We start from the raw sequence: 72,089 nt of genomic DNA, 5'->3' as shown, positions 1-72,089 counted from the left end.
TTTGTGGATTACGGTCTTAGAATTCAAGGTTATTAGATATTTTTCAATCCACCAATTAGATTGAAGGAAATTTTTTTCATAGAGATAGTCAGCTTGTTTTTTAACAAGTATATAAAGTTTGGAAGCAAAATAATGTTTCAATCAAGAGTAATTGGCGTTAGGAGTTTGGTATCAAGGTTAGAGAAGGAGGTCGTCTGACACCTAAGTACATTTTTGAGGCTATCGTCTATTTGGTAGTTTCAATCTTTTTTAATTTTTTTGTGCTTATTATTAACTTAATTGTTAAGAAGTTTACAAAATTTGAGTTGAAATCAATGATTCAAACATAAGTTTTTAAATTTCAAAATCTGTTGTAAGATTGTTAGAAATTTATTTGAGATTTAAAAAATTGATTAGAATTTTGTTAGGATTAGGTTTTGGTTAGGATTTAGATTTTGGTTAGGATTTAGGTTTTGGTTAGGATTTAGGTTTTGGTTAGGATTAGGATTTAGTTAGGATTAGGATTTAGTTAGGATTAGGATTTGATTAGGATTAGGATTTGATTTGGTTTAGAATTTAGTTTTGATTTCTTTAGGATTCATTAAGATTTTTTTACGATTTCTTTAGAATTACTTTAAGATTTCTTTAGGATATTTTAGGTTTTTTTAGGATTTTTTAATATTTTTTTAAAAAATTATTTCAAAAATAAATAAAATAAGATAAGGTAAAATAATAATAATAATAATAATAATAATAATAATAAGACTTAATTAATATTTAATTATATTTATTAAGCTTTTATAGCAATTTATATATAATTTTATTAAAGTGGTTAGGACTTGCTATTGCAAATTCTTCTTATCTTCTACAACCAAAGTATCCAGCGTATTCTTAAGCAAGATTTCATATAATACAATAATGTTGCATGCTTTGTTACATTGATATGACTTGCAAGAGTATACAAATGCTTAAATATCACAATTCAAACTTATTTAAAATCATATCCTTGAGATTTGATCTAGATTCTTCTTTTGTCCTAGATATCTAAATATAGAGATGTCATGTCTCTCTTGAAGTATATGCATCAAGAGTATAGCATCATGAGGTATATAAATCTGCTTCTTGAAATAAAGCAAGCCATCACTAAGATTGTAATCTTGATACTATATATTGTCTACTTTTAATCAATTACTAACCATCTGAAAATAAACATCTTCATGCGTAGCTTCTTTCTATTTTGCCTCTTTAGTTAGATTTGAAATAATATTACAAATGGTAGCGACTTTTGCCTTGTCTCTTGATTTTCATGTCTCTACAATAAGTTGTTTGGTATAATATATTATCGCCTTTGCTTATACTCAAGCTGGATATCAAAAAGTTGTAATTATTCTTTTCAACAATGATGTTGTAATTTCATATTTTCTAGATGGAAATCATGAAGCAAGGATCAATGGTCAATCCAAAGAACCACTAGTTTTTTTGCCAAATAGTATTGCTATATCTTTGTGGCATGTACAATGGCTAATTTTTCTTGATCACATACAGAGTAATTGAGCTTATATGATTTGTATGCCATATATTAAAGGTTTCAACAAAAGTCATATTCAAGAATTGCTCCAATAGCAAAGTCAAAAGCATTAATATCAAGCGTATAAAAAATGTTGAGATCATATGGTTGTAATATTGGACAAATAATCAATGCATCTTTTGACCTATCAAAGGTATTTTATTACTCTAGTTTTCATTCAAATAGAGCATCTTTCTTTAACAAATTTCTCAATGACGCAACAATGTGTGCAAATTACTAAACAAAACGATGATAATATCTAGTAAGGCCTAAAAATGAGCAGAATTTAGGCATATCTTTTGAGATTTGTAAATCTATTATCGATTTCACTATATCTTTTTTTATATGTATGCCTTTGGAAGATACCACATATTTCAAAAAGATGACTTTTGACTTCGAAAGTTTACATTTTGATTGCTTATAATAAAAGCAACTATCTTGTAGTTGGCTCAATACTTCTCATAGATGTTGTTCATGCTCTTTAGGGATTTTATTATATACAAGGATATAATCAATGAAGAAAACTACATACTTGTCTAAAAGATCTCAAAACAATCTGTTTATGTGACCTATGAAAGAAGCTGAAGCATTGGTGATGTCAAAGCATAAAACCAACCATTCAAAATGTCCATAGCGGGTACGAAATGCTGTCTTTTCCACATCTTCTCTTGCAATAGAGATTTGTCAATAGTCGCTCCAAAGATCCAATTTACTAGAAATGGTTGTACCTTGATCTAAGTGAAGAAGATCATCCACACATAAAAGTAGATATATATTTTTAACAGTCTGCTTATTGAGGCCTTGATAGTCACTGCAAAAACAAAGTCCACCATCTTTCTTAGGTATGAAGAATATAAGTACATCCCATAGTGATGTGCTTTCTCAAATGAGGCCTTTTTTGAAGAACTCATCTAATATCTTTTGCAGCTTTTCAAGTTTTTTTGGTGCTAGGTAATAAATCAGTTGACTAATTAGTTTGATTCCAAGCAATAATTCTATTTGAAAAGAGGCACCTTAATCAAGAAGTACGCTACTATGTAGGTCAATTGGAAAGTTCTCATGATATTCATGTATGAGTTGTTTTGCCCATTCTATCCCTTTGACTGTCTTTCCTACAACTGATATAAGATTTGGAACCACCATATATACCAATTGCTTATGTTGTATTTTCTTCTTCATAAAAATCATCCTTACAAATGAGTCTTTAGTTGCAGTTTGTCTTTTCTCTTTACTTAATGTAGAGGTGCAAAAAATCACCTTGCATCCACCATCTTTAAAAGAAATTGTCCTTGCTATCCAAACAACTTATTTTTTTTCCATCTCCAGCCATGACATACCAAGGATAACATCATATCTTAGCTTTGTCACCTTAAATTTTTCTCTTAAGATATAAGTATTAGTCAATTTTAAGGTTTTTTCTTCACATATCTCACTCAATACATTTTCTTAGTTATCTACAAGATATGTATTTCCTTCCTTGATTTCCTCAATTTTAATTCCAAGTCAGTCAACAATTTAAGTTGAGATGCAATTTTCTATAGAGCCATAATTTACAAGCACTCGACATAGTTGTCTTCTTAGTAGTCTTGTTAGATGTACTAGTCAACTCTTTTTATAATTGTTTGAAGTCATGCCATTTGTCTCTGAGAAAAAATAGCTATTTCTAATATTAGCCTTTGGCGCCTTTACTATGGAGCCATGTTTTTCTAATCTATCTTATTATCGACTTGGTGAATTTTGAGATTGTAAATCCGCCTTGTCTTGTTGGTGCTTGAATTTTGATGTTTTGGACAACCTCCGATCTGATGGCCTAGCTCCCAACAATAGAATCACAATTCCTTTTGTACTAATATTTGTCAACTTTGTGGTATCAATGATCCTTGTAGGGCAACAATCTCTATTGGCATTGATTGTTGTGTCATAATATTAGATAACGGCTTAGAACTTTGTAATATAGGTTATGCTCCATGATTTTTGAAATCTATTGCATCAACCTTCTTTGCAATCTGAATTGCCTCTTTGAATGTTTGTGGATCCCTTAGCTCCACTTTTTGTTGGACTTTAGATTTCAAATCTTATAGGAATCAATCTATCATCTCTACTTTTAAAATATTGTCAATTTAGAGACATAGAAACTTAAATTGGGAGACATAATCTTGCACCGACCTAGCTTGTATAAGATGCGTCAAGTGATCATGTGCTATCTTCTTTGCATTGATGGACCAAAATTAATTCCTAAACTCAGTTTCAAATTCCTCCCAATCACAAAATCCACCTTAAGCTCCATAGCTTTGAACTCAATATTACTACCAAATGGCTGATGCATCTCTCAAATAGCTAGCTTCATATATAATTCCCTCAATGATATTTGTCCCAAATAATTAAAAGTATTGTCACATGTCAAAGAGCCATTGACATACATCTTCTTGTCTTGAAGTTCCAGAGTATGTACTAGGCTTACTCAATTTCAACCTAGCAGATGTTACCTCTCTTATCCTCAAAGCTTCTATTTGCCCTTACAAAGTAACTATCTAGCCTAAGAGGTGTTGTATTTGAGCCTCCATTTCGGATTGTTCTACTATATCTTCCATGCTCTAATTCCTCCGCTGGACTCTATTATTCTAATGTCTTATAACCTCTTGATTGACTTTTTAAGAGTAGCTTATGGTAGCATCAACACAATATTTAATGTGAATACAAAAATTGACCTCGGATGAAATGATGACTACTGACATACTACCAAAGAACAGTCTAATACTCTCTTTGATATCAACAAAATAAGACCAGACTATCTCAAAAATCCAAGATCTTTTTGATTCACAACAACATAAAGTCTTATTACAAAATAAGACAAAATAGACTAGAATAGAACTAAATGGAACTAAATAGAATAGGACATGAAAGACAAAACTAAGCAAACAAAAACAAAATAGAACAAAACTGAAGAAAAAGATGCAAAACCAAACTTTACTAAGAGAAAAGGTTTGAAGCCACATCTGATTAGATGTCCCAAAAGGTCCTAGCCAATCCTATTCATACCTTGTCCTACCACCCTAGACTTTCTAGAAGGTTCCTAGGTGGTGGACCTCATCAAGATAACCTCCCTAAGTTTTATTTAAAAGGTTCTATGGTGGATTCCACTTAAATAACCGCCATAAAATCTTTTTAAAATGTTCCACGATAGATCCTATGTGGTCCACTAACCTAACCCCAATTCTAAAAACTTTGATAGTTGTAACTATCTATATATATATATCTTATCTCTATCTTCTTATATATATATATATATATATATAAATATATATATTAAAACTAACTAGTCAATCTCTTCACAAAGTTGGTAGCCATATACGAATGATAGGATAAAATGACCAAACTAACCAATTGGATCACTTGTAAGACAAGAAAAGTCTCTCAAAAAAATCAACAAAATCACATATATAATGAATCAAACAACATAACATCATCACAATTCACATGTTCATGCAACTATTTATTATTTATTTATTGTAAGCAATAAAAAATAAAAAAATAAAAAAATTGAAATTTGAAAACTTTAAAATGTATTGATGTCATTAACATGAACTATACATAATGTGAAATTCATGGATGTGCACCATTTAAGAATAGTAGTACATGTGGAGAGACTACTGGTGAATGCAATAAGTTTACCCTGGTAAGTTGGAGCCCTCAATAATTGCCACGATTTTGTGTAGTGAGCAGAGAGCACTTCGTAGGTGTGCTGGAATCAGAGGCATGTCGTGGCTTTCCTTCCCCTTTTCCAGGCCCATCACCTGATGCTTGAGCGAGCGTACTGCAACACCACACTTCCGACATTGGTGCCAAGGCTTCTTCACGAACGACCAACTTCCACAAGTGGGGCCACGGCGAGCACAGCCCTGTTCTCGAACAGAATCCCAGCGCTGGGATGGATGAGGTGGAGGATATCACCCAGCTCTCAACGCATCCACATCCGGTTATCTCCCAGCGCTCGGACTTTGTAGACGTCTGTTCGGAACGGAATTCCACGAGGTGAGGGTGAGCTCGAGCCAGCGCAGGCGCGGGGTGACGAACGCAAGCAAAGCGGCAGCGAGGGTGGCGAGGGCGAAGGTGGCGATGCCTCCGGCGCGGGCGAAGAAGCAGAAGGTGCTAGGGATGCCGGTGCAGTGGGCGGTGGGAGCAGCAGCAGGAGTAGGAGCAGTTTTGGTGGCGGTGTTAGTGTATTTGATTTTGTGGAGGAGTAGGACGTCAGGGGCGGGCGGTTTCGAGGAGGGAGCGAGGTTCAAGGCGAGGCCGGAGGCATCGTCTCATAGCTTTTAGGAGGGTGGGTCTCAGTGGGGGTGGGCGGAGAGTGGGCGTGCTCGAGGGTGTCGGTGAAGCTGACGAGGGTGGGTCGGAGAAGGCCCGCGCTTCTTCTCTCGTTTGAAAGTCCCGCTGTTCGCTCCGCGGAGAGTTGCAGTAAACGTACGTAGTTTGGTTTCGATGGAATGCAGCGTCGCACATTGGATGCAGTGGATGTTGGTTTGGTTGTGTGAGTGGGCGGAGGTTTGGGATGCGTTTGAATGTGAATGCGTGTGTTGTGGGGTGCTTGGAAATGGAGGCGGGGATGTGGTGGAGTGGGGGGAGTTGAATGGTGTGGTGTCCGGTGGTGGATGAAATGCACATTGGACGAGCGTTGGAGAATGTGTGCCATGCGTGATGAACCGGAGGGTAACTGCCGTTGTGGATGGTGCAGTTAGCTGGGCGGTGAGTGGGGATGGCGCACCGATTTGCATGGGGGTGTGGGGGGCGAGAGTCACTTGTGAGATGGTTTGTTTTGCAATGTCAAATTTAACATTTGGAACACCATTAGGAGTAGTTCCAACTTCCTATAATATCACCAAACATTAAGAGTTTTTGTGATAGTAGGCACATCTCATGTCACACAAGTGAGATGGTTTGTTTTGCAAGAAGTCGAGGATTGAGTGCATGATTCTTTTTGTATGGAGGACGTAGCAGGTTGCAAGTGATGTGGAAGTGGTGATTGGTGTGCATTTCACTGGGACTGTCGGTACTAGGATGGATTTGTTGTAGTGAGCGTTTGAGAAGACATGATACTTGTGCAAGGCCCTGGTTATGCAATGAACTTTTCTTTTTCGCCTGTGGTTGTGGTTGAATGAAGAGCATTTATGTTTGGTGGTGCAAACCTGATGTGTATGATCAACAATGGAGAGGATATTTCAGCAATTTTGAGATTTATTCATGATTGTTTTCTTTGTGTAAAAAGAAAGGAGAGAGATGATTAGAAAGAGGCATGTCTATTGTAATAGTAGTTTTGAATAATACTCATGAAGTGTGTAATACTAAGGTTTATGACAATCTTAGATATGGAAGGACATTAAGATTTGAAGAGACATTAAGTTTTGATCATATGTTGAGGAACTCTAAGATCTGTGATTTTATAGTTTTTACATATTTTGATTTTTAGTTTTATTGAAGATGATTTAAAGGTTGTCTTAGCCATCAATAATGTTTAATGCTTGGATGAGAAGTTTTGCATGTTGTTTGATCATTGTTGAGGATTTTATTTTTTTCAAATTTAACATTTGGAGCACCATTAAGAGTAGTTTCAACTTCCTGTAATATCACAAAATATTAAGAGTTTCTATGAAGGTTGTGATAGTAGGTGTATCTCACTTGTGTGAGATGGTTTGTTTGACAAGAAGTAGAGGATTGAGTGCATGATTCCTTTGTATGGAGGATGTTGTAGGTTGCAAGTGATGTACAAGAGGTGAGTAGTGTGCATTTCACTAGGATTGGTAGTACTGGGATGGGTTTTTTTGTAGTGAGCATTTGAGATGATATAATAATTGTGCAAGGCCATAATTATGCTCTCAATTTATTTTATTTATACGTAAGAATTATCTGACGTAGATTAATATATATTTTTAAAATAAATATTATTAGAATATGATGTTTTTAATTACAATTTAATGTTTCTTTTATATACAGATTATAATTATACTATGAAGTAAATTATACCATGACCTTTGTCTATTTCAACATATATAGGCTTCATTGCATCACTTACAGTTGATGGATAAACAATAAGTGTAACATTGTCATGTTGTTTAGTTACTTGAAGTGTCAAGGACAAGAACATGATAAAAACAAATAAACAAGTGAGACTTCTTTCAAAGAAAGGTGACAAAATAAAAATAACTTGATATGTATATTAAGAAAGAAACTAGAATGGCTATCTCCTAAAGCCAAGAAAACTAGAGACCCTTGAAACTAGACTGGAAACAAGAAAAGAGTTGACAAGAGTGAAGAAGACTTCACTCTCGTATCTATATTTACTATCTAACTAGGGGCTACGTGGCGATGTTGTATAGGACCTCCAATATGTGTTGACTTTGTAGGACACATGCCTTGACTTACAAGGCAAGTTTTTCTACGTGTGGGCCACATAGTTAGCTTGGTCTTCAAGTTAACAACATGTGTGGCACATGGCCACTTTATTGACAACATTTTTAATCCAAAAAATCAATTAAAGACACCTATAAAGTCAAAGCAATGTCTATGAAGCTTCTAGAAAGCTTCCATAGTAAATATTATAGAATTAAGTTACTTTTATATACTTTTACTTATTTCTATCTATTTATACATGTAATTACTGACTTACATGCATATGTCCGTGACATGAAGTAATGTGCGGTGTCTGCCATGATTACTTCAAGTAATCTTTTTTATGTCATAGAATATTTATTTGAAAAAGTATGTTATTCTTTCACCATTTACCAAGTGATCTTCTTTTTATCATAAAATATTATTTTAATTTGAAGAATATTTGTCTTCATGCAATCTATTATATCTTTTAAGTTTTTTTATTTTTATTTTTATTTATTTTTTTCTTTTTTTTCTTTTTAAAAAAATATATATTTTTATTTTATTTTTATTTTATAATTTTTTTTTATTCAAAAATTAATACTCTTCATTGTCATCATCTTCAACATCTTCATTCACTTCATTGCTAGTTTTATAATTTGTCAAAGATATTTTTTTCATTTGTTTTTTTTTTTTATTGAATATGAAGATGTATCTACAAATGCACCATTACTTCTATGTAGATATATCTCTAAGTACTCACAAGCTTTTTTATGCTTCAAAAGATCAACAGTATAATTTTTGATGATCTTCTTAATATCCAAATACGTTAGTGTCTATGCCTTTTTACCTTGGCATTATTCAAAAAATATACATATTTGTATTTTTTACATCAAATTTGGATCTTATATAATTTAGTGCCTTTGCATAAGCAATACATCCAAAAGTCATGTACAAATCATAAGGTTGCTTTTGATTCCAAGTCTTATAGAGTCATTAATGTGAATACATTTATAGAGCATGTATTCTTTGTAATTACTACATTTATCATGGCTTCCATCTAAAACTTATGGCTAAGATATTGAACATGATGTATATTCCTTGCTATCTCCAAAATAGTTTGATTTTCTTTTCTAGCAATTCTATTTTGTTGTAAAAGGTAAAGAGTTGAGATTTGTCTTATAATATGTTGAATCTTTAAGAAACCATCAAAATATTTTGACAAGTATTTACTTCTATTATCTATGTACAATGCTTTGATCTTGTATTCACATTGCTTCTTTCGAAGTACCTTAAATTCCTTAGAATTTGAAAAGTACACATTTTTGGCTTTTAAAATGAATATCCACACTTTTATTAAAAAATTGTCAATGAAAGTAATAAAGTATCTTATTCCACATATTGATGGCATCTTCAAAGCTCCACAAATATTTGAATGAAAAGTCTCTAACAACTTATCTTCATGTATTACAACTCCACTTAAAAATAAAGCTATTTATTATTTGCTTTAAATACAATCTTTACAAGCAAGACACATGACATTGTTGCATGGTTGCCAAGATCTAAGTTATATACTATGGATTCAAGTTCTTTTATGCTTTTGGCATTTAAATGACCTAGGCATCAATGCCAAATGCCAAATTTGTGTTGATGTTGTGAAATCTCTCTAAATTATGGCATTTTGATTCTATTCACTTTCTTACAACTAATGAAGTAGAGGTTGCCATCTTTAAAGTCCATAGAAATATCACCTCTACTTAATGTTTGTATAATATATCCATTCATATTAAATTGTATCTTACAACCATATAAATCAAGTTTTCCCACCAAAAAGAGGTTCTTCTATACCATACATTTGTCTCTCAACAAATTTTTTGATACTAGAATGTCTTGACAAATATCAAATAAATACTTATTTAAAGTCATATGCTTGATAGGATCTGAATCAACAACCTACTTAAACATAGCAATCATGGAAGTACCTTTTTATACCATTAGTACAAAATTATTTCTTTTATATTTATCACATGTATTATTGATATATTTTCTATTTCATTTTTTCATCTTTTTGTAATTTTATGCAAAGTAACTTGATTTTTTATAAATGTAACAAATTCTCACATTGCTTCTAATATTCTTAGATTACCTATCTTTACCTTATTTAAAAAATATAGCCAAATCTTCACTTTGATGATTTTTTTTTTAATCCTTTTGGTGACTTTATGGACTAGTCTTGCTATTAAATTTTCCAACATAAAGTCTTTTATTTAAATAGACTCTAATGTCACAATGAAGTAATTGTAGGACTTAAGAAAGCTAATAAATAAGTGTTATAAATATACATATATTTTTCAATAATTATCTAAATAATATGAATAAATGGAAGTATGTAAAAATAGATAAAATAATAATATCTTGTGGAGAAGCTTTATAGGTATGGATTTTTTTTTATATGTATCTATAAGTGATTGATAGATTGAAATCTTAGATAGCAAATTGACCACATGTTGCATATGTTGATTACTTGTAATACAAGTTCAGCATGTAGCACACATATAGGAAGCTTGTCATGTAAATTTGACATGTGTTTTACAAGTTGGATACATATTGGAGGTCTTATAGAACATTGCCACAAATTTCATAGTTACATAGTATATATAGAAGCAAAAATGAAGCCATCTTCACTCTTGTCAATTTCTTTCTTATTTCTAGTCTAATTTTAAGAATCATTAGTTTTATTATTTTTTAGCAATAGCCATTTTAGTTTTTTTTATGAATATATATATATATATATATATATATATATATATATGTTTATTTTATTTTTTGTCATTTTTCTTTAAAAAATAATTCACTTTTTTATTAACATTCTTTAAGTTCTTATTTTTCATAAATTGACAAAAATATTCTTATTACATTAGAGCTTTGTTTTTTATTTTTTTATTTATTTTTTTTTTATAAAGAATAGATTTTTTTTATTTCTTTTGTTTTGTTTTGTTTTTTTTGTTTTTTTCTTTTCTTGATAAGTCGCAAGTATATTAGAAGTTGTAATTTATCCAATTCTAAACTAATATTATTCCTAGAATTTTCTTTCTCCTCAATTCCTCTTTTTTACTTATTTTGAATAATATTAGACATCTTTTTTTTATATATCATTGTAACAAAGCTTATTGAAATAAAAAATATTATAACAAAAATGTAATAGCAGGCAAGGAAGTTATTACTTACAATAAATCAAATCAATTTATTACCGCATAGAATGATAAGATTGAAAGGAAGTAAAGATATAGAGATGATTGGAGCTACTTCAATATCTATACTAAATCAAATTTTTCCTAAGGTAGAACATTGTTCAAATATTAAAGAATCAAGAATTATCTTGCTTATCAAGTTTGATGGTATAAAATCAAAATTTCAAGAATTTTTAATCAAACTCAACAAGTGATTGAACTTCAATCTCAAAGTTATCCAACTACAAGATCATAAGTCAGATTTATTAAAATATTGATTTCAGCTTTTGCGTTATTATGGTTTTTATTTTTTTTTGAACAACATGATTTAATATTAGATAATTTGGAAGCTTAATTTGGTAGAAATTTGATCCATGTATAGAGAATATGATGTAATTTATATTGCAATCAATAAGATTTATATTTTATAATAAGAAAATTAATTAATAATATTATATATTTTATAATTTTGATAACTTACAATTGATATCAATTGAGATGATAATAAACTCATTAGCCAATTTTTCTACAAATTATATGGTTTTTTTGACAAGAAGTAGAGGATTGAGTGTATGATTCTTTTATATGGAGGATATTATAGATTGCAAGTGATGTGGAAGAGGTTAGTGGTATGTATTTTACTATGATTGGTAGTATTGGAATGGATTTTGTGTAGTGAGTGTTTGAAGAATTTTTACAATAACTTACAATGGCCTCACAAGAAGCATGGTACCGCCTTCTTATTATACAAAATTGTCAAAAGCAATATGCAGATAACCATTGACAATCCAAGATTTTCTGAGAGGGTGATCTGGTATTATTATCCAATGCCAACTTGTCACTTACTACATCAATCCAAATCCATAAACTAACACCTCAATTGCTTGGATCTTCATACATTTTTGCAGTGATTACTAATGTTGCATATGGCCTCAAGCTTCTACTATATATTTAGGTCCATTCAGTCTTCTATGTTTTAGAATTGAAGGAATTTTCTATCAAATCAAAGCGCTTTTTGGATCGACACCAACCACCACTATGACCAGTGGTAGTTGATGACCAACAAGAATATGATATAGATAGTATTTTAGAACATTGCTATCTTTGTTGTGGTAGTGGATGTCCACAACTTCAATACAAAGTTCTTTGAAAAGGTTATTCCATTTACGATGCAACATGGGAACTTGCATAAAACCTCACCTATTATAGAGAAACAATTTGAAGATACTATGGGGAGCAAAACAAAGACGTTCTATATTAGTCGAGGAATATTAACTATAACAAGGTATAGATAAGATAATTATATAGATAATTAGAACCATGGAAGTTTTTAGAATTGGGATTAGATTATTGGAGCAAGTAGAATCTATTTTAGAACATTCTTAAAAGGATTTAAGATAGTTGTTTAGGAGAGATCTACCATAAAATATTTTAAAAAAAGAAAAAAAAGAAATCCTCAATACACTCTTATATCACTCAAAAAGATCAAAAAAATATTCTAAGTTAGTAATATATTGAATTAGAATGACTATTAGCAATGACAAGTAGACTAGGAAGTCTTGAAATAAGTCTAAAGATTAATAAGGCATTCATAAGAGTGAAGAAGGCTTCACTCTTGCCTCCATATATGCTATGTAATTAAGTGCTATGTATTAATGTTCTCTATGACCTCGAACATGTGTTGACTTTGTGAGATTTATAATTTTATTTGCAAGAGAAGTTTTTTGTTTGTATGCAACATAGAGAACTTATATTATAAGCTATCATTACATGTATTATGTGGTTAACTTGTTGGCTAAATTTCTAATTAATGAACTTCAGATCTATAATAAAGTCCAAAGAAACAAATGTCCATAGTTGTTCCAAAATAGGTTTATGGCTTAAGAAGTCCATAAAGTCAATGACTAGGAGTTTTGGATCTTAATCAAGTATCTTATGATTGTACAAAGGCTTTGATTGCCTTCCACTTTTGAGGCCACCAAAACTCTTTTGATATTAGATTGAAAATCTTATTGTATCCAAAATATCTAACTTTTGGAAAGTTATGGCAAGCTTGAAGAACTTGTAATTGTGATTACCTCTTAGAATGTATAATCGTCCTTCAAAGTAGAATAGATTATTTTTTAATTTAAACTTAGATGTATCATGATACTTAAAGAATTATTCTTAATATCATAAACAAGAGAATCAAAAGACATACTTGATTGCATTTACTTGATAATAATTGAATGAATAGTTAATATTGATTTGATTGCTTTAAGATGAAAATACTTGAGCTTCAAGACATTATTCTTTGTTGATCTAAAGCTTTATTTTCTTCTCTTTATATAAGATAATAATATCTAAAAAAATCATCTCATAATCCTAATTATTTTTGTGATCTATAGGTGAGCTTGAAATCAAATTTTGATAAATATGTTTTTTAACAAGCATAATAATGATTCAAAATATAGGCTCACATGAAGTACTTAAGATTATTGTGATATATATACATAATAATTAGAATAAAAGTACCTTTTAGATATTGATGCCATTCTTGATATAAATCCATAATTGCAAGAAGCTCTTTATTGTGAATCTTGTAGTTAATCTCAATTAAGAAAAAAAAATTAGAATAAAAAAAAATTAGGTGGAACTTATCATCTACTTCTATTTGTAATAAAATAATATCTATAGCAAAGTTTGATGTATCTATTTCTAAGAAGAATACCTTAAAATAATTGATGTAATATATAATTATTATAAATATAAATACTATTTTTAAGGCTTCAAATAATGTTTCTACTTCTTTGCTCCACTCAAGTTTTTCTTTACATATTAAACATATAAGAATAGCTACAACTTCAAAAAAATTCTTGATGAAGATTCAATAATAATTTAAAAATTCCAAAAAATATTACACTTCTTTGACTATTTTTGAGAACTTCAAATTCATGATAGTTTGGATTTTCTTAAAATCTATCATTAATCTTTTGTTTCAAATGATGTATCCTAAAAAATCAATCAAAGTAGTGTAGATTATATATTTTTCTATCTTTGTATGTAATCCTATATCTCTATATTTTTGTAATATATAATGAATACAAAGCTCATGTTCTTTTATATTCTTAGAGTAGATTAGAATGTCATCTAAATAACAGACAATATAATCATTAAGAAACTCACAAAAGACATCATTTATGAGATGTTGAAAAGCAACTAGTGCATTCATGAATTCAAAAGGCATTACATTATATTTACAATGTCTACACCTAATTTGAAAAGCAGTCTTTTATTCATTTCTTTCTCTAATAGGAACCAAGTTACATGCTCTTCGTATATCTATTTTTATATAGATCTTTGCTTGATTGAGTTGGTCAAAAAGTCCTAAAATAAAAGGTAGGGGATACCTATTCTTGATGGTAAACTTGTTAAGTCCTTTATAGTTTGTACACATTCACAGGAATCCATCTTTTTTCTTCACATATAAGATAGGAGCTCTTGCTCCATATTTCAAATAGCATATGAAGTTCTAAACCAAGTTCTTGTCAATATATTCTTTTTATATAGCTAATTGAATTTACAATAAGTTGTACATTGGTCCAAATGGTGGTTGAGTTCTTTCTTATAGATCAATTGTACAATTATAGAATTGATGCTTAGAAAGAATATTTACATTCTTCTTTTCAAAAATATTATAGAGATCTTGATATTGCCTAAGAATACTACTTGATGTCTTTCCACCATTAAAAATCGGTGTGGTATATATAGCAAAAGATGGCCCTTCTTTTTATGCATGGATGAAAGCTTATGCACCTACCACTAAGGAATTGAATATACTAGGTTTATGTATTTCTACTTCACTATCAAAATTTTGAATTAAATTACAAGAAAAATTAAAGTTACAAGAAATCCAATCTATCTAAGCATTATATTTTTTAATCACAATAATTCTAAAATAAGTGGATTGGAGAGAGAACTTATCACATTAAATATTACTACACTATTATGATCTTTAAGAATAATCTCATAATTAATGTCTCCAAAAGATAACAAATAACCATCTATGACTTCTATATGTACAGATTTAGTTTTCTTGACTAAAGATATTTATTATTTTTTGATAAAGTCTTCATCTATAAAACAAGCTGAGGCTCTTGAATCTAATAATATAAAGACTTAGTAATTTTTAGGTCCTAAACATATATCTAATATAAAATAAGGTGAGGGGGCTAAAGATAAAATATGATCTTTATTAGATATTACATATTATTTGATTCACTGTTGTATTATAACATGATGTTGTACTGTAAAAGCTTATAGTATGTAAAAATTAGTTAAAATATATTATGTGTTAATAAATCTAGATGTATATTAGAATGGTTAATAGATTAATTTAAAGAGAGTGGATATAAAAAAATTTATTTTAAATTTTATCTATTTTGATTATAACATTTAAAAAACTTGTAAGACCTAAATGTTTAGTATGAAGCCTTGAAAGGAGATTAGATCCTAAAAAAAAAAATCTTAACTAGTAGGAGGCTTATTGAAAAGGATGAAAGCAAGGCATGGTTGGATGAAGGCAAGGAATGGAGATCTTTATTCCTATTGGTCAAAGGCCATGTCCAATGGGCTTCAAGGAGGCTGCTTGAGGCCTTATTAGGGATTTGGGTTTTTTTTTGAAGTCATTCGAGCTTTGGAGCCTAAAATCATTAAGTTTAGGTTTTTATGTACAAATTAGGATACAAATTTTATGTGATTTGGAGTTTTTATAAAAGAGTTATTGGCACTCAAAGTTAAGGTGTCAATTTCATATCTACTATCATTCTTTAAGGCATAACATACGTTTATAGAAAGTAACAAAAGATCAAGAATTAGGGTTGAAGAGAATACTTTTCATAATTTTTTGATGAATTTGGAGTTTGGATGAAGAAGTTATAGAGGGTTGAAGTCAGCACATCCAAATCAAAGGCAGTAAGTAAGTGATTTTATTTATAGTAATGGTTGGAGCCATAACTTGAGTTTCTCGACGAATTTTTGGCTCAAACTTTTGGAGAATGAAAAATTTTGTATTATAAAGCTAAAAATACAAATTTCGTAGCATTTGAGCTTTTATTTTGTGAGATATAAAGAAAATTATACGTGGATATACAAAGAGAAGGATTTAAAGTGGCTGTTAGGGTTTTCAAAATATCTCAAGATTCGAAACGAATTTGCCATTGAAATTTGTTGTATAAGTTGATAAGAATATATCAGTACTTCATGTAAAATTTGAGTAAGTTTGGACGGTCGGATTAGGAGTTATGAAGTATTGAAGTTTGGAAAAATTTCCACATAAGGGTATACAAGGATTTAAAGGATTTTATCATATTTTAGAGGTTGTTAGTTACTTGAGGCTTATGTATTTGGTGTAATTGCTCAAAAAAGAAAATTTTACATATAAACTTAGAACTTCTCTTATTTTGAAGCTTGATTGAAGAATTAGTGACAACCAGGAGCCCAATGCTTTCTTGAGGCAAATTTTCTCTACCTCAACAATGATTATATGATAAAAGATAATAATATGTATCTTATTATAGAAGATCCAAGTTAAAAGATGAAGTTAAAAAATATAGATAAAAGATAGGAAGGTAATAAATTTTTTAATAGTAATATTATCTTTTTAGAAAAGTAGCTTCTACTTACTTTGTAAGGCCATAAATAAGACAAAATAAGATAGATTAGAAAAATGAAAGATATAAGCATATATAGGAGAGAGTTAGGAGTTGGTTTTACTAGAATTTACCTCAAATGGAACAAAAATTGATACCCAAAGAAGACCGGTTACCAACTAGGATCAAAATCAGATTGTAAGGCACAAAATTAAGCCTTGACTACAATTTTGGAGTTCTATGGTTGATCAGAGAGTGAAATTTGAGAGGAGACTTGATAAGGTTTCTATAAGCATTAATTTTGATGATTTTGGATAGACAATGACTTTGTAAGAGCTTTGCAAAGTTGGTGTTGTTTTTAGTGACTGTGATTTTTGGAAAATAAAATAAGATTGACATTTTGGATAATTTCAAGAGTTTGGTGGTAGATCTATGCCTAAAATATTTTAGATTTGTAGGTGTAGTTGTACTTCATGTGTGCTGTGAATTTGGATTTGATTGGATGGTTAGATTGAAAAGCATAAAGATTTTTGTGGATTATGGTCTCGAAATTCAGGGGTTTTGAGGTCTAATGAGGTTTTCTTAGATATCTGTCAATCTACTAGTTAGATTGAAGTAAAGTTTTTTCATAGAAGTAGTCAATTTAATTTTTAACAAGTATGTAAAGTTTGGAAGCAAAATAATAATTTAATCAAGAGTAATTGGCACTGAAAGATTGGCATCAAGGTCAGAGAAGGAAGCTAGATGACATCCGAGACCATTTTTGAGGTTATCGTCTATTTGGTAATTCCGATCCAATTTTTTTTGTACTTGTTGTCAACTTAATTATTAAGAGGTATGCAAAATTTGAATTAAAATCAACGGTTCATTTATTAGTTATTGAGGTTTAAATTTAATATAAGAATTACTTTAGATTAATTAAGATTCGATTTAAGGTTAGGATTAGGATTTTGGATTGATTTAGGATTTAATTAGGATTCGATTAGGATTTGGTTAAGATTTGGATTTGATTAGAATTGGTTAGGATTTGATTAGGATTTGATTAGAATTTTATTAAGATTAAGATTTGATTAAATTTTAGATTTTGAATAGGATTAAGATTTTATTAGAGTTAGGATTTGATTAGAATTTAGGATTTAGGATTTAAGATTTGATTTGGATTTTTTTAGGATTTTTTTAGAATTTCTTTGTATTTCTTTTATAATTTATTTTTAAAATAAATAATAAATCATAAATAATAAATAATAAAATAATATTAATAATAATAATAATTGAACTTAATTGATGATTGATTATGGTTGTTAAGCTTTTATAGTAATTTATATATGATTTTATTAGAGTGATTAGAACTTGTTATTGCAAATTCCTTTTAACTTCCACAATTAGGTGTTTAGCCCATTCTCAAGCAAGATTTTACATAATATGACATTGTATAGTCTCTACTATAATTATAGAACTTATTTTCTAATATATTATCTTCTTTAGCAATCGTATTCTTCATTTTGTGAAAGCATTGCTTCTTTGGATGATGTTGAGCACTATGCTTAGCTTTTTTATAGTATAAGTATAAATCCTCTTCACGACGTCAAGTCTTTTCTTGCTCAGTGAAGGATTAAAAATGTATTGTATCAATTTGCATTGGTTCCAACCTTTATAAATAAGTTTCTAAAAACTTTGGAATTACTGTCATTATTAGGCTTATTCTTTTCCAAGCAAGTCTTTGTTCTTTATGCCTTTCAAATAATCGATTATTGCATGCAATGGCTTGAGCAATAAATTATTTCAAAGATTTTTCTTTCAACATTATTAATAACAAATCTTTGATGTTATCCTTCAATCCATATTGAAATTGATTAATGACAGTTTTGTCATTTCAATCAATGTCGGAAGCAAGGTTTTGGAATTCAGCAGTATATATGGTGGTTGATTGTGATCCTTATTTTAAAGATAATAGCTTAATTTTTGCTACTTTTTCTTGATGAATTTTTCCAAATATGCTTGTAAACACTTTTAAGAATGAATTCAAAACATAAAAGAGTCATGAAACTTTTTCCATTAAAGGTGCAAATCAAAAGAGAGCACTTCTAAATAGAAGTGCACTTATGAATCCAACTTGAGAAAATTCATTAGGATATTGGAAAGAATGTAAACTTAGATATAACTTAACTTGTTGCAAAAAACTTCAAAATTTTGATTTTGTTACATCAAAATTTTCAAGCATATTAATCCTTGACTCTATTGTACTTATAAAAGTAGAACTTCTTAGATTTATTTGTGAGGTTGATTTATTTTCTTCCTTCAACTATACAACTTCTTGACGTAGACTTTGGACTTCTTTTATAGGCATAGGATTACTAATTCTATAGCTAGCACTCGTGATGCATGAAATTTTTATCCTAAGAGTATTGATAAGTTCTTAAAGATCAACAATAGTTTCAAATCTATTTTGACTTCTACCAAATATAGTATCTATGGTTTTTCTCTTCTTTTCAAATAACTTAACAAATCCAAAAGTCAAATTAGATGAAGATAATCTACAAATTCTAATAAAAAAAAATGTAAAATTTCTAGAAAAAAAAGTAATCAACTCTTTTTAAGGAAGATATCAATGTTAGAAAACTAAATAGTTTGTTTAAAGGTGGATAATCCATAACTTTTAAAACACAACAATAGAAGTAAGATAATCTACTCATTTCTAATAGAAGTAAGATAATCTACTCATTTCTAATAGAAGACAAGAATAATAAGTTAGCAGTCTTTTTAAACTATTAATAATATGAATCTTGAAGAAAGAAATCTTCAATATACTCTTGTGTCATTGAAAAGAACTAGAAAGACACTCAAAAATGATATAATAATGAATTAGAATGGCTATTGCTAAAGACAAGAAAATCAAAAAGTCTTGAAATAAGTCTATGGAGTAGAAAGACATTGACAAGAGTAAAGAAGACTTCACTCTTACTACCATATATATTCTTAACTAGGAGCTACGTGGCAGTGTCCTATAGGACTTCCAAAACATATTGACTTTATAAGACACATATCTTAACTTGCAAGGCAAATTTTCTATATGTGCACTACATAATTAACTTGTTCTATAAGCTATCAATATGTAGTTAACTTGTTGATTAAGTTTCTAACCTACCAATCATTTACAAATACATATAGAATCAAAATAGCATCTATGAAGCTTCTAGGAAGCTTTTTTGAAAAATATAATGAAATAAATCTCCTTTTACCTACTTTTATTTAATTATATAGATAAATATTAGAATTAATATATATGTCCATAAAAATAATATTAAATTTTTTAAGGTATTTTTTTATAAAAATAGATGCATCAAACTTTATCTTAAATGTAATATTTTCATAAATAAGAATAAATGATGAACTTCACCTTATTGCTTTTTATTCAAAAAAAGTATTTAGCAATAAAAAACAACTACAAGTTTCAAAACAAAGAACTTATCATTATAGATTCATTTTAAATATAGCTCTATTATCTTTAAAAAAAAATAATGATTATTTATATAAATCATAAGAACCTTAAGTATTTCATATCAATATATATTTTAAATCATCACAAAGTTCTTTAAATCATGTCTTTATCAAAATTCAAATTTAAGACTATGTATTGATGAAAAAAATAATAAGATTTTTTAGATATCATTTTTAGATGCTCTTACCATATTAAAATCTATAAAGATCTATGTTGTATTTCATGTGTCTCTTTTTGAACTATATAAAATAGTGGATATATGAAGAAGAAGATAAATGCCACCTCTTCCTATAAAAATAATCAATAGTTAAGAGTTTAAGGTTGAAGAAGTCTTAGACTTGAGGCAATGCCAAAATAGGTTAGAATATCTTATACATTGATGTAAATATAAAATAACTAAATGTACATAAAAAGCCATCTAAAAATATTATAAATGTAATAAAAAAAAGCCAAAGCTTTTTATTGACAACATCCATCAAAAATAAAATTAAAAGTCAAATATTTCTTTGCTATCAAATAAACAAGGTTTAATAAAGCTTATATTCCATCCTCTATCTTTGATTGTGGTTTTTTTGTATTTGCGGTGGTAAGGAGATAAATAATAAACAATCAATAAATTCAATTCAAGAGCTATTATTTGTTGAGTTATTAAATAAGACATTATAATTTTTATAGACTTTAAGATGACATAATATAAATGCAAATCCTCAAAAATAACATATTCTTCTTGAAATAGATGAGCATCAACCTGACGAAGGCAACCCTCAAACTGCCCACTATAAGTGATTCGATTTTGTTAACAAGTTTTACTGTTTAGCTGTCGAAACGCTCAATAGATCTTTCATACGTTTTAGACGTTCACTTTTTTTAGTGTTGAATGCTGTTCTGCCCACAAGTGTGCTTATCACAGACATAATGAGATTGTTGGGCACTCATGTTTTAATCTGAACACTGTTCCTGCCCATGCAGACGACTACTTGGATTCATATCGACACAGAAGTCACTGCTTACTGCAAGTCAATCCAGCTTTTAAGGCCCTCTTTAGTAGTTCTGATCGTATTATAGTTCATCACTGTGAGGACTGGTATCACGCAACAGTTGTTATGCACTTCGCCCAACTTTGTCAACGAATCTGTGGTCCACGCTAGAGTGTTTCTCAAGAGGGTTTCAGCATGCTTGCACAATTGTGTTACAACAAACCAAGAGGATATTTTCACACAAGTCATACAACCCACACATGTTGGCAACAATGTCCTCGGCATGAAGGTAGCAATTGCGGAGATGCGCCAGCAAATCTTGGCTCAAATGATGCACTTCTGGATATTTATGGCGCCTTTCGAACCAAACAACTACACAAGACTCTAAACGATTCTATCGGCATCGTTCCCATCTTCTGAACTACATGGTTCCGGATGCAAGTTTCCTCTGCTGTTCAGCTGGAAGCAATGGCACCGCCAAACCAACATCAACAAACGATCGAGTTGGAAGAAAGGATCTGAAAGAAAGAAAAGACACAGGGAGATCCAACGTGAAGTCCCCTTGAATCTTCCATGGACAAACTCACAATCACGACCTGCAGCTTCAAGGATCTCTCTTTCCTCTTGTGAGCTACATGCTCGGCGTGCCCAGTTGAGGATCCAAGATTCTTGGCAGATTGTAGCGATGACCATCTAACACAACCGTTCAATCCGCCGCGAGCTTGGCAGCCTAGTTTGCTGGAAAAGTTGACGGTAGCTGCACAGTCCGAAGAAAACTAAGCCATTACTCCGCCGCTTGATCAGATGGTGCATAGGACCCTCGATCTGTCTCGATCAGGTGTAGAATTCAGAGGACAATCGGGGTTTAGCGACTGCATGCAGTGGCACAGCTCGAGGCACAACAATCGACATCGTTCCCTCCGACATATCCAATTCACTTGTCAGACCCCACTCGAATTCGTGAAGGAGTTTCGCAATCGCACGTTGCATTGTCACATTAGCCATCGCCACGCCTGGACACATGCGTTTACCGGCTCCGAACGGAAGCATTTCAAACACTCGCGGATTAAGGGCATTGGGATCGTCCTGCATAAACCTGTCTGGGTTGAATTCTGTCGGGTCTTTCCAGACGGCAGGGTCGCGTGCGATCGCCCAGGCGTTGATGATGACCCAAGTGCCCCCGGGGATGTCGAACCCGAAAGCCTTGCATGGATTAAGAGCTGCATGAGGTGCAAGCATGGGGGCGACGGGGTGGAGACGCAGAGTCTCTTTGATGATGGCTCCTATGTAGGAGAGGTTCTGAATGTCGGATTCCTCCACGCGACGATTCTTTCCCACCACAACATCTAGCTCCGCGTGAGCTTTGGCTTGGACGTGGGGGTGGAGAAGAATCTCCGACATCGCCCACTCCAACGACATGGCAATGGCGTCTGTGGCTCCAGCAAAAGCATTCCATGTGACTGCTTTGATGCTGTCCATGGTAACGCGAGGACTGCCGTCTTGGGGCTTCTCCATGTCGTCCAGAAGCACATCGATCAGGTCCTTCTGCTTGTCCGTTGGATTGCTCAGCTTGCGCCGCTCCTGATGCTTGGCGATTATTTCTCCCGACACCGAATTCATGATCTGGAAGGTTTTTTTAAACCGTCGCTCTAGTCCCTGGAGGTCTAACCACTTGAGCGCAGGGATGTAATCTGCAAGGTTGACCGCGCCAATGCAAAATGCAACATTGTCCATAACTTCTCTCAGGCTCGCGACTTCACGGAGCTGTTCTTCGCTCTCACACTCCTCTGGCTTTGCACAGAGACGTTGGCCCACAGCCATGCGTGAGATGATGTTTCCGATCATGCTTTTAAGGTGGATGCGAAGGTTCACTTCGCAGTTATGTGGTAGCGTGCTGGTGAGGTGCGCAATCTCTTCCTCCCGCACATGGCGAGTCGTGTCAAGCCGCTTCGTACTCGTGAATTCTACCTGGAAAATCTTCTTAAGATGGCGCCACAAGGGTGTGGAGTTCTGAAATACTAAATCTGGCAAGATCACAAACCCAAAACCTCATAAGTTACATAAACTCAGAAGGCAAGGCAACAGAAGACGCAGAAGGCGGTGGATTGCATACCTTGGCCATAGAAAACCGCTTCACCAACTCGCAGCGCAGGCCGCGAGGTAAAATTAGAGTCCTGATTCTTGAGAAACTCCATGGCTGTTTCAGTTGACGACGCAACAACGCATTGGGCTTGCCCGAGGCGAATCGACATGAGGGGACCATACTTCGTAGATAATTTTTGCAAATTGTGATGAGGCGAGGTGCCGAGCAGGTGCATCGACCCAATAACTGGTAGCGCGATCGGTCCAGGCGGCAGATTGCTATGCTTTGTGAGGAATTTCTTAAAGATGAAGATTGCAAAGACCGTCGCTCCAATGATCTGCACATGTTTGTCGAGGTAACTGACAACATTCCTGCAAAATTCTCTACATTGCGAAAAGGAAGAACCAAGTATTCCTATGAATTGATTGAAAATGTGTTTCGAGCCTAGAAAAAAAAATATTAAAAAAAAATTAAAAATTAAAAATTAAAACTGTTTTTGAAGCGAGCAATTCCAACCAGTATTTATGAGCTTCTCCTGTTCAGTTCTATTACGTTGTGACACCACTAACTTGGTAATACCTCTGTCACCGCAAACCGTCTCCAAAACTGACTAGCTCAATGCAATTGTCGACGAATCTACCACTATGCTAGACAACATGCAGGATAAGTAGGGAGGCCGCTTACAAAGAAAGTGGGAAAATCTAAGGAAGAAGAAGCCATGATAGAGATACTTCGCGATTTCTTCTCCTCCGTCAAACTCGAATGCAACTCACGCCAAGCCCACCCAAATTTTTGCTGTTCCCAGACGTTCCAGCCACTTCAGTAGCCATTCAAGCTGAGCCAGAAAAGTAGATTGAACGTCCCGTGTTCTGTGCCAGGGAATTGTGATATACTTCCAGTATTCATGACAGGGCCCTTACAACATACAACACAAATGGCTTACATCCCACTCCTGAGGTTAGAAATTCTTGGATCTTTTGAACACTATCCGTGTAGATTTATTGGTGGTGCTAATTTTAGCCTCACAATGCACCTTATCGGCCTCTGCGCTTACACAAGCATCTGTCCTTTTCAACACCATCCGTGGAGAGAAAAGGCGAGGGCATCTTCAGATCTGTCAATCTGGATCCAAGGTGCTAAAAAAAGGCTGAAAAGCAATTATTATACTGTGGTTTTTGTCTCCTTTATGCTGGGGTTAGGCACACAAGCCGTGGTCAATGTGTGACCCCTAGAGCCCAACTCACCAGTTTAGATTAACACAGGACGCTGGAAAACTTCACACGAGCAGGCTTGTCATGATTTCAAGCTTCGAGGTGAACTGGATTTGAAAAGCTCGATGCCTCAAAGACAACGTGGACAGGGAGGTGTAGCTGTGCGGTGATAGCAAGGGTGTCAGTTGGAGGCTCAGCAGTCACAGACATGAGAATAATATAAAATAAAAACTAGAGGAGGACATGAACTTAAGAAGCCTGCAGGAACAATATCATTAGCAGAGCGAACGCAAAGTTCCAGAATCATTTCTAGAAAGTCTTAAAATGGATTGCGTTACTTCTCGTACCGGGAAAACTGTTGAAACCTCACCCAAGTGAATACTTCTGGACATGATTCAGTTTGATCAGAAGGTAGGTAGGTAAACAAAAAAAAAAAAAAAAAAAAAAAAAAAAATTCGTCATGGAGTGAACATAATCCAGCTATTTAGGGCAAGCTACGTCACTGCCTTGACTAGGGATTGAATATTGTCACCAGAATCCCACTTCATGCATTTCACAAGCTCCCTAACCTGTGGTGCAAGAAGTGGAATATCATCTTGGAATCAGAACTTACTAAAAATGGTGTTCCACGATCACCTCACCCGAATATTCGTTACTTCTGCCGTTAACTTGGATGTTTTCTAGGGTAATGTTTGCAGCTAGACGAATGCTTGCTTCTTCTTCAGTTTGTACTCTGGAATAGATTACCACCTTTTCTTTCTTTCATTGAATGAAAAAATTCCCTTTACTTTTATTTTTTATTTTTTTGACATAGCTGGGATATATCCAGTGCATTGATTCATTTTGGTGTTCTACATCCTCTTTATCCAAACCTTTGTTACTTCAATTGAATATCTAGATGTCATTTTGGTGTAATGTATAGATCTAGACAAATGCTTTCTTTTATAGTTTTTACAATGAAATAGATTATTGCCCTTTCTTTTCTTTTTTTCTTAGATGAAGCTTATTTCTTTGCTTATTCTTATTTTTATTTTTTGACACAACTAGGATGTACCAAATGCATTGATCAAAAAAGATTAAATACACGGCATCCAAAGACCTAGAAACTATGTGATTTAGTTGTCAATGAAACTTTTATTCTAAGAAACAAATATAAGTTATCACATGTTAGTATCAAAATTAATATGTATAATGATGCCACCATGGAAGAACATTGGATTCTATACAAAAATTCCATATGTCTAGTGTCAAATATATTTTTTAATTATATATTCTATTCCAACTATGGAGCATTGTTTTACCATTGTCAACTTATTTATCTAATTTTTCTTGAGTGAATTTCTAAAGTATTTGAACATAATCTATAAAAAAAAAAAAAAAAAAAAAAAAAATATTTCAAAGTGAATTTTTTTTATTGCTCCACACTTTACATTAAAATGATAAGTTATTATGTTTCTTTTATATTGTCTATAAGTAAGTTGTAAGTAATAATGATAAGATAGCTTTACATCTTCTATATTTGAGAAGATTTTCAAAGAAAAGGTTGATTATTTTTATGAAAAGGTTGGCCAAGGGCCAAACATCTTATAACTGATAAGTAGTTATGCATGATTAATGTAACTTAATTCTATAATCTCTTTGCTTAGAGGAAATTCTAAAAAATTCAATATTTTTAATAAACCTAAGTTATAGAATTGAGAGAGAAGTAATGAGTCTTAGCATGCTTGTACTTTCTATATATTAACAACTAATATTTTGTAGTAAATGAGCTAGATTAGTATTTTTTTCTTTACAAGCTCTTAGATTATAATAGATATTTTTTACTTGAATTTACGACTTTCTTATAGTATGTTATTTTATTTTTTTATGGCTAAATTCCAAGTATTATGAATTTTTTTGTAATAATTTATGGCTAAGTTTGGATGTGCATGCCACAATGTTAATTCTTGATTACAAATAGTATACTTGGATGCAAAGTTTTTTTTTTGCAATCATACCAAAAAAATAAAAAAGTACATTTTTATTATACTTATCAATAATTTTTACTTTTACAACTATTCTTATTATTTTGTGTAGCTTTTTATTCATTCCAAATTATATGTTAAGAAGTCTTAAGTTTTGATTAGATAAAGTTTTTTCTTTTTTTCTAGATATAGGAATCTCAATTATTTTTTATTATAAATATATATATTTTTTAAGAATTTTGTCATAATGAACCAATTATCAAGAATAGTATTATAGTTATGATTATATTTTTAAAAAACATAGTTTGATGAGAGAGCTTCATTTGAACTACATATTTCAATGTAATTCTTAAAGTATAAAAAGCTGTAGTTTGAAGCCAAGGATAAACCTCAAAAAATTAAAGTTAGAATCTGATAAATATTCTTATAGATATGTTTTTTCATTTAAAAAGCCAAATCTTTGGATGATTTTGCCAAATGACATGAATTACTTTTTCAATTTCTTTTTTTCACATAAATCTTTGATTCTTTGAATTTTTTTAGTACAATTTTCTGTTCTTATCAAAGAGATGTATATGTTATTTAAATAATTTTTTTGTCCTACTATAAAAGCCTAATTCTTACTTCTAAGAAAGATTTTGGGTAGTTTATTTGGATGTAGGTAATCATTTTGGACCAAGTTCTATATATATATAAAGCTAAGTCTTAGAACCTCTACCTCATTTGTAATTAAAGAGCATGGTCTATGCAAAATCAAGACTCTATTTATCAAGAACTTTAAAAAAGGTTGTCATTAATTTGTGACTTATAAAAGTATAAAGATTTGAGCCACATTGATGAACGGCCTTAATTATCCATTTGACTATAAGAAAAATTAATGCTTATTTTTAATCCATAATTCAAATGCTATTATTCTTTATTGTTTTGCAAAAGTGTTTTTAGGCTGACTTTGTATGACTAAGATCTTTAATATTTTTTATACAATATTCTTAATAAGAGATATGATTTTGATATTGTTTTTGAATCTACACCAAATCAAGGTGATTAAGTAAGTTGATAAGAGGATTTATTATAATATGCAATAGAAACCTTTTTAACTACATTGATTTTTACAATACACCAATAATTGAGTTGTTATTTTATTTTATTATAAAAAATTGATGAATATTTATAATAATCATAGAAATTCTAAAAAAAATGTTTGCCATTTTTAATATTTTTTCTCTTTTTTCCATGTTCAACTAAATCTAATAGAATAAAAAAATTTGGTGATAGATTAATATTGCCAATAAGTTAAGAATTTAGACCTATTAATGTTTAAATTAGAAGTATACATAAATTTGTGGAGAATGTTTATCACATGAAATACAAAGTTTCTATTGTCTTTTAAGTTGAAGTAGAGTCATTAGCATATATGTTGAGAGTTTTTTGAACTTTATTACTAAAAAAAATAATTCTTATAATTCTTTCTTCTTTAATTTCTTCTTGAATGGTTGTGCTGAGGATTTTTTTCTATAATTGAAAAGAAACAAACAGCAAGGAAAAAATCTTGCTTCATGCTCTAGATAGTAAGAATCTATTGGTTAGATTTTTATTTACTTAAATTCCCACTATTTCTTCTTTCAATAATAGTTTGGTATTTTTTATAAAAATTGAGTAGAAGATAATTTTTTTATTATTAGAAAAAAAACCAAAAAATCTTATTAAAAGCCATAAAAAAATCAATTTTTGATAGCAAAACAATTGGTTTGGTTTCTTGGCCTAATAAATAATTTTTTGGATAAGAAATATGTTATCTAGAATATATTTAGAGGAAAAAGAAAATGGCATATTGGTTTGAATTAATAATTTCCATAAAGATAATTTGGAGCCTAAATAAATATTTTGTATGATATATTAAATATATTTTTAGATCTCTAATTGTTTAGAAGCTTTAGATCACCACTTTTGAAGAATAAAACATTAGTTTATCTAATAAGGCTTTAAGAACAATTAGCTTAATGTAAAAAAAAATTCACCATTCTTATATAATCTTTGTTAATAATCATCTAATAATATATGAAAAATTCTACTTCTCTGCAAAATAATCTTGATTTTTTTTTCATTCTTATGTTTTTTGTAATTATATTATGAAAGATTTTTTGTGATTAATTAAGAAAGTTCTAAATTTATAAAATAAAATATCTTAAGTTGGATGTTGATTATGGAATTTCTTCTTTTTTGAAAAGAAAGAGGGTTTAAGTAGAAATTAATGTAGAAGACTCAGCAAACATTTTTAATTTGGTTTTTTTCATGTATTTTAGACTCTTAGTCATTAGCAATATCAATAATCTAGGCCTTAGATATCTTTCCTTATCTCCCTTGAAAACATCTTTGAAGCATTCATATTTATTGTATTTTCATCTAGTTTGAGCTTTTATTTTCATACCTTCTTACTTCTACTCATCAATTTTTTTCTAAATTCTTTTTAGCTTGTTTCAACAATTTTTAGACTATAAGATCTTGAAAATTATGTTTTAACTTGTAGTGGACTTTTATTAGATGTTCTTCAACTTTTGTATTATTTCTACCTCTTAGATAAGTTTGGTCTTTAAAAACTAACTTATAAAATATAATAAATATTTAAATATATTTTAGAAGGTACTATTATAGTTAGAAGAGGTCTAAATTTTATTCACTTGATCACTTATACTTTTGTCTTTAAGAAAGAAAGATCTTAGTTTTCAATTAGACTTTTGTATATAAGTGTGAAGTATTTTAATAGATAATTCCACCGGTTGGTGATTTGATAAGATTCTATTTTTTTATTTTTTATAAAAATATATTATTTTAAAATATTTTTTTGTTAATTATTAAATTTGATAAGAAAAACCAATAATTGAGTATCTTCTTTTCTATTATACTATAATAATTTAAGATTGCTTCTATGAATATAAATATATTTTAATTAGAACCTTACTTTGAAGAACTTATAAGCTTCATCTCTTACTAGCATCCTTCTATAGTTTGAGGACTTATCTCTAGATAGCTTAGTAATATTCCAATCTCTACTAATAAGTTAAGAAAAATTTGAATGCATTAAATCAACTATAATTGACAAAGACTTCCTTCTTCTTGGTATTTTTTTGGAGGCATAATTTTTTTATCTAAATAGTGACATTGATTGCTTCAAGGCCATTTAGTAGGTGAAGATTTCAAAAAACCTTAGATTCAGAGTTGAAATCTCATCCTTAACCTATATAATTCTATTTAGATTCTATAAGATGAAAAAAATAAAATATTCTTATTTTTATTATTGATTTCAATTTCAAACAAAAATAGCCTTATTTGAAAAAAAAATAAAAAATTTTACTTAAATCTTTTTTTAGTTGATTTATTTGAGATTCTTAAAATCATGAAGTAGTATCTCATCTTTAGAGTAGCACATAGGATGGGATCTACTTACATATTTGAAGGTGTCTTTAGTAGAGGAAACAATTTTTTTTCATCATTCAGAATTTTAACATTCCATTCACTATAGGCGTGTCATTTTTTCTCTCTCTACTTTTTTAAAAACCTACTTTGACGTGATTTAAGTGTCAATTTAATCCTAAACTTGCTCTAAATCTAAAATGTTTCATTTTTTGATGATTATGATTCTAAAGTTTTTTTGACTATTCGTATAATTTTTTCTCTAAAAAGATAGAAATTTATTTTAATCAAATATATTTATTTTTTATCCTAAACATAAGAAATAGATGCAAATTTTAAAAATTATATTAAGTGCAGGTTATAGTTGTACCTACATTATTTGCAATACTACAAACATAGGTCTGCATTTTTTGGAAGATGGAGACAAAAAGCATCTATATCTCAATTAGAGTGTGGTCAAACATCATTATCTTTGATATTAAAAACTAATACTTTTTCAACACCTAATAAAATAAAATTTTAAAATAACATTTTAAAGAAAAAATTATCTTATATAATAATTCTAAGCATCAATGGTCATATAATTATATTTTTATTTAAAATAAAAGATTATTTAGAATAAATTTTAATCAAAAAAAATATTACATATTTATAAGTCATTTTATACAAAAGAATTATAATTAGTATTTGATAATAGATATAAGCAATAAAACCATCAATAAATAATACTTCTATCTTTTAATGAAAATAAAAATAACTTTATAAAATATTTAATTTTAAAATAAGATATTAAACTATTCTAAAAATAAGCAAGCTAAATTCCATAACAGAATTCAAATCCATAACAAACATTCTTTGGAAGTGATTTAGATAAAATTATAAAAATATATTTTTTTAATTAATCATTATAAGAACTTGATTTTGGTTAAAAAAAGAACAATCTAATGATAAGAATCTTAGATAAAATATACAATATAAAAATAATTATAAAAAAGGTAATATTGCTCCAACTCATAAATAATACATGTTGGTGTAAAGTATTAAAAAAATCACACAAATACTTCTAAAAAACTCTAAAATTATGTAAATTCTGACTTATTTTTATATATAATTTAAATATAGATTAATTTAGAAATTTATATTACTAAATATTTTATTATTTTTATTACTTAATTTTAAATTCAAATATAAAAATATACGGCAATAATATGTATCTTTGATTTAATCTTCTCAATAAGATAATACAAGATTAACATAAATTAATTATTTTTTCTTTTAAATAAAATAAAAATATACTACTATTAAAATTCTATTTATATATATATATATATATATATATATATATATATAAGATTTTAATTAAATATATATTTTTTAAATATTTCATAAAGTCTAAGAAGTAATACATGTTGTTTTAAATCTTTAGTCCAATATAATATTTTATGTGTTATATTATATTATTTGATATATAAATAAAATAAAATATATTATGTTATATAATATTTTTAAATAATAACTAAAATAGATTGGTATTATAACTAAAATAATTTTTTAATAGTAATTTTTTTTAGATAGATATAGTATTTTTATATGATAAATTAGAAGGTTTTTGTATCATGGATATATATATTTACTTTAATTTATAAGAATTAAGTAGAAGTAAGTAAAAATTGGTAAATTTTATAGTATTTTATAAAGAATCTTCATAAACATGGATTTGATTTGACATGTGTTTGTAGATGATTGATAGGTTGAAAACTTGGCTAATATGTTGGCTATGTATTGCACAAGTTGGCTACTTGCAGTAGAAATTTGTCATGTGGTACACATGTAAAACTCACTTACAAGTTAGACACATGCTTTGCAAGTTCTAAAGATATTGGAAGTCCTAAAAAAATGTTGCCATATAGCTTTAAGTTTGATAATATATATAGAAGCAAGAGTGAAGCCTTCTTCATTCTTTTCAATATCTTTCTTGTTTTTAGTCTTATTTCAAGAATTTCTAGTCTTTTTAACTTTGTAAATAGACATTTTAATTATAATATTATATTATTTTTGAATGACTATCTATTCTATTCTAGTAACACAAGAATATATTGATTTTTTAGTTGTTTGTAATTTATATCTTTGATAATTTAACAAGAATATTAATTTATAACTCTTATGTAATCTAAATTTATTCTTGGAAGTATTTACAATTAAATTTGGAGAAAGTAATCAAAAAAAGATAATAGATACAAAATTCTTATTTTTACAACAAAGATTACAATCAGCTTCAACATATATTATTGAATTCCAAAATCTTATTAATAATGTCGATTGAAATCATAAAGCTCTTATTAATAAATTTTAATATGGATTAAAAGATAATGTCAAAGATTTATTATTAACAATGCTAAAAGCAAACTAATTAAAATGATTTATGATCCAAGTCATTGCATACCATAATTGATTTTTAAAAAATGCAAAGAATAAAGAATTGGATAAAGAGAAATAAGTCAAGTCATAGTGATAATTTTTTAGGTTTCAAAAACTTATTTATTAAGACTAGAACCAATATAAGTTAATATCATATATTTTAAATCTCTCACTAAAAAAAAGATTTAATATTATCAAGAAAGATTATATTTGTATTATCAAAAAATCAATCACACTACTCAACATTATCCAAAGAAGTAATGCAATCATAGAATGAGAAGTATGGTTGCCTAAAGATGACAATGTATTGAAAAAAAAGTTTTTCTAGCTATAATAGAGATTGTGCAATTGGAATCTTATTGTTAAGGAGAAGAACTCAAAGAAGATACATAAAAAATTGAAATAAGTTTCAAAAATAGATGACAAAATGATAATAAGAAAATTTGTATATTCAAGAAAAAATTGGAATGATCATTGTCAAAGACTAAAAATCTAAAGACTCTAAAAACTAGACTAGAAGCAAGAAAGAAATTAACAAGAGTGAAGAAGGCTTTACTCTTACTTTTATATATACTATCTACCTAGGAGCTAGATAACAACATTCTATAGGACATTCAATCCATGTCTAATTTATGAGACATGTATTTTAACTTGCAAAACAAGTTTCCTATATGTGCGCCACATTGTTAGCTTGTACTATAAGCTACCAATACATGTGACATGTGACTAACTTATTGATAAAGTTTCTAACTTACCAATCTCTTATAAGCACCTATAAAAGTGAAACTACATCTATGAAGCTTTTCAGAAGCTTTTGTATCAGATATTTTTAAATAAATTTATTTTTATTTACTTCTATTTATTTATATTATCTAAATAATTATTAAAATAAATATAGATATCTATAAATTTTATGCAATACCTATTAAAATTATATTATTTTCTTAGATTTGTTACTTTGTATTACAATAGATATTTGTTTAGGACTAAAAAATTAGAAATCTTTTATCTTATTAGATTCAAGAGCTTCAACATGTTTTATTAATAAAGACTTTGTTAAAAAATAAGATATATTTTTAATTAAAAAAATTAAATCCATACATATAGAAGTCATAGAAAGTTGTTTATTATCTTTTAGAGATGTTACTAATAAAATTATTATTTTAGATTTAGCAACTAATAGTCATAATACCTTAATAATAGTTAATATTATTAGATCTCCTTTCAATCTAGTTATTTTAGGTTTATTGCAACTAAAGAAGTATAATCTTCAAATAGATTGAATTTCTTAAGACCTTCATTTTTTCAGTAGCATAATTTAGACTTTTTTATCCAAATAGAAAATTATGTCTTATACAATCAAATCCTTATTGATAGATGCAAGAGCTTCATGCATGCTACAAAAGAAGCGTTATCTTTTGTTATATATGCTACACTCAATTCTAATAGTGAAAAGACTTCAAGTGGTAATTTAAGCAAGTATAAAGATTATCAAGACGTTTTTTAGAAGAAAAATATAAATATTCTTTTAGAACATTATTCTTATGATTACTTAATTAATCTTCAAATAAGAGCTCAATTGCCATTTATATCACTCTATAGCTTATTATAGAATAAGTTAGCTATAGTCAAAGAATATATTAATGAGGATTTTGCTAAAAACTTTATACATGATTTTAAGTCTCTAGCAAAAGCTCATAATTTGTTAATAAAGAAAAAAAATAGATCATTGGAGATATATGTGTATTAGTGAGGACTTAATAAGATTACCATCAAAAATAGATATCTTTTATCTTTGATATCAAAATTTTTTAATCAATTGAATTATTATTATTATTATTATTATTATTATTATTATTATTATATATAAATAGATTTATAATAAGTATATAATATAATATATATTAAAATAAGAGATGAATGAAAGATTCTATTTTGAACCAAATATGAATACTTTGAATATAATATCATATTTTTTGGACTTATAATTATATGTGCTACTTTTGAATATTTAATAATTAATATTTTAAAAAAAATTATATATTTTTATTGATTATTATCTAAAAAATATTTTAATCTATTCTAAAAAGACAAAAAAAATATAAACTTCATACTTGTTGTATATTACAAAAACTTAGGGATATAAGACTATATGCTAAGATGAAAAAGTATATATTTCACACAATTTAAATTTACTTCTTAGGATACATCATTTTGAATCATTTCCTTAGAATAGATTGTAAGAAAGTTTAAACCATTATAGATTTAAAGATTCTAAAAATAATAAAAAAAAATCCACATTTTTTGAAATTTGTCAATTATTATCAAATCTTCATCAATAGTTTTTTTCAAATTACAATTCTACTTATATGTTTGACTTGCAAAGATAAACTTAAGTAGAATAAAAAAATTGAAGTAATCTTTATCTTGAAGCTTTCAAGGTAACTTTTGCAATACTTCCAAACTTCTATGGCATTGATTTTTTTAAAGCATACTTATTAATAAAAATAAATAAATAAAAAATAAAAAATAAATCATTGAACTTTTCTTTAAGTGTGATATTTTCACAAATAAGAGTAAATGATAAATTGTATCCAATAGCTATTTATTCAAAAAAACATTTTAATAGCCAAGATGAATCATAAGATCTACAACAAAGAGCTTCTTAGAAATATGGATTCATTTCTAAAATAGAGCCATTATCTAGAAAATGCTTCTAATTAATTTATTATTTACAAAAATTAAAAATACTTTAAGTATTTTATATCAAAATATATTTTAAATCATTCTTAAGTCCATAAGAGCATATTTTTGTTAAATTTTAATTTAAAATCATTTATTGATCACAAAAACAATATAGTTTGTCAGATATTCTTATCTAATATCAAAAGAAGATGCAACATTTAATCAATAACAAAAAATTCTTTTGAATCTAAAGCAACTTCATTTTTGAGCTATGAAATCAACAATGATTTTTAATTCAATATTTTTTAGCAAGTTCAATCAAATATGTTTTTATATCCTCTTATTCATGTTAATATGAAAAATCTTTCCAAATCTTATGAAACTTCTAAATTTTAATTGAATAATAATCTTTTTTATTTTGAAGGATAATTATCTATTCTAAAAAATAAAATCTAACTACATGCTTTTAAATTTGTCACAATTTTTTAATTATATGACATTTTTAATATAATAAGACCTTAGAGCTAATATTAAGAAATTTTTTGTAATCTAAAATATAAAAAGTAGTTAAAGACTTTATAAAATCTTATAATATTTGCTTTATATCAAAAAATCCTTATCATTGATCTTATGGACTTTTCCAACTACTATCTATACTAAAACAATTATGGTCTTTATTTCTAAGGATTTTATTAAAAATCTTTGAATTTCAAGTTCATACAACTTTATATTTGTGATTATAGATTGTTTCACTAAGATGGCATATTTTGTATCATGTGTAAAATCTATCATAGATGAAGAAACAATTATACTTTTCTTTGACGATATTCATTATTATCATAAATAGCTAAGAGATATTATATTGGATAGATAAACTTAATTTATATCAATATTTTAAAAAATAAAATAAAATATTAAAAATAAATATAAAACTCTCTTTAACTTTCTATCCCAAAATTGATAGATAAATAAAATAGATAAATCAAGCTTTAGAATAGTATCTAAGATATATCATCAACTATCATTAAGATAATTAGATAATTCTTTTGTCAATGGCAATTTTTTCTTGTAATAATAGAATATATTTTTTTACTCAATAATCATCTATTTATGCTAATTATGATTATTATCCATAACTTGATATTTTTGATTATGCAAAAGTAGATAATCTTATAGCTAAAGATTTGAAAAAATATTTTTAAAAGCTACATGTAATAGTGAAGGCATAATTAATAAAAATTTAATAGAAACAAACATTCATTGTAGGTGCCTATTGCAAGAAACAACTTCAATTCCATGTTGGTGATAAGATATGGTTATTTTATTGTAAAAACAAGACTATTTGGTCATAGAATAAGTTGGATTATTTTAAACTATGGTTATATTTTATTTACAAATAAATCAATCTAATTGCATATTAATTATATCTATTAAAGTCTATAAAAATATATCTTTTATTTTATGTTTTTTTTTTTTGAGTCATAAAAGATATTGGATATATCAAGAAGAAAAAAAATATAACTTTTTTTATAAAAAATAGACAATAATTAAGAGTTTGATGTTGAAAAAGTCTTATACTTAAGGTGGTACCAAAATAGGTTGGAATAACTTATATATTAGCACAAATATGATATTAATGAAATCACATATAAGTCATTCAAAAATCTTGCAACTGTAATAAAAAAAAGTTGATGCTTTTCATCAACAATATCCATCAAAATTAAGATGAAGACTTAAGGAATTATTTGCTATAAAAGAAATCAAGTTTAATGAAGATTGCATTTTATTTTTTTTATCTTTGTTTATAGTTCTTGTATATTGTGGCAATAAAAAAATAGAGAATCAACAATCAATAGATTTAATTCAAGAATTATTATTTATTTAATTACTAAATGATGCATTAAAATTATCATAGCCTTTAAAATGAATTAATTAAGATAAATATCCTAAAAAATAACATATTTTATTATTGAATAGATGGCAAGATATAATGCATTTGGTAATACAATATAAGAAGAGATTCTTAGTATATAATAATATTAAAAGAAGTAAAAAACCACACATAATAATATTCTAAATATTTTATTTTAATAAAGTTTTAGAGGCCCTAATAATGATTAAATATCAAACTCATCTTCTTTCTTTAATATGGAATACTATCAATGGCCAAGAAGATCTATTAATTATATTCAAAAAGAACAAAGATCAAAATATGTGGCAAATATAATTTGTTACACCTTAAAAATTTTCAATATATGATTATTGCTCCTTGTAGAATTTGTCTCTAGAAAGAAGGATAATGTCACAAACACACATGTTAACTAAATTTAAAGAAATTAAGTAGAAATAAGTAAAATTAATAAATATGATGATATCTTACAGAGAAGCTTATTAGAAGCTATATAGATGCAAATTTGAATTTATACATGTCTATAGGTGATTGATAGATTAAAATCAAGGCCAACAAGTTGGCCATGTATTGCACATGTTAGTTACTTGTGAAAGAAATTTATCATGTGGCGCATATGTAAAACTTGTCTTACAAGTTAAACATATGACTAACAAGTTGTACATGTTTTAAAAGTCCTATAAAATATCATGACATAACTTCTAATTAGATATTATATATAGAAGTAAGAGTGAAATTTTCTCCACTCTTTTCAATATCTTTCTTATTTTTAGTCTTATTTCAAAAATCTCTAATCTTTTTGTCTTTGGCAATAGTCATTCTACTTACAATATTATATTATTTTTGAATAACTATCTAATCTTTTCTAGTAATACAAAAGTGTATTGATTTTTTGATTGATTGTGATTCATGTCTTTGATATTTTGATAATAATTATTTTGATGAATTTTTGAAGATTTTAGAATAATATATAAACTTTTAAGGATTTAAAAATAAATATATATATATATATATATATATATATATATATATATATATTAAAATAAAATATTATAACTTTTATTATTTTTAATTCTTTAGGAGTGCTATTTTTTAAAAAATTATATCTAACTACCTTACTTTTAGACATTTTTTAATAATAATATAAAAGAACCTAATTTTTAAGAATCTTTTTTTCATGTCTTATTTTTCATTTAATTTTCTTAATTTTATATTATAAATCTGTTTTGATAAAATCATCTTATTGTTTGTTTTTTTTCTTTTTATTTCTTATGTATTGCAAGACTTGAAATGAAGACAAATTTAGATGGTTCTATACAGATCTCTTTTTAGTTTTTTTCCCTACTAATATATTATCATAATATCTATCAAATGAATTATTTCTTTACTTTTGTTATATAATTAAGTTTACTATAAGAAAATAAATAAAATCTATCTGCTAATAAGCTTTTATTCATCTTTGATAGTCAAATTACTTATTTGCCGATAGATTGCTTCTTTATTTCAACTAATCAAAAAAATCTCCAAAACTAGAAGAGGGCTTTACAACGGGGGTTTGAAGGCATATGCCCCTCTCCAGGTCTCGACAAAAAGGAGTGTAGAAGAGCAAATCTGAATAGCACCACAAAGAGACTAATTTCAAAATTTTCAAAATATTACATTCAGTCATGGTTGCTGATTCTGGCGGCAGCACGGGAAAAGGCAACCTGATCTCGCTGATGGTTCAAGTGTTCGTGAGAAGTGGGCTAACTTGGCGGACGCCTTGAATAAAAGTATCAGATATTTGTGGAGAAATTAATTCAAAGTTGTTGACAATTCAGTCTTTTCAATCAATATGCTCGACATTACCTCATTTTCAATCATACTCTGCTCCAACAGAAACGTCTGTCTAAACATGCACCTGTAGACAATGCTCTAACTGTGGCAAAAAGGTGAATCGATCAGAATCTTGCTTATTTGGTATCTTTTGTGCGGCAGTTGCCCTGAAACGATAATCAGGCAAGGCAAGTTTGGATGGTCAGAAGTGACAGCAGCTTGTCGAGATTATTTCCTCAATTATCCATATGTCGGGATAGCATGCTGCTGCCGTTTCAGGAGGAATACAGCTCTGGATTTCTTCCTTGCTTGCGGGTAGCTTCCGTTGCAACCGCAGAAACGTTGAGAGAGCCAGATAAACATCCCCCATGTAGAATGAGATACTTGTTCCTTTGTCCCTACTGAACCGGGTAGTTTCTTCAGAGAACCAACTGGACTTGAAGAATTGAAAACGGATCTTGAAATAGGGGAGATCGTCTCTAGGAACATATTTGAACCATGTAGTTAAAACTTCAGAAAAGTATTATAGTTGATAAATGCAATCACTCTGTAGCATGATGCTTCTCAAACATAATGGAAGAATACAAGGAGGAGGTCGAAATTGTCACTGAAAGCTCAATCGCAATCGACTTACCAGTACGATTTCTGGAATTAGTTGTAACAGTGTGCCTAGAAGTTATTTTGTAGGACCAGTTGTGACATCACTGTCCACTTTCTGCTGTTATTGTTTCTTCGGTTAGATCAGCCGGCTTGGTGTGTGCGCAACTAGATGTTTCGCACAATCCCATCCCTGTTCGGAATTTGCTGTTGCGACGTGTGCGTGCATCTATCCTTCCAACAATGCCGGTCAAGGGAAGCAAATCAATGAACCCCGTTGCTGCCGTTCAACAGTGCTACCCCCTCAAGGACCATATACACTGGCTTAGCAGCACTCTTTTTTGTCGTCTCCCAACGAAATCCTCTGGACTGCAGATCTCGATGGCAAGTACAAACATGTTCTACATCATTCTCCATGCGATGCCCAGTTGCTGGACAAGAGGATCCGAGTTATCCAAGACTCCTGGCTCGAGTAATTCGGAGCGATCTCCGATGTTCGTGTGCAGTTTCTACATGTCGTACTCTGCAACAAACGCGATTTGTGGGCTGTTCCAACAGCTTGTTCAACGCATCACCATGTCTGTGGTGTTTTGTGATTCAAAGGTTTGATACTCGCATTCTGTTCTTCATCCTCCAAAAGTTCTGATTCTGGTGGCAAGCGCAGCATTCTCCGCGAGATACACTTCTCGTTTCATTACATGGATTCTTGTACATCAGCTTCTTCGGACATCGATCTAACCTCCGAAACTGTTCTTAAAAAAAACTGGGTCAATCGCTCACCTTCCGCATCGTATCCAAGGTTGGCAGTCACCCCCGCAACATAAATTTTAGTCACTTCCAGATAAAAACTGTGTTCGGTGCATTAAAGTTGGTCTTGAAGAGCTAACTATATACATCGAAAGATTGTTTTTTGCACACATGTAAGTAATTACAGTTACACATGTAAATTCTGTAAAATATCGCACTTGTTAGTAGTTTAGTTTTCCAAGGAATTTACAACTATTTTAAAAAATACTATAAATATTCTTTAAAAATGAAAAATGTGAATTTACTCAAAAATTATACACTCTACAGTACTCTTTTATCATTAGAATTTGTGAATAAATACTCCTAAAACACATTAATGGAAACTTAGCATTTTTACAATTCACCTGTTTGGTACCAAGAAATTAACGTGACTCTTGTCATTTCATGTTGCTTTTTTGCTCTATCTCTAATTCCTACATTGACTTTCCATAAAGTTTAATGAATCCCACCTGAAATAAATAGTTTCAAATCTCGTATGAAATAAAAGCAGATGTACCCAAATTTTCAAAAATTCACTAGAATATTTTACTACAATAAATAACAAACTTCTAGACATCAGCCAGCTTCTTTTCACAACCCAATTATGCTTGTTGGCCTCGATGTCCAGAGCCGTGCAAATGCAATCCCCTAGAAACCACTTGTGGCCTCAAAAGGTCAGAAAGGCGGAAAAGGCATTGATAGAGTGACACCCACCCACCAGGTTCACGAGCACAGATTCGGTTGCACGGCAGGCTTGGCATCCAGCCTTTGAGTTAGGAGATAGGAGGCATCTATCTCTCCAGCTTGCTTGCTTCTGCTCTCGCATCACGGGACCGATGCCCACCACCACCTCTACCACCTCTGCTTCGCAGCCAATCTCTGTTCGTTTCTGATCTCTCTTGTTTCGATGTGGATTAACAGGAATCTGCACAAACGGACGGACGGACGGAAAAAGTATGGAAGCCGTTGGAAATGGACGAATCAATAAATTCGTTCGTTCATTTGTTCGTTGGTTCCCTCTTGTGGATAGGATCGTAGGGAATGCTGGAATGGGATAAGTGGGTGGGGGCAGCCGTGGCAATCCAAGCCATCCACAATTGAATGGCAGTTTGGAATAGACAGTTAATACAGCGTGGTTGACGCGAAGCATAATGGAATCTGCCTAGATTTCTGGTTTATTATTATAATACTGGTAAAATGTGCCAAAATAATAATAATAATAATAAGATTGGTGACATGTGGGATTGATGGGCACCTCCACCAATAGAACCAAAAGCCAAGAAGACGAAGAAGATAACAGAACCTGTCTGCATCAGTGTCATTGATTACCCAGGAATTGCTGTTGTGGGATTGATTCACCCTTGACGCATTTTTTGAAAAACGGAAAAAAGAAAGATATATTTATTATGCACTTGTAAAGGGCAGTAGTTTGTGCCAGATGAAAAAATGATAGAAACAGAAAATAAACAAATGGGTGCTTTAGAATATGAAACATCTATATTCTTAGAATAAAAATTAGAGAAAATATCATACATACCCCTCAAATATATTGAAATAATAAGAATACCCTTGTATACTTGATAATAGCAAATATATTCCTTAGATTTGTGATAATAGGTAATGTACCCTTACTAGTGATAAGATATTACCAACATTCCTTGTTTAGTTGTTATATAGGGCCCAAACTGTAAGTCATGCAAATTTTGTCATACCTCTTTTCAATCCGAAACGCAAATGCAAAAGGGGCTCACTATTGGAGTAGTTAGTCAACTTTGCAAGCTAATGTTGTCACCTGAGTAATAGAAGAAGTTTGCTTGCCTAGATGATAGTTTGGGTACATTCAATCCTACAAACTTGCACCCTTATAATATCATGCCTCCATTAGTTTGCACTTTAGGAATGGCACAACCTCACTATGCAACTACAAGCAAGTCTCCATCATATTATGATTGTGAATCAATAACTCCAACGGTATTTTGAAGGAGCTTTGGATATAGTCTAGCATATTGGTTGATCTAATATACATGAACATATGAAGGAGTTGATTTTGTTAAGTGAAGGAAATTGGAGTAAAGGCAAGATGAGTGGACAGGGTTTGGAATGGTGGAATGTAGATGAAAGAAGTTGTATGGCAAGCAAGTGGGGTGAAAAGTGTTGTAAGGGAGAGGGGAGTAACAATGCCACTAAGAATTTGTGGCGCAAGGCGTGGTTTGCAAATTGACAAAAAAAATGATACAAGATTTTTTCAATTCTTGAAAAGTCAAAAAGGGATGCAACAAAATCTACAAGACATATGGTTTGGGCCCCAAATAATGACTAAACAAGGAATGTTGGTGATACCTTAACACTAATAAGAATATATTAGCTATTATTACAAATCTAAGTGATGTATTTGCTATTATCAAAAATATAGGGATATTCTTAATATTTTAGCATATTTGAGGGACATCTATGATATTTTTTCTAAAAATTATTATTTTTTTGAATAAATAAATAAATATACTATATGTATTTTTTATTAGTTTAAAAAAGAAAATTAGGCAAGGTTATTTATTTCTAACTAAGTTTTATGTTTACAACAAAAAATATTCAAATTGACTACTTCTTAAGTAAAAACGAGATTATTATTTTTTATATATATATTTAATATATTTAAACAAGTTTTGTGATGTACTATTAGTATTTTTTTTGTACATACTAAAATTTATTTTGCTATGTATTATATTTTAAATCTTAATATTAGTTTATTCTTCTTTTTTCTTTTTAAATATTTTTTATTTAAATTTCTACAATATCATATTTACATTTTTGATAATGTCTACTATAAACTTTTTTTACATGTTTTTTGTGATTGTTTCTTCTATGTCTTTGTTTCACAATATTTTATTACAATATTATTTATAAGATATAATATGTTCTTGTATACATAATCCTTGAGGATTTTATTTTGTTGCACTTTGCATATAAATAATAAAGTTGATTGTTCTTGATGGAAATAAGTAAATTTTTACCAACCCAGGTAGTTGGTACAACAACTCAATGTAGTTGTTAAAATCCCTATCCTTCTTAACTGATTGAAATTGGTGATACCTAAAATATAATATTTTCAATAGAGTATATCTTATTATTTGCAAAAGCTTCAACAACCTCATGTAGTATTAACCATAATTTTGTATTTAGACTGATTATTCTATTTGCTAATCTAGTATTTTTAAATCTATCTAAATATTATTTTTTTCCCTGATAGTATAAACCAATCACTTTAATATAGGTTTATTAGAGGCTTCAAGATCTGTCCACTAATATTTTCTATAAAATTTCTATGATTCTTAGTATCCATATATTTTGAAATTAGTATAGATTTTAAGTTCTATAGCACATATAATATAATTATCATAAAAAGGATGGTAGTTGTTTTAATTTAACCTATTTTGTTAATATTGAAGACAACATAATTTTTGTGCTTTTCTAACATTTCTACAAAAAAAATTATGAAAAGAATTTACTTATTCCAAGTGTTAATTTTATCAGTATTTCTAAAGAGAATTTGTATCTAATAATCACTTAATCATGTAATGACTTTGGTCTAGCCTCATGATCCACTTTGAAATGAAAATCATTGAGAAATTGATTTTTCATTGGTTTTTACAACAAGCATGAAAAACACCAAATAATAAACAAAAAACTTGAAAGGTGAGCTGGAGGGGGAGTAATGAGCCAGCGTCGTCCCCAAAGTCTCTCCTACGCGGCAAATCAGGGCGGTGATACAGCGCGTCACACTTGAGCTCCAGTTGGAACAGAAACGCCGTGCTCAGCCCCCCCCCCCCCCCCCCCCCTTCACTGCCCGAAGAGTCTGCCGAACTGCCCAAATTCCGAGGAATATGCGAAAGGAAGATCCCGGATACCGAAACCTCTCGAGTTTTCCCAGCTCCTTCCTTCGATCACCACGTGGGAATGCTGCATTGCAAGCTACTCGAAGCGACGCGACGCACTCGCGAAACAAATTCCTCCCGATCCACTCTCTTGGTACAAATGGTGTCTCGCTCTCAAATTGGCTTCTGGGATGCCCCTGTTTTGAGTTGCGGTGTGCGCGTGTCTCTGCATCCACTTGATGCTGTGTTGAGTCAGGCTCGGGGGGTGCTTCTTGACAGACTTCCGGGGGAAGATAGTGGGAGTCTTGGATTTTCGGAGTGGAAGTTTGATCAGTAAGATAATTTTATTCTCGCCGATTGATTGATTGTTAGGTGGTTGAATGTGACTGAGGAGGTGGTTTTAGATTTTTCGGGTTGATGATTTCGTGGAGTATTTAGCTCTTGAAGGTCAATGCAAGGTGGGATTCATGGTGTTGCGCTTCTTTCGTGTACTTGTGCGCCCAAGTCACCTGTGACGACGAGAGTGCAGCAGAGTGCTAGAAGTTCGGTAGATCAAAGTGTCTTCTTTTCGTCTTCCGGTTCACATTTTTCTCTCCTTGATGAAGCCATCGTGAAGTTGTCAGGTGAGCGTAGTTGCAAGAAAAGAAGTTCAGAATTCGGAAGCAAGAAATCGAGGTTGCAATATCCAATGGCCATGATCGGGAATGAAGCTGGTGAGCATTGATTGTAAGTGATTATATCATTGCGTATTTTTTCTTTTTTCTTTTATTCTTCTTCTTTTTATCATATCCTCCAAGAGCTGTAGTTGGTCAGCCGTAACTCAGCGAAATCTGGACACTTAATCGGTGCTTGCATGATTGACATTGGTGGGCCAGTGATTTGGGGTTCTACTCAATATTTTGATGCTGATGAATCAACTTGTGCAGCTGCGGGATCTTCTTGGAATGTTGTGATGGACCATAGCCAGAACTTGGCGTTAAGAGCTGATTATCAGATGAGTCCTGAGACCTTTGAGACAAGCTCAATGTTTGTCGTAGTTGGCCACCGTGGTTGTGGCAAGAACAAGGTCCTTCCTCAAGGTTCAACTCCTGAAACCAGACTCTCTATACGAGAAAATACGATCACATCCTTCAATTTGGCATCCAAAAATGAAGCCGATTTTGTCGAGTTCGACGTTCAGGTGACCAAAGACGGCATCCCGATCATCTTTCACGATGACGTGATTGTTGCCGAAGATCAAATTCCAAGACACATCAGAGAAATTACTCTGGAGGAATTTCGTGGTATGGGACCACAAACCGAATCAACTAAAGTTAGTAAATCACTTTACCGAAAAGCGGTGGATGGCTCGATAGCCCTTTGGACCACGGACGTCGAAGATTCTATGTGCATCCTCGCCGAGGCCTTTGCTGAAGTGCAACCAAGCACTGGATTCAACATTGAGCTGAAATTTGGCGATGATGGCTCAACCACCGTCGAGGAGTTACACCGTGTGATTGATGCCGTGCTTCAGGATGTTAGGCAGCTTGCGAACGGCAGAATGATCTACTTTTCCAGTTTCCACCCCGACGCTGTGCAAATTCTTCGCAAGAAGATGTCGCTGTACCCGGTGTTCTTCCTCACCAACGGCGGAAGCCAGACTTACAACGATCCCAGAAGGAATTCCATTGAAGCAGCCATTGAAGTGTGTAGGGAAGGGAACCTGCAAGGAATTGTAAGCGAAGTGAAAGCGGTGTTGCAGCATCCGGCTTCGGTTGCCCTTGTAAAATCTCAAGGATTGTTCTTCTTTACTTACGGCGAGTTAAAGTAAGTTTCGTCTACATCTGTTTCCCTACCACTATCTCAAATATCCCACCTTTATTTATTTATTTTTATTTTGCCTACTGTCCCATGAAATAATCTAGTGAGGGCTAAATGGCGAGGTAACTAAAATAGGATGCGCTTGTTTTTTGCAGCAATTTCGGAGAAGCAGTTCTTAAACAAAAAAGTTGGGGCATCGATGGTGTTATAGTGGACCATGTTCTGGAGATGGTTCGTGTTGCACGGCAACAGGAAGAGCCCGCTTCTCCCTCCAGTGCCGCTCCGGGCAGGAGGACAGTTCCAGTGATGTATTAGAACTTCCTTGAACGACATTGATACCATCTTACTAGACCTGTATACTAGACCATTCTTTTGAGAGTTTATAACCCACTCCATCCTCACCGCCAATAAAGAGCCACGCATTTATCAACTTGTTTCCTCAGATACAGTAACTCCCAGACATGTAATTCTTAGTTAGCATCATTCTTCGTGCAGAACCCAAGGGAATATGGTAGAGTTATCTTTTCAAAATAAATAACATGACTTGTTAAAGAAATGCGTTGGCCTACTGCTGCTTGGATTTAAGTGGGTGACCTCCAATGAAGTGAGGATCACTCTAACCATATTGCAAAGCCTCTCTATTCATACCAACGAATTAAAGAGAATTATCTCACATTTTAAGACACAATTTTAGGCAGCAAAAGGGGAGTAACATTCTCTTCCCCAAATTTATCACTAAAGATGACATTATTTTTAGTATTGGCATAAAAGTTGAAGAAGGAAAAACAATTTTTAAACTTGTACACGAATAATACAGATATTTGTTGTACATATGCATTCAATTAAAGAAATTGTTAAGTTTTGAAATCCTTTGGCATGTCTTCTTAATATGGCCATGGTAGCTACAGATAGAGTGTCAAACTGAAGATATTGAAAATAACATAGCGAATGTGACAAACTTTAATAAATAAAATGGAGTAGTCTCTATGAGATGTTGGATTTGAACTCAAGACCTCACATGGTAGAATATTATTATTTGCTAGATGCATTGTGGTCTCAAATTCTTGCCTTAATAATAGTTTAGATGTTGTTTTATCTATGTAACAAAAGTCTAATAGTAATATAAGACTTCTATATTTTTAATTTATTTTTATTAATAAGACAAAATAAACATGTGTTTTATTTTATCTTTTAGAAAAATCATGTTATGAATATATTTTGATATATACATATATATATATATATATATGGCTTTTGGCATAATATTTAGAAATTATCTATAAAAATGTAATAATTTTTTTACATATATTTCATCACCAAAAGAATAGATTTTTTTAATTATTATTTTAAATAGTTTAAGTTTTTTTTTAACAAAATATTAGTATGTGTTTATTTTTTAAATCTTAATTTATCTAAATTTAAATTAAAAATTTCAGATTTTGGTTTTTTAAATACAAGTTTTTTTCTAATACAATTTTTTTTATTATAAATGAAGTAGTTACATATTATCATTTTCTTGATACTTTTGTAGGTAGCTTCATGTCTTCCCTCTTGTACTGCTTATTATAATAAACTGGTATGGCATGTGTACCCCTGTTACACCCACCTATCCTCAAAGAAAATTTTGTTTTCTTAGTTTTATTCTAAATCAGCAAAAATCATTACATTGAGTTGGTAATTTTGAATCTATCAAACTGGTATTTTGTTCAATATATAATGAAACAATCATGTTATTTTGTTATAATTTTATAGTAAAGAGGGTTGTTTGATTCTATATATATATATATATATATATATATTTGTAGGAGTTGTTTAAGTATCTAGGATGACCCATTGTATTAAAATATATTACATATAAAAATTAGCTATGTTATCATAGACAAACAATGTTCAATTATATTATATTATGTAGCAAACCATCTATATAAAATGTTTTATTTTGGCTCAAGCTACTAGCACACCCCATATTGCAACATGCACACCCAAAAAATGTGGAGGCTTATGATTGATTGGGTATTATTATGTGGACCTTGTCATCTAATATAAGTGTGGGGGGTGAGGGGTGGAGGGTAGTAGGTTTTTGTAGTTTATAATCAAACTATATTATATTCAAAATCATCACATTTATGATGATCATAATTCACAATTCACAATTGAATACTTTTGGTTCATTGAAACAAAATCAATTACAATTAAAAAGGCTCAATGTATTAAAATATGTTATCTTATAAAGCTTTATAACTCCAGCTCAAATCTAATAAAAGATATGGTAAGAGATGTATTGTGGCCCATCACCACACAAACTAAATAAGTTGTTGCTCTTATAGCCAGTTTGATCAACTTGGAGGTGATGCCCTTTGAAATCTAAGTTCAGGAAGTGGTCGATGGTATAAAGTTTGTCATTGACATTGAGGTGAGGATCACCACAATGCAAAATAGCAACAATATGTGTGGTGCAGTAAAAGTCAGCAAAAAAATGATGATATACTTTCTCACTAGATTCAAATTTTCTCGCAAGGGCAGCGCCTTCAAAAGCCCTTGCAAGGGGCCACATTATTATACCCAAGTAATCACAAGCCTCCACGTTTTTTGGGTGTGTATGTAGCAACATGAGGTGTGCTTGTAGCCTGAGCCTCATATTTTATACTTGTTATCTGTTAATAATCGTAATGATATAAAATTTGTAAAAAACAAAAAATACAAGCATGAAATAGAATAAGAACAAAGTTGTTAATGCTATAACATTGCAATGACCAAATTAAATGGTGATGCAATACTTATTCTTTTAAAAATAGGTCTAAAATTATGGATACAAAATTCTGAAAAGTGATGTAAAGAAGAACATCACCAACATATCTATTTAATGCTTAAACATCTTTTGAACAACACATTGTATAATTGACTTTTTCGTATGACTTGGTTTTCTATTATGTAGTAATCAAAGGTCATTTATGTCATTTAAACAAACACAAGCTGTGGCTCCTTCATTCAAACTTGGCTTTACATAATCTACAATTAGTGAGACCTAAACTGCCTTATGAAAATATGATGTAATAAAATGGGGACCAATTCAAAATTCATGAGAAAATACAGCAAAGCATGTGAACATGTAGAATATCTTGATGCATCCATATCTATGAACAATTAAACTACACACGTTGTTAAAATAACAGTTACAAAAGAGTTGCAATTTAACCTTGCTGGAAAAAGAAAACACACATGTATTACAGTCGCAAAGAAACCAAAATTTTGATGACAAATCTTCAAAAATTGATTTTTCCCCCATCACAACCACGAAAGTTCTTAACTGTTATACCAAACCTAATCGCATTAACAGACACATAGTACACGACAATTAAAAAAACTCAACTAAACCAGTAGTAAATTGGTGTAACATGGTGTGTTTTTACTATTGTATTTGACCTCAATGATCTGTTGCGCCATTGCCTCCATCATCCCAACCCTAAATTATGCTGTTCGGAGGAATCAAAGCAATCCTAATCTACTGTTTCCTTAGAGAATCGGATCAGATGTGCCCTGACAAAATACTGTTTTTTCCAATCTACCCAACATCCCACCTGTACAAAATTGGCAAAGGATCAACTTTCCACGGAAGAATGTGTATGTAAAGAGTTTTGAGTTATGAAAGATCCCGTCTTGACAGGAAAATAAAATAAAATAAAACCCATGCCTGCGGAATCAGGGATTGATTTGCTTTTATTTTCTCAGGCATAATTGGAGGTGCAATCAGTAGAACGACGCTGTATGTTCTCGCGTCTGATCGAAGTGTGACGAAATTAGGCTTCGAATGTCTCTACTACCTGTTGAAGATATGCTTGTGACACTCATGGGTGGCGGCTAAATTGGGCTGTTAATATTTAATTCGGTACCCACAAATTCTTCTCCTCATTCCACAACGTAGATAGAATAATCGCGTCGTTGAGAGATACCGTAGGTTTTTGTTTGGTTTGCTTGCTTACTGTTCCATCCAAATCGGTCGAATCCGCAGTTGGAAGGCTCTGTGGGTGCAGTTGACGTGAGGATCAACTGAAGGGATCTGTAACTGAATGGTCGGTATGATTTCTAAAACGCGGAATTGACGATCGTGCCTGAGTCTGTAGAGGAAGTGATGTGACGTAGTCATGGCGGAGGAGCCACCGTCGCAGGGCGAGGTGAAGGAAGGGAAGTCAGTCGCAGGAGTACAGGGTAAGGGATTAGAATACTGTGAAGTGCTGTCGGAGGAGCAGTTGGCAGGCTTTTACGAGAAAGCTGCCATCGGCAATGCAGCAGCAAACAAGTATGACACATTCTTCGCTGTCTAGTGTCGTCAGTCTTGTCTACCAATTTGCCTACACTTGGGATCAGAGTAAAGCCTGCAGACTTTGATTGACCACTCTATCAATGGTTCATAATTTTTTGTGGTTTCACAGGTTTCTGGCACTTGAAGTTCTCAAATTGCCAAACTTCACGTACGAGGGAAAGACTGCGTGTGTACTTGACTACTTTGTTGGCGTCCTGATGTATTTGTCTCCGCTCTGGCTCCAACTCCGAATTGTCGACTCGTTCTGACCTAATCTGGAATCGAGGGTACTGGTGTGGTATTAAAAACATAATTGAAGGAATTGGTGTTCTGCAGTTAGTAGATCAATGTTCATGGACTGTGCTGCCTTCCAATCACATTCTTATACGCAGTGGTTTGATGCGCATCTTACTCCCCTCGGTCCAGTTTATCAGGTTTGCGCAGGAGGAGCATTTTCGCCCAGCGCAGACATTGCTTGTGTATCAGTTGGCAATGGAAGTACTCGAGAAAATCAAAAGTAAAGCTTTCCTTGCCATTGCTCAATTCATCAGCAAATATGGCATTAGAAAATGGTTAGAAAATAAACAAAACAAAATCTCTCTGCTCATCATCGACGTCCGACAAGGTAGTACTCATGGACTTTCTTCAACTGTGTACTATGTCCAGATCATGTTGCTTCAGTTTAGTTTCTTTCGACCTCTCGATCACAGAGCGACATGGATTGAAGCTACAATTACGAACATGTAGTAAATACCGGCTTCTACATTCATGGAATTCCGATTTGTTTGGATCGCAGAGGGTGCAAGCATGAAGAAGATCGAGAAGATATTCAAGAGCATGATATTTAGCTGGAGTGTGAAGGTGAAAAGCACCGCCCATGTGGCGGTCCTCACAACAATTGAGTTGCAAAAGATAGTTCCGTTCTTCATGGAGACGTAAGTGACACACTATTCCCATGACAGGCAAACGGTTTAGCTGCTTGTAAACTTCCCCAGTCATTAAAATTCCATAAATCCGTAATGTTTAGAGCAAAACCATAGATAATGAGCACCCAGAACCACAAATTCTAACAAACGTTGATCGATAGCAGCATTATTTTCGTCTATGTGTGCAGAGTATTTCAGCATCACAGATTGTACAGAAACCTCTTCAACCGAGAATCTCTACAGTGGCGGTATTGTGAAGAAGTGTATATCAACACTCCTCCAGACGACAAATTCTTAAAACCGCTCAAGCAGTTCAATACCATCGAGGAAATCAACTTGGATCGGGTACTCAGTTCTCATAACGTGATTCACAGTCTGCAAAGGTGCTTCTTTCAGAGTTTACATCGCTAATTGATCCCTCCAACATCAACGGTTATTAATCACATTTAGCTGAGCAGGAATCGAAAGAATTACACTGCAAAGAACTGGTCCAGGGAGGAGCCGAAAGACAGGTCCCTGAAGCTGAAGCTCAATCGTGGCGAGACAAGACTTCGGAGCCGAAACGACCACCCAACAACCTGGATGAGTACATCGATTTCAGGATCCGGGACACAGTGGAACAAGTGACACTAGTCATGCAGGAGCAATATGAAGCACGCAAGAGTGTTCTCTACAATAGAATCGACTCGCTCCGGTCGATGTCGAAGTGAGAAATATCACCAATACTGGTGAGCTTACCATAGCCTTTCTCTAGATGCTCCGGTGATCTTTGACATCTGAGCTTCGACGTCTCATTGCCTGATGCGGCGCTGCTTCACAAGCAGGCTGTGATTAGACCACTTCAGCTTATGGGCCAGCTTAAATAGGCAATCTAATTGATAAAGTCAGCATTTATGAATTACACATTGATGAATGGCTTTATCTTTACTCACAGATTTGTCCTTCTGGAACAGACACATGTTTTATGTGCACATTTGTTTTGTGTCCGTTCATCAGTTTACTGTTAAATGTGAGGGATTCTTTATGTGTTCAATGTATGTGTACACAAAATTGCAGCAGCCACTTTGTATAGTGATTGATGCTTTCAATGACTTGAATTGTGTAGGGATTTCTTTATATTTTTGATGCAATAAAATTGTTAAGTGATTACTTCATTGTGTCAATTTTTTAAGAACATTGTTATTTCTAACACACAAGTATAGCTTCAATCACTTCAAGCTGTGCTCCTAGAATGGATTCTATCCCTCCATAATATGCATGAAATGATGCATCTTGAAGTATCATAATCTAATCTTCCTTTGTACATACTAAATTTTGAAATGTTGTTGATGGCTAGGAGATTAGCTTCAACAGTAACTGTCCATCTAGTTTTACTGTATAGCAACTCAGGAATTGAAACTCATGTTCTAATGTACATCTCCATTGTTGATAAAACAACATAATTTTTCATGTCAAGTAAATTTGAAACAAGACCAAACAACCACATACAATATTTAATTTAAGAAAGACAGGTCCATTATTATCAAATAACCTTGTCATGTAACTATGTTCAAATAGAACAGTGCCATTAAAATTTTGAAAGCACAATAATGTACCCTACAACAAGCTCTCATTATAACATGTATATTTCCTGATCCATGACAAGTAATTGTATAACTTGGAGCTCTCCCTAATGTATGGAGTGCATTTATGGTCACACACGGCGGTTATTATAAATACATAAACTTTTGCGTCGGACAGGTAAAAAAAATCTGTAATATCATAAATTTTAATATGTTTACAGTTTAGAAAGTAGAAATACTACTACTAAAATCCTTCAAAAGGTCCACCCCTTTTCCATGAGAAAAAAAAAACTTAAGACAAGTCAATCATAAAAGACTTAACACACAGTTTTAATTTTAATTGTTTCTTTTCAATTGTGAGACTTGATTAGGTATGTAATCCAATTATCGTTTGAGATATAAATTTGATGTATAATTGAATTAGAACGATATTTGTTCAATAAACCTGCTTTCATTTGTTGTATGTAGTATGTCATTTGACTGGTGTAACATTAGAGACTGGTGATTTTGACACAATGTGGCTTTGGTTAGAACTATGGAGATCCTCAATCCAGACTTTCTAAGATGAGGTAAAAGGTCACCTTTTGATAATAACTAATTAAGAAGCAAACTGGCTTGCAAGTTTCTAAGAGAGATAGAAATGATTCAGATCAGAAGTCGCAGCATCATAAAGTATGACACACCTGAATGAGTGAGGGATTTGTTGGTAATGTAATCCATGGTGGTGTGACATGGGAAAGAATCACAAGTAGTTTAGCATGTGAAAGGAAAGCAGCTGGAGACACACACATAGCAATGTAGAAGAGAGTACCCCCTTCACCAACTTGCCTCTCCAGCATCTGCCTCCTTGCAAGAAAAGATTAACACCTCTGTGTTATGATTTCCCACCCACTACCTCTCAAAATGTATGCGTTTTTCTGAGGTCAGTGAAATCTAGAGATAAATTTAACCTTTTCTACTAAGGCAAGTCCAAAGCCGTCAAAGCACCGTTCTGCATCAGCAGAGAAGGATCTTCAGGTTGTCAGTACTGAAGAACTTGTCTCATTTCTTGATGTCACTGGGACACTCTGCTAATTAATTGCCATTAACCGACAGACATCGCGTTGTAATCTTACTCCAATGACGTGGGCGTTTGATTTCAGTCCTGATATATTACAATAAAGATAAATCATTTCGTAAAAATCATTTCAACGGAATTTGAGTTACAGACAATTTTATCATTACAAGGTTACAGGAATTTTTAAGAAATACCTCTGCTTTCAGCTGCATTGATTGCTGAAGTATGCGAACAATTTCTGCTCAGCGATATTTTCAAAAGCTGAGCTAACCATTCAATAGTAGTGATCCAACACGCAGTTCTAGAATGCTGCGCTGCATGGAGAGCAATGGAGATTGGAGTGTAAGCCTACAGCCTGGGGATGCGCTCATTTAACGTTGAATATATACCGTTTACACTTCGGCAAGTCAAAAAAGCACCCACCCCACTGAAGGGGACCTAAACAGGAGTTAGTCCATCTCAAATGTAATCTCCTCGAAAGCCAGTACATGTTTCTTCAAATCGAAACATTTTGAGCAATCGGAGTGTAATCGCAAGACAAGAACTTAACGCTGAGGACTATGATAGAGCAAGGAACCACATGACGAGGTCCACGAAATCTTAACCCGCTTCCAAAGACAGTATCTGCCGAGGAACCATGGCACACGACTGTCAATAAAATACCTGTCGCGACGTTTTCACTCGGCATAGTTAGCATCATTCTCACGCTCCGTGACAAAACTCTATCTCCGACGACCAATCTCCTAATCTCAAACCCAGCTCCTCAAATCCAACACCTTCGACGCCTCTTCATATTCTAAAGCTTAGCCTAAACAAGCCTTTAAAACCAAACTTCGTAATTAAAAATTCCTTATTAACATCATCTTTTCAAGTTCAAAAACAGCCCCAGAATTTCAGGCCCAAAGGAACGACATTTCGATGCTACGAGCTTCTGACTGCAGGGTCATAGTTACGAGACAGAAGAGCTCAAATAGTGGGGAGGCACTTCGTCACGTGTTCCCACCATTCCACCTCAAGCCTGAAAGGGAGTGACTGCGCACTAAAGGTTTCAAATGATTCATTTCTGAAAAGAGAGACCATGGAGCCCAACAGAAAAAGATGGCGAGGATATTCAAAGCTAAGACGCATATCCAGGGATGCTAAGAGTGAACTAACAATAGACACCAATCTGAAATGTTCATTGACCACTTCGAAAGTCTGGTAAATGGAAAGTACAGCATATCAGAGAAAACAAAGGCCAGCAGCAGATATTTGCTGTTATCCTCGGCAGAAGAACAGCCACCATCTACAATGCATGTAGCATGGCAACAGAATATGAAAATATGAACAGATGTTAATTGCTGTTAAATTCAGCAGCTTAAGAGCATGAGGCACTAAATCAAGCGCCGTTATATGTTCAAAGCCGGACAGGAAAGCCGTAATTTTGAAATGTTGTTATATTACCTCCCAATCCTGCAGTCACTATAACTAATCCCCAGGCAGCGGAAACAGTGGCCAAGTCCGCAAGAGGATGCACCTCCCTTCCACTGTGCGCAGTCATGCTGCTGCCAATGGATGCCGACTGTGTCATAGTTGGTGTTGAAGATACTTGTTTATTGAAAGTAGAAAGTTTTTCTTCAGGCCATGTAGCAGATCCTTTGGGTCCACTCTCAAGGAAGAAGCTTGTGCAACGCTGCTGCATGTGGGAAGGAGAACTCTGACGAGCGTCTAATGGAGGGGATGGACCAAAAACCTTGGAGCTAACGTCTACTTGAGACGTATTGCGCTGATTATCATGTTTTTTTTCATAATCACTCCCGACTTGCTTTGTTGAAGCAAATTCGTCAGCCACGGCAACACTACTTTTTCTGCCATAAAAAATCCTCATAGGAGATCTTAAGCAATACGATGGGCCCTTTGACTGCTCCCCAAGGCCCTTCGTGCCAATCACCACATTCTCTTCCCGCCGTGGAGATGATCCGGGTTCACTTGTAACCTGCGCCGTCCCAAACCTATCTGACTTGCCAGGAGGTTCAAGAACTGAAAGTGAACTATTATGGTGGGTTGAAGAACCCGGCCAAGAAATTGCGACTGATACATAGCGTGATGTGAACTCCTCACAGGCCAGTTGCTTGTCTCTTCGGTAGACAGACGATCTATTTGAAATATCTTTCTTATTAGAATTCCATACCAGGACCCGTGAGTCTTCACTGGCACTGATGATGAAGTCACCTGTCGAAGAAAACGACGACGAAATCTGGCTCTTGACGTTACGTAAACCTGAAATGGAATAGTAAACGATAGAAGGTCTCAATACAAGAGAACTGCGGCCTCGCAGGCAGAGAGAGCATGCAGGAACAGACAACTGAATTGATTCAATGGCAAAAATACCTCTTAGAAATATGAGAGAAAGCAATAGTTTTAACAGACTGTAGATGAGAATCAAATGCAGGTAAGTACCTTTGTATTTCGCAACCAAATCCAGGCCATCATAAATACGAACACAAGAATCATTTGATGTGACAAGAACTTTATGCGGGTCCCCGGGCATACACTGCGATAAAACATATGCCATTAATTAATTCGAAGCCATGTGTAGATCAAAAAATTCATTAGTTAATTAATGAAAAGCGTAGTAGAAGACAATTACTTAAAACTTGTGTACTCATGCATCATACAGACGAAACACTGCCCAGGTTTAATGTTGAGTCGGGACGATTGAAACAAAATTACATCTCATCCATACTGTTGACATATGAGTAGTATTTGAAGGACAAATGAACCAATGAGATTTGAGACTGTAGACATACACGTATTCCAGTGATCTTTTTACCCGCTCCCTTCTTGTTCTCGTCACGAACGTCTTTATGAGCATCCAGCTGCAACTTATTCCCTGCAACACAACGATTCTATCCTACGAGTAAGAAAAAGTGGAGTCTACTTCAGAACACGACTAATAGAGACACTACGCGTGAAACTTCTAGGCCCCACTCCATGCTAGCACTAACACAATCACCTACGCTGTAGCGGCTAAGTTGTGACTAACATTATGATACCACATGCCCCTTCAATAACTGCCAACAGATATCACAACCTTCAAAACCATGTACAAACCTGTGGTATTGTAGAAGCGACAGGTCCCTTTGTGGGAACCAACAACCGCCCTCTGAAACCGACACACCACTACAAACCGTCAAATGCTCAGCTCGAGACAGCATCAGGTCGTCACAAAAGTAACTAGTGCAAACATAACAAAACAAGGAAATAATCAAGATACCTTTCCATCTGGAGCATAGCATACAGCTGTGACCATTTCTTGCAGATCACTCCAGTCAACGACATGATGATCGGGAATGCACCAGATCCTGACTTTGTCATCAAGCGACCCGCTAATGAAATATCGATCATCAACAGGATTAAATTGTGCACAAGTAACTGCCACAGGATACACAAAAACCCCACCAAATTTTATTAGAACGTGTACTTAAAATCTACTAAATAAGTAAAACAAGAAAAGAAAACAAAGTAGCTTACATTCATATGATCCAAAATTACACCCGTAGAGACCCAAATCTTCGGAACTGCAACTGCGTTAGCAAAAATACGCTTATACTGCAGTAATTACTAGTATTACAAGTCCTTACCATAATCATTGTGTGAGAATACTCGCAGACACACGTCGTATGAAATGTGCCACAGGCGAACTGTTTTGTCCATCGATGAAGACAGAAGAAACTGAAATGAAGTGAAATCAAATGCCTGTTAAGAGCTGTTCATGTCCTACTATACTTTCGTGAAGACGAAAACAGACACAATGATGATAAACCTACACCAAGTTATGACAAAGGATCATTCCTTAAGATCGTTCACATTAAGTTCAATTACAAACTAATAAGTTATTTGTCAAAGAATACCTGACTTTGAGACCATGACAAGTCCAAGATATCGTCTGTGTGACCTCGGAAAGAGCAAGTGGGTTTCTCAGAGAGCCAAAGGAGGTTAGGAGTTTGGGTCTCGCTATAGTTGCTTGACCTCTGTTTCTGGGGCGTCCCATTTCCACTTCTAGAATTCCCTTTAATATCCCACTTAGTAAAACTTTTACATCGTCCAGCCTTAACGCTTCCATCGTTATTGGCTTTAACGCTACCATCCCTCCGCCCCAGTCTTTTCTCAACCTTCTGACCACTACTCCAAAGATCTGTAAACAAAATTCTAAAATTAACAAACATCATTCGCAAGCATGGTAGTTTTAAACCGCACCGTAGTGCTTCTATGAAAGATCTAAGCAACAGGTAATCAGCAGGGAAATCTCTCAACTCTGACAGACTGATGTGTTTTGGATAATCAGCTAAACAATTGATGCGGGACTCTGTCGTGATCTGCCTATACGAAACATAATAACTAGTGAACGTAAGCCACCCCTAACAATCATATCTATGAGAGAGGAATTTACACGAAACATCGAAGTGGAACACAAGTGCTCGAGATGCATTTTGAATGATGAATGCCACCCAAGACCTTGGCCAATTCATGCTATGTGTGAACTGCACTGCCTGTACATCCACACAAATGAAATATTGGGTGTACTAACGTATGGAAACCAACCGTTTTCTCCCAACCTATTACAATAACCAAGAAACGTGAAAACAAAATTGGATATTAATTACAACTGCAGGCAAATACACGCCATACCACTTATACAAGAAGGTTTCTGCTCTTAACCACATCACTCTCACTCGAAATGAAAATTCCTCGATCATTGGTTCCACGCTTTAGAGGATTTTCCTTTCCGTTGAGTTCTCTTTGAATGAGACACAGAATGATTGACTCAAATCTGAGCGACAAGATGTTTACAAGATGCTCACCTGACTCAGCCACCAATGGATGATCAATAACTTCCCAGACGTGGACAACCCGATCTTGGCCAGCGCTGGCTAGGTAGCGGCCGTCAGGACTAAATTTCATCGTCCATATTGCACCTTGGTGAGCTAAAATTTCTTGACTCAAGTGGAGATTGCCGAGGTCTTTGGAACTTTTGTGGCGCAGCTTTACTTTCACCTTTTGAGGTCTTCTCCAAAAAGAGTCGCTAATGTCATTCATTAGAGTCAAACCTCGTGTAGTTGATTCATTTCTATCCATACCTACCAGTGGACTACCCCTTGAGACTCTAGGAGTTATGTCCTCGGAAATGCTTTCTAACTCTAAAGATGTATCTGAATCATCTACACTATCTGCAAAACTTCGCTCACTTCCACCTCCAACCAATCCATCTACTGACCTTGACTTAACGAAACCCTTCAGCTTCCTCAACCAGTTTGTCCGCTTCAGTATGACTGAAGCTTTGCTGGCAGTCTTGAATACAGGTTTCTTCACGCTCACATGACTATCAGTCAATTGCTCTCGTCTTTTGAGAACCTGTGCTACTGGAGAATATGTACCTATAGTCTTCTCAAACTCTGCCAGTGTTAACTCCTTACCCGTGTCAACCTCTCGAAGCAAATCTAGCGACCCATCGCTGTTAAACCTTTTCATCAAAAACTCCCTTCCACTATCCAGGTCACGAATCTTCAATCGCTCCTCCATAACGTTCTCGACGGCATAATAGCCATCAGAACTGACGTTCTGGTATCCACAGTCCGGGTCGAAGAACTGTAACAGCTCATCATGAGAAATGGATGCTCGATGGTGGTAACCTAAGTCCAATTGTGACCCAACGTCCAACGAAAGAGATCTACCGCTATCCGAACTCTTGCGCATGCTACCCCGGTTTGATCTATTTACAAATCTTGCACGGAAGCTGTGAATCCCATAACTAACAGAATCAGCACAATCACATGGTATTTGCCCCGCTAATCCAGAACCTGAAGATCTGGAACTGGATTCAGTATGCCCTTCCCCCACGACAACACCAAAGGCACCTTTGAGAGAAATGTTTGCAGCCCAATCTACACCAAGCTGTGAAACCTCCACACGGTCTTCTGAAACCATACGTTTCCGTTCATCTCCACGCTTTTCAGAGTCTGTCTTCACCTGCATCCATTCATAATAGTGAGCCACTTTAGAATGGAGGAACGTAACAACATCACTGAGCTGTGTGTAACGAATCCATTAGGGACAACGAATTCTTCGTCGTAAAACAACAGAATTCCAATCACTATACCTTTTCCTCTGGACGATCACAAGTTCGTTGATCATCCAACCAAAAAATTCTAAGGGTCTAAGCCAAATCGAGTTCCCAATAGCTGCTGCACTAATGCAAGCTTTTGGCCTCCATGCAAATGCGAAGTACTGCGATGATATGGTGAAACATGCAAAGCATCCATGCCAAGGTCTACTCTATAACTCTTTTTGAACTTGCCAGTTACACCGGTCGTTTAGCAATGGCGTAGCTACCCATGATAACATTCTGAGAACATACAGTTGAGTACTTACAAATTCCTCTGTACGAGCTCCTGATAGGACTTTTTCGCCCACATTCCGAAATTTTTTCACAACCTTCTCACCGTTGGTGACGAATCTCCCGGAAATGTCGGGAACATCGGCATGTGATATATCGTCTCTATAACTTTTCAAACCCATCTGCATAAAGAACCGCTGCCTTCGCTCATGTATACTGCTAGGATCATCCTTCCAAATCGAAAACTTGGATTGAAAAGCCGAAGGGGTCGAATGTGGTTGAAGATTTGACTCCGCCAAAGGAGCAACTCTCATAGATGATGTTCTCATCTCCAGGTCGTCCCCACTATCTGAGCTAGTCGTGGAATTGATGTCCTCAAATGTCTCATGAAACTCGTCGTCCGACAGGGAATCCTCTTCCATACTTTATAGATTTTGATAAGATAGGAACAAAAACTGTTTGTAACAAGTATACTTACACGTGTTGTTGCACATGGAGCAACCTCCACCCCACCTCGATGATTTTCCACGTCTACAACCATTAACAATGGTAACATGAAGGCAGCGTCAACTTCAAGTTATCGAGGAATGCTTCCAAGAGTGTCAGCAGATGGCTAACCTACCACAGATATAATGTGTAATGGATCTCCACGTGCCCGGACCTAGTCTGGATTCACTCGACAGCTGCTACGTAGTATTTGAAATGCCAAGGGGGAAGTAAGTTGCTGTCTCCGATGCCGACAGATTATAGTAATTGGACGAGTGCAGGAAGACAAAGACGCGGAAAAGCAGCTTAATGCCTCCATTACTCCGACCTCCACTTTCCAAGATACTCTTTCCTCGATGTAGTCGTCATAGCCTAGGTCCCCTTAGAAACTACAGAGTTTGCATGTACCGTGCCACGAGTACATGTCAGCTAGCAAATGGTGAAACTCTTTCAAATCTATTGTTCTCTATCCCTTTCTGACTAGCCCACAAACTGCAGATCTAACATGCATCTGCGAACTCCAATTCAGTCCAATCCAATTCAATTAGACTTCTTCTCTTTGAGACCTCTGGATGTCGCACGTTTCAAAAATCGGATCGAAATGATGCACACTGAAGAATACGAACCATAAGTGGGAACTGTAGGACCCTATTGCACTAGTTCCACTTGCAAGTGAGACGATATCACTCTCAATGCCCACCTTGCAAGCTACCTGAATCCGATTGAAAATGGCAACCGGATCCTAAATCGCAATCTCCAAAACCAAGCCAACCTGTCTCTTTCATGCATTCAACAGCGGATTCTTTCAGTCGCCATCGCGCCTACTAAAACCCCACTTATCCGCTTTCGCTCATCAAACCCCAAATCATCTAGCATCGAAAGGCACTCACAAAGTCCACCGTGCTCCGCTGCTCCGTCATTCAACCTACAGATCTGCCACACAAACCCCCTTCTCGTTTTCTCTCGCACACACTCTCTCTCTCTCTCTCTCTCTCTCTCTCTCTCTCTCTCTGAAGCTCACGCCGAACCTGGCGTCTCAACATCCCACTTCACCACCCATCATCATCAGCAAGATCCTCGTCCAGCTCTCCTTCACCAACACAACCCCACAACGCTTTCCCGCTTCTAAAAACATCCACTGCGCACGTCCACTGCAAACTTACGAGCATGCACAGAAACCACGCCCATCCACGAGTGTACGATGCGTTGGACTTGGGACTTTAAGGAAGAAGACACTCATGAGCAGGAATACCACACGTTGGAACTCCCAAAAGACACCGCAATAGAAGCAGCGCAGGACAGTCAGAAGGGGATTGTGAGACACGCTGAGTCTGCATCAGATTGCGCAGTTGCGGATTTAGTGCACCAAAACTACACAATAAGATTAGCTCTCCATCCCATCGGTCCTCGCCAAGTCTACAGAACCCTCTCAACCTCTTCCTCCTCCTTCATCCAGTGAAATTTGAACCGGGATCCATCTGGTCAAATCCATCGCCAATGATCTTTTTGCCTGTGTTTCGGTGGAAAGAGGGATACGAGCAGTGAGTGACAGGCGCGCCGTCGTGATGGGTGGTCGCCGTGGACGCACAAGTCCAGTCTACCGCCAAGCCAACTATTCAATTCCTGCAACTCATTGGTCTACGTGAGTTGGTAGAATGCGGTGCCGCGGATGAACGAATGAATTCAGGCTATAGACTTCACTCATCTCATTTCTGTTGCCTTGTGCAGATCCTATATTGCATGATTCACCTTTAGGACTTGACCTATTATGTGTCCAACTAACTGCCTTGGGTGCTGCTGCTGTGTCCCCCGCTTAACTGAACCGTAAGTCTCAGGAAAGCTGGAATTGAAAGACACTAAGAATTTTCTACACTAATATATGATATATTACAAATCATGCTTGAAGGATCTAATAGTTCTTGTTTTGATTTAAGAAGAAGCGCAATTCACATATGGTTCGACCTGTAAAGGGTCCAGCAGACCCAGTTTCGGTAAACATTTTAGTCAATTTTCTTCCACTTTCCCATGCTTTTATTTTTTCCATGGCTATGTGGCGGAAAGAAGGACCATAACATCACACAGACACACACACACACACGAGGATTATGAAGCAGGAAAAGGTTAGTGTGGTGACGTCAGAGGCACCCGGTTCCGGATAGAACAAGTTGGTTCCATTTTCTCTTTGATGCCTGACTCCACGTCACTGGCCACTTGGCAGAGAACCGCAGGCATTGGGAACTCCGCCCCCTGCTCCCCTCTCCTCGGTTGCCCCATTCACATTAGGCCATTGCATTCATGGACGCGGATGGATGTATTTTAAGGGTTGATGGTATTTGTTTTAGAATGATGAGCTTCATATGAGGAAAATATCACAAAACAAAATCAGTTGTGAATTAAGCCACTGGAATAATGGAATAAATTAATTAAAAGTGCGATAGTTTGCATAACCCACCAGACCAGTTACTTGATGCATACTAAAATCAAGGACTGTGTGTAAATCACAAACGTTTGTTTAACACGGACAATGTAACAAGGTTTATGTTACAGTTTAAAACTGTAACTCTTTGAACAAAATAATCAAAACAATACTGCAATTCATTTTTTTAACACTTTAAAGTATTACGGGAATTAGATTTCTTTCGTCATCTTGAAAATTGATCCACTTGATAAAACTAAGTAAAAAGAAAAAGTATCTAACAGTATAATATAAAACAAAAGTTTTAAGTTTAATCTTCATTTAATACCCTACATGATAATTTATGACTTTTATTATCACTTTTAAATATATGAATATATATATATATATCTATGTATAATCAAATATTCCTTCAAAAATAGATTTGCATATCTTTTTCTATTGCAAACGCAGAATTTCCTATTAATTGTTGCACAATTAAATTTAAATACACACATCATTAAGTCATTTTGAGGGTTGAAAAGACTGCCACAATTATATACTAGAACCTCCAACTTATTGCAGCTCCAAGTTGTTGATTAGCTATTGTGGATCACCTACCTATACTCTTAAAACAATTAGTGCTGGATAGAAAATACAAATGAATGTAAATATGTTTGCTTCAACAATCTTTAGAACCAACAGCATTCAATTTTAATATTATTTACAGTGTTTTCAAATCAGTTGACTGCACAAAATACCCTATAATTACTCACAATGATATTTGTGGTTCTACAATGATAACTCTGTGGTAGATATCACTAATTCGTTGACTGTTGATTATATCATATTTCAATTCAATTCAATTCAAATGTTTAATATAGAATGACAACACGAAATAATTTCCAATACCTCAAAAATACAAATAAACTTATGGTGTAATTCCGTTCTGAAAGCAAACGTTATATTTGACAATCAGAGCAAGGAAGATGCTAATACACTATGGTAATAAACACATTTTATTTATTTATTGCATCACATGATCAAATTATGAAATATTTTTAGGATCTTCAAGTTACATCAAATTGAATAAAAATCACATATAATTACTTTATTCCATCCCAGACATTTATATCAAAAACTGTGTAGCTATATATTTTTATTACACTTTAAAAAAACCAAGCGTTGTGATCATAATTTCAAAAGTAGAGTGTTAAATACAAGAATTAAGTATTATTGAATTTTAAAGAAGATAATTAATGACAATTAGGCAAATGAGGATTCCAAAATATATATATATATATATATATATATATATATATTTTTATAGTATGTATCAAAATCATCTATATGAAGTTTTCAGTATCAAAATTTTAATTATTTAACTAATCATTGGTATAAAATCAAAACAGCATAAAATTGGGACATTGGTATGTTTCTATACATTTAAGAATCTGTCTACAAACATACTATCATTGTACTTGGCTCAAGTCTTAAGCACCAAAATTGAAAGTCATATAGAATTGCACATTGCTTTAAACTTGAAAAATTATATATAAACAAAAAATATTTGGTGTTGTTAATTGAATTCTTAAAAACACCATTTATGCTATTCTTAGATCAAGATTTAACTCAAAGTGCATCTTTCTCCATTTGAGTTGATTGAAAATAATATAATTGTTTGATATATTTCATTTTCATTATCACAGATTGTTTTATATTGTGAACTTCTATTTTCAGTTGCAACAGACATGAGTTGTAAAATTGAGAATCGATTATTTTTCGTTGTGTATTTATTTACTGATTACTTTATCTAAACAAAACATATACATTATTTTGAGATAAATCATTTGCCAACAAAGAATAGAGAACACACACACACACACACACACACACACACACACATATATATATATATATATATATATATATATATGGACTTAAAGAGGTAGTTAACAATATTAAACCTTCTGTGATCTACTGTCACGGACCAAAAATACAAACAAGAAATCTAAACAAGAAGTTCAAGAAGAAATGACAAGAACTAGATTATCAGATGAGTACAAGAGTAACGCCAGGAGAATTGAGCTAGAACTTCAAGAGATGCGTTGTCGAGACTGAAGAACTCTTCAGCCTCGACTCCTATATATACTACTGGCCTATGGTTCTAAGGAAGCGCATCAAGAAGCTTCCCAAGAACTATGAAGCTTCTCGAGCAACTACCTAAGAGCTAGGAAGCTTCTCAAGTAACTTCCTAGAATCTACTAGAATATTCTAAGAATCTTCTAGAGCTTTCTAAGGGAATCTTTAGGGAATCTTCAAAGAATCTTTAGAGAATCTTTGAAGAATATTCTAAGAGAATATTCAAGGAATCTTTTGGAAGTTTCTAGAGACTTCTTTCTAGAAGGTTCTAGAAACTTGTCTTTAGAAAGGTCTAAGGACTATGTCCCTAACATCACCTCCTCCTTTAGCTTCGAGGTCTCCGAGAAGTAATGTTATCGTCAGTCAATACCAACGCAAGAAAATGAAGATCTGTCACATAACTTCTGCTATGAACTCCAATTGTTGTTCAAGAGGCAAGTGATTCAATGGTCCTTGAAGCCAACGGTAGTGGCCCACGCCTTCAACTTCTGACCAAGCATGAACCTCCGTGTCTTCATTGTGAAATTGTCCTGTAAACACTCCTTCTGACTGACCATTGTAGGCAGGCTCGACCTCAAATACAATCACCAGCGATCTGTTGCTCGGAATCCTTCGACGTCGTCGTGGTGCAAGCGGTTCTTCATCTCGCGGTCGTCTTTGTGAGCTAGTTGTTTGAGATGACATGACAAGTGTAGTATCTTGGCTATCCATATTCAAAGGCTAAAACAATAAGAACAAACTTGGGCTACTAACAAAGTTCTACGCTATCTTGGAGAGAATGATTACATCAACTATGGATTTTGGTGGTGCTCTCTCCTCTTTTCTGTTTTCTAGATGAGCAAGCTTCAGTAAGAAGCTATCGTCGAACCGGCTTGGGTTTCTCAGGACATCGTCGATGAAACTCCTGTACCTTTTGCGACGCATTCGCGAGATTTTCGACCGGCTCCCATGTTTGTTCATTAATATCGTAACCGCTCCAATGCACAAAGTATTCTAATTTACCCCGTCTTTGCCATGAATCCAGGACCTTTTCCACCTTGTATTCTTCGTGGTTCTCTATTTCTATGCTAGGTGGTGGACATTGTACTCTTCCAGAAAAAGACGATTCTCGATAAGACTCCAACAAAGAAACATGAAAGACAGGATGTACCTTCATAGTAGCTGGTAACTCCAGACGATACGCTACAGGATTGATCTGCTTCTGGATAACAAATGGTCCCAATCTCCGATAGTCCAATTTGTCACATGGCCGCTTGGTCTTAATATTTCGTCGAAGCAGCCAAACTTTGTCTCCAATCGTGAATTTAGGTGCCTGATTCCGAAATTTGTTCGCGGACGCCTTGTAAGATTCTTGGGCAGTTTGCAATTGAAGCTTCAATGTAGTTTGAAGCTGCGAAAGCTCCTTCACCAATCCTTCAGCTGCCGGATTGTTAATCATTGACGAACTCCATAAGTCAAGCTTCGGATGGTATCCATAATTGGAAAAGAATGGCGTTTGTTGAGTTGACGCATGAAGGGTGTTGTTATATGCGAATTCGACTAGCGATAGATATGCGGCCCAATCATCTTGTTGATAGTTGATGGTGCAACGTAAATATTGCTCTAAAACTTGATTCACCCGTTCTGTTTGGCCGTCCGTTTGAGGGTGAAATGCCGAAGAAAGCTTGATATCCACCTTCAATATTTCAAAAAGAGATTTCCAAAACTTTGACACAAACTGGGTTCTTCGATCCGATATGATATCATCTGGTAGACCATGATATCGATACACACTATCAAGAAAGAGTCTTGCTGTGTCTTCGCTTGACGATGTCTTCTTGCAAGGGACAAAACGCACCATCTTTGTAAGCCGGTCTACGACAACAAAAATGCTGTCAAATGAATTCGATGGTGGTAGATCCGTAATAAAGTCCATGGAAACCGAAGACCATGGTCGGCGCGGAATAGGCAATGGCTGTAGAAGTCCATAAGGCCGATGTCGAGGGTTTTTGGATCTTGAACAAATGTCACAAGATACAACAAAATCTTTCACATCCTTCCACATTTGAGGCCACCAAAAATCGTGGAAAATAAGTTCCAAGGTCTTATTGAATCCAAAATGTCCCGCAGCTGGAAAGTCATGACGAGATTGAAGAACTCGGAGTCGTGTTGGCCCTTTTGGGATATACAACCGCTCTTCGAAATATACTAGATCTCCTTCCATCTTGAATTTATCATCACTAGCATGTTGCTTGATATCAAAGGCTAGAGAATCTTCAATGGTTGCGGCCCGTACCTGGTCGAGGAAGTCAGCATCAATTGGTACAATAGCTGCGTTGAGCCGAAATTTCTCTGGCTTCAACAATGTCGTGCACTGTTGATCAAATGCTGCATCTCCAGCCTTTGGCGCGAGATATGATCTCCTTGATAATGCATCGGACAATCCTTGTTGCTTCCCAGGCCGATAAGTAATAACAAAGTCGAACCTGGATAGCGACATACTCCACCGAGCTTGACGCCGATTCAAAACCCGAGTCGACATAAAATACTCCAAATTCTTGTGATCTGTATATACGGTCACTGGATGTGTAGTTCCTTCGAGAAAGTGGCGCCACTCTTGGAAAGAATCTACTATAGCAAGGAGTTCCTTATCGTGAATCTCATAGTTGATCTCAACAGCAGAGAATTTTTGAGAATAGAACGCAACTAGATGGAGCTTCTCATCTACGCCCATCTGTGAAAGTACAGCTCCCAAAGCAAAATCCGAAGCATCTGTCTCCAAATAAAAGGCCTTTGTAAAGTCCGGATGTACCAAGATTGGAGCTGTAGTAAATACCATCTTCAAATCTTGAAATGCTTTTTCTGCGATAGGTCCCCATTCGAGCTTGTCCTTACACGTTAACCGAGTGAAGGGGGCAGCAACTTGAGAATAATTCTTGATGAAGATCCGATAGTAGTTAGCAAATCCAAGAAAACATTGTACGTCCCTAACCGTCTTCGGAACTTCCCAAGACATGATTGCTTCCACCTTCTTTGGATCTATCTTCAAGCCTTCCGTAGTCGCGATGAATCCAAAAATTCCATCTCAGTTTGGTGAAATAAGCACTTCTCCAATTTGGCATAGAGTCCTCGCTCCCGTAGTTTTTTGAGTACCAGACGAACGTGCTTCTCATGTTCTTCCTCGTTCTTAGAAAATATCAAAATATCATCTAGATAGATGACAACAAAATCGTCTAGATGCTCTCGAAAGATGTCATTCATCATGTGTTGAAAGACCGCTGGAGCATTAGTAAGACCAAATGGCATGACATTGTATTCAAAATGGCCATACCTTGTTCGGAAAGCTGTCTTCCATTCATCTCCTTCCTTGATTCGCACAAGGTTGTAAGCTCCCCTTAGGTCAATCTTTGTAAAGATCCTTACACGCCCAAGTTGTTCTAGAAGACCAGAGATCAAAGGCAGTGGGTAGCGATTCTTTTTTGTCACCTTGTTGAGACCTCGATAGTCCACGTACATCCGTAGTGAGCCATCCTTCTTCTTCACAAATAAGATTGGTGCCCCAGCTGGCGACTTCGAATGACGGATGAAGTTCTTGACTAGATTCTCGTCAATGTACTTCCGCAACTCAGTCAACTCCGTCTGCGACAAATTGTAGATTGGTCCAAAAGGTGGTTGTGCTCCTTCTTGCAATTCAATGGCACAGTCATAGGGTCGATGCTCTGGCAGCATATCAGCATTCTTCTTTTCAAAGACATCTTTGAATTCTTCATACTGCTTTGGAATAACCAAAGTCGCAGTTGCATCTTCTCGAGTCGGAGTTGCGAAGATGACAAGAGGTGTATTTTGCTTGGCTTCCTTCATGAAAGCCCTTGCACCTATAAACAAGGATTTGTTTCTAGACATTGTTTTGGCAGATTCCACCTTCAAGGAGTTTGTTGGAAATGTCACTTTCCGCAACTTTCAATCTATCAATGGATTATATCTATCAAGCCAAGATAGTCCCAAAATGATAGGACATGAAGGGGTCTTGATAACATTAAACACAATATTGCTCTCATGGTTTTCAAGACGTACCTTCAATGGTTTAGTTTCATGGATAACATTGCCCGAAGACAATGGTCGTCCGTCTATGACTTCTACATGGACAGGCTTAAGTTTCTTTACAAGAGAAATATTGTGAAGCTTGGCAAACTCTTCATCTATAAAGCAAGCGGATGCACCCGAGTCTAATAAAGCATCGACTTATAGTTCTTGAATACCCAGATGTAAAGGTACCATAAAACAATCTGAAGGTTGAGCTGAGAGAAAGGGACCTTGATTAATTTTGGATGTTGAGATGTCCAGCCGCACGGTCCCTATTGTGGCTGGGCGTCTTTGTTTTCCTGCATGCTTGTACTCCTGAGTCTTGTTGTTTGAGGCTTCTGTTTCTTCCGACAATCTACAGCTTTATGGCCCACTTCTCCGCAATATAAACACAAGTTTTGTTCAAACCGTCACTTCTTTTCCTCAGTTGTGAGGGGTTTGAAACGTATTGCATCAATTTGCATGGGTTCAGGATCTGTCGAGTGATTCTCTGGACCTTTTGAAAATGTAGCAAATGCTCCATTATTTCTCCAGCCTGATCGTCTTTCTTGTCGTAATTCAAAGAGGCGGTTGTCACAAATAATTGCCTGAGATATAAGTTCTTCTAAAGTATCCGCCTTAGGCATGGTGATCAATAAGTTCTTGACATCATCTCTCAGTCCATATCGAAATCGTGTCATGAATGCCTTATCATTCCAATCAAGATCACATGTAAGCTGTTGAAATTCTGCAGCATAGATTGCAGCAGAACGTGATCCTTGTCGTAGATTTTGTATCTTTCTTTCAGCCACTCTTTCTCGATCGCTATCTCCAAACGCAGCTGTAAGTCTCTCTATGAAAGCTTCTAGGTCGTACAATATTGGAGAATCCTTCTCCAATAGTGGAACAAGCTAAGAGCGAGCATTTCTTGATAGAAGAGTACCTATGAAAGCAACCTGGGTAAATCCATTCGTGATTAATATCAGTCCAAGAGAGGGTAATCCGCAACCCTTAGAACGCTCAAGTATCTCCAAGGAAAGGGGTAGTCCACTCTCTGCCTCAAAGAACTAAGCTCAGATATTGTGATTGAGAAAATATGAGTTTAGACGAAGGTAATTTGCAACCGCTAAAGCGCTAGAATACCTTCAAGAAGAGAGGTAATCCGCTCTCAAACAAGAAGGATTCAGCTCTGATATTAAGATAAAGGTAGTCTCGACAAACTGTCACGGATCAAAAATACAAACAAGAAATCTAAACAAGAAGTTCAAGAAGAAATAACAAGAAATAGATTATCAGATGAGTACAAGTATTTTTTTTCTTTTCTCTTCTCTGAGTAGATTTAAGAAATAGGTAGTGCTACAATTTTTTCTAAGAGACTTAGCAATTTCTTCTTCTCTCAAAATTTTAATCCATCTATTCTCTAAATATGGAAGTAGACTAGGTCATAGATAGTGCATCTCCACAAGTAGACAATAGAGTGGCAACTCTTGCAGATCTTCAAGCTCTTATGAATAGTGTACTAAAGGAGATTGTATTTCTTCGCAATTTAAGTAAAGAACCTCAAATTGATCTAGTGACCGAAGAAGCTAGACGCGAAATTCATAGCCTACAACAAGAGATTATTCGACTGAGAGAAGCAAGACATGTGTCACATACGACCCCTATAGATACTTCAAGGATTAGTACGAAAGAACCAAAAGCGAGTATGCCAGACAAGTTTGACGGAACAAGAACCAACTTTCGAGGTTTTGTGCAACAAGTACGGCTTTACTTACGCCTATATCCTTCTCGTTATCCGAATGGATTTACCCAGGTTGCTTTCATAGGTACTCTTCTATCAAGAAATGCTCGCTCTTAGCTTGTTCCACTATTGGAGAAGGATTCTCCAATATTGTACGACCTAGAAGCTTTCATAGAGAGACTTACAGCTGCGTTTGGAGATAGCGATCGAGAAAGAGTGGCTGAAAGAAAGATACAAAATCTACGACAAGGATCACGTTCTGCTGCAATCTATGCTGCAGAATTTCAACAGCTTACATGTGATCTTGATTGGAATGATAAGGCATTCATGACACGATTTCGATATGGACTGAGAGATGATGTCAAGAACTTATTGATCACCATGCCTAAGGCGGATACTTTAGAAGAACTTATATCTCAGGCAATTATTTGTGACAACCGCCTCTTTGAATTACGACAAGAAAGACGATCAGGCTGGAGAAATAATGGAGCATTTGCTACATTTTCAAAAGGTCCAGAGAATCACTCGACAGATCCTGAACCCATGCAAATTGATGCAATACGTTTCAAACCCCTCACAACTGAGGAAAAGAAGTGACGGTTTGAACAAAACTTGTGTTTATATTGCGGAGAAGTGGGCCATAAAGCTGTAGATTGTCGGAAGAAACAGAAGCCTCAAACAACAAGACTCAGGAGTACAAGCATGCAGGAAAACAAAGACGCCCAGCCACAATAGGGACCGTGCGGCTGGACATCTCAACATCCAAAATTAATCAAGGTCCCTTTCTCTCAGCTCAACCTTCAGATTGTTTTATGGTACCTTTACATCTGGGTATTCAAGAACTATAAGTCGATGCTTTATTAGACTCGGGTGCATCCGCTTGCTTTATAGATGAAGAGTTTGCCAAGCTTCACAATATTTCTCTTGTAAAGAAACTTAAGCCTGTCCATGTAGAAGTCATAGACGGACGACCATTGTCTTCGGGCAATGTTATCCATGAAACTAAACCATTGAAGGTACGTCTTGAAAACCATGAGAGCAATATTGTGTTTAATGTTATCAAGACCCCTTCATGTCCTATCATTTTGGGACTATCTTGGCTTGATAGATATAATCCATTGATAGATTGAAAGTTGCGGAAAGTGACATTTCCAACAAACTCCTTGAAGGTGGAATCTGCCAAAACAATGTCTAGAAACAAATCCTTGTTTATAGGTGCAAGGGCTTTCATGAAGGAAGCCAAGCAAAATACACCTCTTGTCAT

General features: G+C 33.6%; 4 protein-coding genes across 19 annotated transcripts; 2 read left to right on the top strand and 2 right to left on the bottom strand.

Annotated features, from left to right (window-relative positions):
• Window positions 1–21,511: 21,511 nt before the first annotated feature.
• Window positions 21,512–24,325, bottom strand: LOC112280525 (cytochrome P450 750A1). Of its 2 annotated transcripts, none has more exons than XM_024516113.3 (3): window positions 24,016–24,325; window positions 23,362–23,668; window positions 21,512–23,272 (listed from the first exon to the last, which is right to left on the bottom strand). In XM_024516113.3, the coding sequence occupies exons 1-3, from the start codon at window positions 24,049–24,051 to the stop codon at window positions 22,083–22,085; spliced, it is 1,533 nt and encodes a 510-aa protein (XP_024371881.1). In that variant the 5' UTR covers window positions 24,052–24,325; the 3' UTR covers window positions 21,512–22,082. The 2 variants fall into 2 exon arrangements, with proteins under 2 accessions (XP_024371881.1, XP_024371882.1); XM_024516114.3 differs by having other exon boundaries at window positions 23,911–24,044.
• A 19,875-nt stretch (window positions 24,326–44,200) lies between these two features.
• LOC112280349 (glycerophosphodiester phosphodiesterase GDPD1, chloroplastic) lies at window positions 44,201–46,355 on the top strand. 5 transcript variants are annotated; one of them, XM_024515744.3, is made up of 4 exons: window positions 44,201–44,332; window positions 44,623–44,712; window positions 44,926–45,805; window positions 45,955–46,355. In XM_024515744.3, exons 2-4 carry the CDS (start codon window positions 44,688–44,690, stop codon window positions 46,112–46,114), a joined length of 1,065 nt encoding a protein of 354 aa, XP_024371512.1. In that variant the 5' UTR covers window positions 44,201–44,332; window positions 44,623–44,687; the 3' UTR covers window positions 46,115–46,355. The 5 variants fall into 5 exon arrangements, with proteins under 5 accessions (XP_024371512.1, XP_024371513.1, XP_024371511.1 ...); XM_024515745.3 differs by having other exon boundaries at window positions 44,623–44,725; XM_024515743.2 differs by having other exon boundaries at window positions 44,616–44,712.
• Window positions 46,356–49,049: 2,694 nt separating this feature from the next.
• On the top strand, window positions 49,050–52,188 carry LOC112279689 (uncharacterized). 9 transcript variants are annotated; one of them, XM_073532524.2, is made up of 8 exons: window positions 49,052–49,420; window positions 49,529–49,685; window positions 49,940–50,096; window positions 50,230–50,319; window positions 50,534–50,724; window positions 50,896–51,034; window positions 51,214–51,370; window positions 51,484–52,188. In XM_073532524.2, exons 3-8 carry the CDS (start codon window positions 49,942–49,944, stop codon window positions 51,733–51,735), a joined length of 984 nt encoding a protein of 327 aa, XP_073388625.1. In that variant the 5' UTR covers window positions 49,052–49,420; window positions 49,529–49,685; window positions 49,940–49,941; the 3' UTR covers window positions 51,736–52,188. The 9 variants fall into 9 exon arrangements, with proteins under 9 accessions (XP_090105213.1, XP_073388625.1, XP_090105212.1 ...); XM_090249086.1 differs by having other exon boundaries at window positions 49,053–49,420; window positions 49,831–50,096; XM_090249085.1 differs by having other exon boundaries at window positions 49,054–49,420; window positions 49,809–50,096.
• Window positions 52,189–54,959: 2,771 nt separating this feature from the next.
• LOC112280292 (uncharacterized) lies at window positions 54,960–61,653 on the bottom strand. Of its 3 annotated transcripts, none has more exons than XM_024515620.3 (9): window positions 60,056–61,653; window positions 58,489–59,653; window positions 57,538–57,821; window positions 57,268–57,358; window positions 56,901–57,058; window positions 56,738–56,789; window positions 56,434–56,516; window positions 56,084–56,177; window positions 54,960–55,903 (listed from the first exon to the last, which is right to left on the bottom strand). In XM_024515620.3, the coding sequence occupies exons 1-9, from the start codon at window positions 60,440–60,442 to the stop codon at window positions 55,041–55,043; spliced, it is 3,177 nt and encodes a 1,058-aa protein (XP_024371388.1). In that variant the 5' UTR covers window positions 60,443–61,653; the 3' UTR covers window positions 54,960–55,040. The 3 variants fall into 3 exon arrangements, with proteins under 3 accessions (XP_024371388.1, XP_090105209.1, XP_090105208.1); XM_090249083.1 differs by having other exon boundaries at window positions 57,538–57,835; window positions 60,056–61,571; XM_090249082.1 differs by having other exon boundaries at window positions 56,434–56,532; window positions 57,538–57,835; window positions 60,056–60,578.
• Between the last annotated feature and the right edge of the window lie 10,436 nt (window positions 61,654–72,089).

The sequence above is a fragment of the Physcomitrium patens genome, chromosome 3 (assembly GCF_059467195.1).
Source record: "Physcomitrium patens ecotype Gransden chromosome 3, ASM5946719v1, whole genome shotgun sequence".
NCBI classification, from domain to species: domain Eukaryota; kingdom Viridiplantae; phylum Streptophyta; class Bryopsida; order Funariales; family Funariaceae; genus Physcomitrium; species Physcomitrium patens.
This window is presented reverse-complemented; position numbering and strand designations above follow the sequence as displayed.

What these genes read in the sequence shown, in the direction of transcription:
- LOC112279689 (XM_073532524.2), top strand. Translation starts at nt 49,942, where the DNA reads ATGGCGGAGGAGCCACCGTCGCAGGGCGAGGTGAAGGAAGGGAAGTCA. An exon ending in CATCATCGACGTCCGACAAG is followed by an intron (nt 50,725 to 50,895) that starts GTAGTACTCATG and finishes TTTGGATCGCAG; the next exon opens with AGGGTGCAAGCATGAAGAAG. An exon ending in GTTCCGTTCTTCATGGAGAC is followed by an intron (nt 51,035 to 51,213) that starts GTAAGTGACACA and finishes CTATGTGTGCAG; the next exon opens with AGTATTTCAGCATCACAGAT.
- LOC112280292 (XM_090249082.1), bottom strand. Translation starts at nt 60,442, where the DNA reads ATGGAAGAGGATTCCCTGTCGGACGACGAGTTTCATGAGACATTTGAG. An exon ending in GCTATGCTCCAGATGGAAAG is followed by an intron (nt 56,790 to 56,900) that starts GTATCTTGATTA and finishes TGTCGGTTTCAG; the next exon opens with AGGGCGGTTGTTGGTTCCCA. An exon ending in TCGCTTCTACAATACCACAG is followed by an intron (nt 56,533 to 56,737) that starts GTTTGTACATGG and finishes CTCGTAGGATAG; the next exon opens with AATCGTTGTGTTGCAGGGAA.
- LOC112280525 (XM_024516113.3), bottom strand. Translation starts at nt 24,051, where the DNA reads ATGGCTTCTTCTTCCTTAGATTTTCCCACTTTCTTT. An exon ending in TAGATTTTCCCACTTTCTTT is followed by an intron (nt 23,669 to 24,015) that starts GTAAGCGGCCTC and finishes AAACATGTGCAG; the next exon opens with ATCATTGGAGCGACGGTCTT. An exon ending in AGCGGTTTTCTATGGCCAAG is followed by an intron (nt 23,273 to 23,361) that starts GTATGCAATCCA and finishes TGATCTTGCCAG; the next exon opens with ATTTAGTATTTCAGAACTCC.
- LOC112280349 (XM_024515742.3), top strand. Translation starts at nt 44,451, where the DNA reads ATGCAAGGTGGGATTCATGGTGTTGCGCTTCTTTCGTGTACTTGTGCG. An exon ending in CATGATCGGGAATGAAGCTG is followed by an intron (nt 44,713 to 44,925) that starts GTGAGCATTGAT and finishes CAACTTGTGCAG; the next exon opens with CTGCGGGATCTTCTTGGAAT. An exon ending in TTTACTTACGGCGAGTTAAA is followed by an intron (nt 45,806 to 45,954) that starts GTAAGTTTCGTC and finishes TGTTTTTTGCAG; the next exon opens with CAATTTCGGAGAAGCAGTTC.